We start from the raw sequence: 72089 nt of genomic DNA, 5'->3' as shown, positions 1-72089 counted from the left end.
AAAAGTTGACCGTAACGGCCTTTTAAAATTAAAACGAGTATTTCGGACACGTGAACGGACCAAAACCTTGCTTATTAAATTATAAGCATGTCCTTAAAGTTTCACGTCAATCCGAGGTCTAGAATGAGAGTTATGCTAAAAAGCGCAATTAAAGTAAACTTTAGTAATTAACGGCGCAATTAGCATAACGCCTATCTAAACCAAGATTTCGTCACCAAAACTTTTACCCACTGTATTAGAATAATATTTTGGGAATTTTAAAGATTTTTAATAATTTTTACCTGCTCATAACCGGCGGTTATGGCTACGGTTCGGTTAATACCGAATATGCCCTTTTCGGCCAAAACATGAGTTCTACAAGGTCTTTTGACCCGATTCCATTTGCTACTAGTTTTAAATGATAAATAAAGTATTTTAAGCTGTATAAGCTGTTCGGGAAACTCAGATTTCCTGTAGAACTCGAAAAGCCCTTTTAAAGTCTTTAAAATGACCGAAAAGCCCCTACGGGGCATAATACTAACTTAAACTCGTTACGGGCATCACGGAAGGTGTCCTACTGATACCACAACCCATTTAAGGCATATTGACTTAGGAAATAAGCGTACGACTCTCATGGTTAACCGTTTCGCCTATTGCGCGCACGGTTCGGCTTATGAAACTAGTTTTCATACATTAGCCGATACGGGTCAAATTATATTATTTGAACCCCAAAATCCAGAGTGTGAACCATTAACCCATATAAAACAAGTCTCCGAACTTGTTGGGTCAGAATCACACTCCATTCTCGGTTTTCGCCTTTTCGCGCGATTAAACCATATCAATATATATAACGGAACCAACCGGTCTAGGCTACGGCCATTATAACGACCCGTTAGGATTCTAAGAGGTTAATTAAAACCTTCGTTCCAGATTAGGAGCCCCAGTAAAAGCTATCGGTGATTTAATCCAAAATAAGGAAATATACTTGCAAAGGTAAATACTTTAACTTATTTCCCCTATATGGGCTTGGGTTACGGTATATTAATACCGCTTGATTGAGCATTATATAATTCCATCGCTTAGGTGGTTAATTGATTAAATATGATCGGCTCATTTAAACAGTTTTGTTGCTTATAAGCCTTTGGGGGGTTTAATGACCGTTGTCCCGGATATCCTTGGCATCATTTTACGAAATGGCCACGACCATCGACATCCCGGTGTAGGCGTACACCCGGTATAAAGTGTCGACATTAAAATTAAAAGACGTAGCCGTTGGTTTTTATACTACGGTTTTACGCAAACGTGGTGTGTCTATAAATCTTTAACCCGGCACGACCCGGGCTACTGAACGTATAAAAGAACATGTAAAACGTTCACAAGATTTTATTATAATTTTCCCAAGTTATAAAAGAGTTTGTGCCTTGTGCATTCAAATCAATTTTAACAAACATTTTCAAATGTGTCAGTTGAATGTATTTACCAGTGTAAACTGACGTATTTTCCCCAAAAAGATTAAGTGCAGGTACCTAAACGAAAATTGGCTGGTATTAGCTCCCTAGCGTCGTGATAAGTCTCGCAAGCTTGATTGCAGTATCTGATGGAACAATACTTTATGTTTATTTACGATCCACTGTGGATTTATTCAACCCCTGTAATACATTTGATATTACAACCAAAGGTTGAAGTTTATATATTTATCTTATGCTTCCGCTGTGCATTATATAATTGTGTGGTTTGACTATATTGTTGCCAACATCGTCACGGTAATCCCCCACCGGGCCCACCGGTGAGACACGTGGAAATCGGGGTGTGACATAAAGTCATGCCACAAGTAGAAAAAAAAAACCCAACTATTATCCATGGGTTCAACCCAACCCGAACCGAACCCGAAAATTTTAAACGAACCCGAACCGGAAAATCCTGTCATACATGTGAACCCGAACACGGCCAAAATATTTGCGGGTTAACCCGAACATGTCACATTCAACCCGAATTTGCAAATAATTCATGGGCCCGCTACTACGTGTCGAATAACGTCACCCTTTTACGCCCCGCATCACTCCTCCCTTTTTCGCATCACGCCACTTTTCTAACGCGTGCGGACATGACGTAGCGACCCGTTTTCAAGCCCCTCGGTGTTTAGTCTAAAGGACAGGAGGCAAAAGCTATTCAATGATAATTACATATTTGACCTTGGATGGTTGCTCTTAGCCCAACACATTCTGCCATGCTTTTTGGCAAGGAAACGAAACAAAATGTCTGTCTATGGGCATGTTTGGCTAAGCTTTTTGAAACAACTTATTGACTTATTGGCTTTTTAAAAAAAGTCAGTATGAAGTGACTTATTGACTTATTGGCTTTTTCTCCTCACATACACCCTCATTGGCAAACATCATTTTGGAGCTTATAACTTTTCAAAAAGTCAATAAGTTGTTTCAAAAAGCTTAACCAAACATGCCCTATATGTGGTGTGGACGTCACATAAGACAAGAATAAGGAACATTTAGCATAATATTAAACCTAAACAATACTACCCCTCCACACCACACCACAAAACAAAACAAAAAGGTCCTTTAGTAAGTGAGTTTCCAATCGTATCATTCTTGGGATCGTGAAGGTTCAAAGTCGGCTGTTTTTGTGTTGCGTTCAGTATTTTTTTTAATTTTTTTTCGCTCAAGTCTTTTTAGCTCAAGTCCTTTTTAGCCGGTGAAAGTTCAAGGGCGAGTCCTTACTCAATTCGTAAGGACTAGTAGTTTCCATCCGCGCATTGAGGCGGATACCCGACAGGAGTGAGTTCGCTCGATATCGGTAAGCATAAATAACCAAAAAATAAGCTCGTACATGACTAAAACGATATCTACATCGGTTTGGTTATAGCGGCTACATTATCATCATCATCAAAACGTAAATAAAAAAAATCAATTCTATTGATGTAACATTTTTTTATAAAAGGGAAATTTCATATTCATGTATTTTATTTTATCTACATTTTCAAAATTGTATGAGCATGAATACTAAACCTATATATATATATATATATATATATATATATATATATAGGGCTAGGTTAACGTACAAATGCCCTTATCGTACATTACGTACGCTACAATCTCAGCCGTCCGATCATCTTCCCGCATTGAATTCGCATGTTGTTTTTTTGTAACAATTTCGCATGTTGGTTTTTTAACATGCGATTTCATCAAAATTACCACATGCGAAATTGTTACAAAAAAACAACATGCTATTTCATCAAAATTATCACATGCGAAATTGGTACAAAAAACAACATGCGAATTTATCAAAAATTATCATGTGCGAAATTGTTATAAAAAACACATGCTATTTCATCAAAATTATCACATGCGAAATTGGTACAAAAAAACAACATGCGAATTTATCAAAAATTATCACATGCGAAATTGTTATAAAAAAACAACATGCGATTTTAAAATGCTGGAAGATGATCTGACGGCTGAGATTGAAGCGTACGTAATGTACGATAAGCAATATTGTACAGTACTCTTTACCTATATATATATATATATATATAGGGTAGGGATATGGTAAAAAGTGTCTAAAATGTGAGAAGAGTAAGAAGTGTTTTAAACCATTGGATATTTGATCTAATGGTTGAGATCAATAGGGTATAAAAATGTAAATTGTGTTTAATTTAGAAGGACCTTATGTAAAATTGAAGGGCAATAGTGTCTTTTCCAATGTTTCAAATATGGTAACCGTATCCTACACAACCAAAACCCCCATTAATCTCCTAAAAACTAGCTATTCAAATTTAATTGCTAAATTATATCGATCCTCAATTCTAAAAATACAAAAATATGTAACTGCTGCAAGAAACGTATAACACTATACATCCATCATATAACACTATACATTCATCATATAACACTATACATCTATCATATAACACTATACATCCATCATAGACATGCTACCAGAAAAATATAACACTATATAACACTATGCATCCATCATCTAACACTATATAACCAAAGAACACTATATAACACCATGTAACACTATATAAAAAATATATAACACTATACAGTTCTGAATGGTAGTTGCACTACAGAATTAATAATTTATGGTGTTATATAGTGTTTTTTGATGGTTGCGCTACAAAATTATATAACACTACGGAATTATATAACACCAAACACCAAGGGTCTGTTTGGTATGGGGTAATGGAATGGATGGGAGAATGGAATGGACGAGGGAATGGAATGGATGAGGTAATGGAATTGATTATTACCATTTCATGTCTTGTTTGGTTACCATATGAGAATGGAATGAACCATTACTTTTTGTTGTTTGGTATGCGAGAAAAGACGTAGGAATAAAATCGGATGGCGGTGGTCAACGATGGGCGGCGATTGTGGGTGGTGATAGGTGGCAGTTGTAGCGGCGGCGGTGGTGGTGGGTGGAGACAACGGCGAGTGGAGACAGCGACAGGTGGTGACAACGGTGGTGGTAGTGGGTGACGGTGAAGGTGGGTGGCAGCGATGGTCAGAGGTGGTAGCGGTAGCGACGGTGGTGGCAGGTGGTTGCAGTGGTGGTTGATAGCGATGACGGAGGTGGGTGGCGACGGCGGCGGTGATCGGAGGTGGCAGCGGCGATGTGGCGGCGATGATCGAAGGTGGGTGGTGGCGGTGATCGGGGGTGGCAATGACGATGGTGGATGGTGGCGGTGGCGGGGATGGAGGTAGGTGGCGGCAACGACGGTGGCAGGTGACAGCGGTGCCGGGTGGCGGCGAAGGCGGGTGACGGCGGCGGATGACAGTGGTGGTGGGTGGTGGCAACGGTAATGAGTTGTGGTGTTGTTAATGAAGGGTGAAGAGAGAATGGAATGGAAAAAAAACAGGGGGGAGGGATGGAATGATTTTGAGGGAATGGAATGAATTTTGGAATGGGCGATTTCATTCCATCGACCAACCAAACACTCTTTTCTTCATTCCCTCTCAATGGTCCATTCCATTCTACCTCTCATTCCTACATACCAAACGCTACCCAAGTAACACTATATAACACTATATAAAAAATATATAACACTATACAGTTCTGAATGGTTGTTGCACTACAGAATTATATAACACTACACAAATTCGTAGATTAATTCCTAAATTCGAATTCCTATAATAAAGGGTGGCGGCTATTTTGGGCAGTTATCTTTTAATCAATTAATTGAAAGAAATAGAAAATTACTAATTCACCCTTTTGAATTAATTTAGATATAGGACACCTGTCATCACCACATTATTTCTCACCCTTCTCACAAAAGTAGGACTTTGTACAGGATCCTCTACCTATATATATATATATATATATATATAGAGTGGAAAGTTCAAATGAGAAGAAAATTTTTTGTAAGAATAAAAATAACAAGTTTTAAACCTATAGAAATGCTCCATTTAATATGTACATTTAATGTTATTAAAAGGGCATATAGGTAAATTTATAATTGTAATTAATTAGCTAACGAATTAAACTTTGTAACTCACTTAGAAATATACTCTTTCAAGATAAAATAATTTATGGTAAAGGACAATTTTCGAATGTGTAGGATAAATTTTAATATGTACAGGATAAATTTTGAAATGTGTATGATAAATTTAGATATGCATAGGGTAAATTTCGGTAAGTGTAAGTTATATGTAGCATAAATTTTGAAATGTGTAGGCTAAATTTTTCTTTGCTTTATTAATGAAAGATAACATAATTAATGGGAGGAGTTATAAACTATGTAATGTTTTACCATTATGCCTTTTTCTTCTTTTTGTTCTCACATTAAATTTTTCTCAAATGAACCTTCCCCTATATATATATATATATATATATAGGCTAGGAGTTGGCCAGAAAGTCTAAATTTCCTAAAAAGTGTAAAAAGTCATAAAACACAATAATTTCAACCATAAAACACACCAAAAACCCACAAATAATATGATGAAGATTACTAAAACATCATGTATGTGGGTTTTGTGTTGTGTTTTAGATGTTAAGGCTCTGATTATGGAATGACAAATATTATTGTGTTTTATGTTGTTTAGCTTTTTGTGTTTTATATTCATATTTCTACGATGGTGCGTTTGAAGGTTTTATGGACTATTAGAATTTGAATATGGTGTTTTAGTAATATTCATTCTATTATTTGTGAGTTTTAGGTGTGTTTTATGCCTGAAATTATTGTGTTTTATGACTTTTTACACTTTTTAGGAAAACACACTTTCCGTAGGATCCCCACTCTGTATATATATATATATATATATATATATATATACATATATATATATATATATGAGAGGCAGCGCCGTTTTAGCTAACAGAGACACATAGCAAGAGTAGAAGCGTCGTTTACCCCCTTTCCCTAAACAGGCGCCCATGCCTATCGATGATCAGAGTTCCAATTCCGTGAAAATGTGGAGCGTATATAAAGAAGGCCTTGGTATTTCTTCTCCAAACAACTCCTACTTCTCAATCTTCCACAACCATGAGGTTCACCATCCCACTCCTGAGCAATGTTTTCAGAACCGGACCGGAGGTCGACTCGGTCGCCTTACGGGGTCAAAGGTCGGACCGGTCCGACCGGTTCGACCGAACTTAATATGTATATATATTATATTGATATAGATATATACATACGTACCCAGATTTTAAGTTTCTATTCATTTTTTTCATAAAGCAAATCAACAGCGTATCACTTCCCAAAATATCATTTTTACTTTTTTAAGAAAACCTGCCATCTAATTTCAATTAAAATTAAAACACCTTTGACTTTTCAATATATTTTAAACATTGCTCCTGAGGCAAACGAAAAGTGCACTCAGAGATCCCCGTAACAAATTCATTTATGGTAAAGGACAATTTTCGACATGTGTATGATAAATTTTAATATGTACAGGATAAATTTTGAAATGTGTATGATAAATTTAGATATGCATAGGGTAAATTTCGGTAAGTGTAAGATATATTTAGCATAAATTTTGAAATGTGTAGGCTAAATTTTTCTTTGCTTTATTAATGAAAGATAACATAATTAATGGGAGGAGTTATAAACTATGTAATGTTTTACCATTATGCCTTTTTCTTCTTTTTGTTCTCACATTAAATTTTTCTCAAATGAACCTTCCCCTATATATATATATATATATATATATATATATATATATATATATATATATATATATATATATATATATATATAGGGCAAGGATAAATTGAAAACCCACTTGAGTTGAATAAACCCTGAAAACCCAATAATAACCATTGATTAGAGTGGATGAATGGCTAGGATGATTGTTTGCATATTTGATTATTTTTATCTCTTTCTCTCATTATTAAAATATATAATGTGTACCTAAAGGGTAAAATGGGAAGAATTTTACACTTATTTGACACAAACAAACAAAAACTCTGTATGTGTCAGATTTTTGTTTCTTTTTTATGTAATTCTCTTTTTTTTTCATTTTTTATATACATCAGATCTGTTATTTCTTTTTTATATACATTTGTATTTGTATTGCATAAAATGTAGCATACATTTTTTAATTGTCAATTTATGCCACATTTGTAATAACACGCTTTATTTCTGTAACATAAAAATATTACATAGAAACGTAACATATAATTTTTACATGATCAAATGTTACATAGAAAGGTAACATAATTTTTACATGATCAATTTTACGTCGCATATGTAACACTTTTTTTGTAACACAAAAAAATGTAACATTCTGTTTCTGTAATAGATACTTTATTTTTTACAATAATCAGGAAAAAAAAATTGACAGCACACTTTATTTTTACAAATAATCTAGAAAAGTATAACAATGCACTTTATTTTCTGTAACGTACATTATTTCTGTAACACAAAAAAATGTAACAAACATTTTTGCTTTGACTGATTGTTGCATTTCTAACACAAAAAAATGTAACAACACACTTTGTTTCTGTAACAGTCACTTTATTTTTACAATAATCTGGAAAAAATGTAACAACACACTTTGTTTTTACAACAAACTAAAAAAGTGAAACAATGCACTTTATCTCATCTAAACAAAAAAATAAAAAAAGTGAAACAATGCACTTCAATCATAAAATCATAAAATCAGTAATAACATTCATCTCATCTAAACAAAAAAATAAAAAAAAAGATGTAGATCTACGAAACACAAAAAAATGAAGATCTACAAAACACAAAGAATTGCAAATCTGAAAAGTGCAAATATGGAGGACCTTTTAGATCTGGAACATAAAAAATTACAAAAAAATGTTGGAGATCTACAAAACACAAAAAAAAATAAAGATCTACAAAATCACAAACATACTTATGGATCTGGATGATCTTTTAGATTCTGAACCTCATGTTCAACATCAAACATCTTTTGGATCATCTTCAACATCTGAAACAACATCTTCAACATCGGATTTGTTGACCACCGCCGGATCTGGGAACCACCATCTGATCTTGAACCACTCAAAGCACTAAATCCGCCAAGAAAGCCAGTGGTTTTTGTGATGATTTGTGGTGGATTGATGGATAAGAAGAAGAATTATGAACTACACCATCACCAAGTTGTTACACTTGTAGATCTAGAGTTTTGGTGGTTGATTTTGAATGATTTTGATAAGAAGAAGAATTTTGATGGTTGATTATGAATGATCTAAGATCTGGAAATGATTATCCAAAGAGTGAGAAAGAGAGAGAGAGAGAGAGTGTGAGAGAAGTGTGTGTGTGTCGAAAGAGAGAGAGAGAAGTGTGTGTCAAATGTCAATGTCTAGTTCAAATGTCAATTGGTGCATTTAATGCATTGTCTAGTGCAAATTTCCCAATATGCCCCTCAGTCAATCTTTATGCATATGTGATGTGGCTGAATTGTAGCCACACATGTGGGTTTTCAGGGTTTAGTCAACTGGAGTGGGTTTTCTCGTTATAATTAGCCTATATATATATATATATATATATATATATATATATACATATATATATAGGCTAGGAGTTGGCCAGAAAGTCTAAATTTCCTAAAAAGTGTAAAAAGTCATAAAACACAATAATGTCAACCATAAAACACACCAAAAACCCACAAATAATATGATGAAGATTACTAAAACATCATGTATGTGGGTTTTGTGTTGTGTTTTAGATGTTAAGGCTCTGATTATGGAATGACAAATATTATTGTGTTTTATGTTGTTTAGCTTTTTGTGTTTTATATTCATAGTTCTACGATGGTGCGTTTGAAGGTTTTATGGACTATTAGAGTTTGAATATGGTGTTTTAGTAATATTCATTCTATTATTTGTGAGTTGTAGGTGTGTTTTATGCCTGAAATTATTGTGTTTTATGACTTTTTACACTTTTTAGGAAAACACATTTTTCGTAGGATCCCCACTCTGTGTGTGTGTGTATATATATATATATATATATATATATATATATATATATATATATATATTCTGAAAAATATGACTAGAAACATACAAAAACATATGACTGGTGTGTGTGTGTGTGGTAGGGTTTCAAGAGAGGCAGCGCCGTTTTAGCTAACAGAGACACAGAGCAAGAGCAGAAGCGCCGTTTACCCCCTTTCCCTAAACAGGCGCCCATGCCTATCGATGATCAGAGTTCCAATTCCGTGAAAATGTGGAGCGTATATAAAGAAAGGCCTTGGTATTTCTTCTCCAAACAATTCCTACTTCTCAATCTTCCACAACCATGAGGTTCACCATCCCACTCCTGAGCAATGTTTTCAGAACCGGACCGGAGGTCGACTCGGTCGCCTTACGGGGTCAAAGGTCGGACCGGTCCGACCGGTTCGACCGAACTTAATATGTATATATATTATATTGATATAGATATATACATACGTACCCAGATTTTAAGTTTCTATTCATTTTTTTCATAAAGCAAATCAACAGCGTATCACTTCCCAAAATATCATTTTTACTTTTTCAAGAAAACCTGCCATTTAATTTCAATCAAAATTAAAACACCTTTGACTTTTCAATATATTTTAAACATTGCTCCTGAGGCAAATGAAAAGTGCACTCAGAGATCCCCGTAACAAATTCATTTATGGTAAAGGACAATTTTCGACATGTGTAGGATAAATTTTAATATGTACAGGATAAATTTTGAAATGTGTATGATAAATTTAGATATACATAGGGTAAATTTCGGTAATTGTAAGATATATGTAGCATAAATTTTGAAATGTGTAGGCTAAATTTTTCTTTGCTTTATTAATGAAAGATAACATAATTAATGGGAGGAGCTATAAACTATGTAATGTTTTACCATTATGCCCTTTTCTTCTTTTTGTTCTCACATTAAATTTTTCTCAAATGAACCTTCCCCTATATATATATATATATAGGCTAGGATTTGGCCAGAAAGTCTAAATTTCCTAAAAAGTGTAAAAAGTCATAAAACACAATAATGTCAACCATAAAACAAACCAAAAACCCACAAATAATATGATGAAGATTACTAAAACACCATGTATGTGGGTTTTGTGTTGTGTTTTAGATGTTAAGGCTCTGATTATGGAATGACAAATATTATTGTGTTTTATGTTGTTTAGCTTTTTGTGTTTTATATTCATAGTTCTACGATGGTGCGTTTGAAGGTTTTATGGACTATTAGAGTTTGAATATGGTGTTTTAGGAATATTCATTCTATTATTTGTGAGTTTTAGGTGTGTTTTATGCCTGAAATTATTGTGTTTTATGACTTTTTACACTTTTTAGGAAAACACACTTTCCGTAGGATCCCCACTCTGTGTGTGTATATATATATATATATATATATTCAGAAAAATATGACTAGAAACATACAAAAACATATGACTGGTGTGTGTGTGTGTGTGTGGTAGGGTTTCAAGAGAGGTTGCGCCGTTTGAGCTAACAGAGACACAGAGCAAGAGCAGAAGCGTCGTTTACCCCCTTCCCTAAACAGGCGCCCATGCCTATCGATGATCAGAGTTCCAATTCCGTGAAAATGTGGAGCGTCTATAAAGAAGGCCTTGGTATTTCTTCTCCAAACAACTCCTACTTCTCAATCTTCCACAACCATGAGGTTCACCATCCCACTCCTGAGCAATGTTTTCAGAACCGGACCGGAGGTCGACTCGGTCGCCTTACGGGGTCAAAGGTCGGACCGGTCCAACCGGTTCGACCGAACTTAATATGTATATATATTATATTAATATAGATATATACATACGTACCCAGATTTTAAGTTTCTATTCATTTTTTTCATAAAGCAAATCAACAGCGTATCACTTCCCAAAATATCATTTTTACTTTTTCAAGAAAACCTGCCATCTAATTTCAATCAAATTAAAACACCTTTGACTTTTCAATATATTTTAAACATTGCTCCTGAGGCAAACGAAAAGTGCACTCAGAGATCCCCGTAACAAATTCATTCCAGCTCTCCCTCTGAAACCAGCAACTCCCCCTCCTGTGGCCACTACGGAGCTCCCAGCCAGGCAGTATGAAACAGTCGACCACTTAAACCAATTGAGGAAGAGACTTATCTACGGGAACACCTACCATGTCCTGGTGGTAGGAGAAGACAACTTCTCCACCTCTAAGCGACTCGCTAAAGAATTCGGTACTCGGAATCTTTGGGCTGCCAACTTCTGGGCCACCTCCGAACATCCTCCACGTAATTTATTTCTTATTCGTTTTTTCCTTTGTTTGATTTTATTCTAATTGTTGTTATGGTTTAATTTGTTCAGGCTTCAGTGAAGTTAACACAAGGGGTGCTCGGGAGTGGATCAAGCTTCTGACGGATGCTGGTGCGAGCATTGGCTTCAATATCCAGGCACTCTCCATTGCCACCAACGACTAGGTCAGGGGAAGAAACCCGAACGATGCCAAGTCCACGGTGCCCCTTAGGTTTTTTGACGGGGTTGTCTTCTACCAGCCACAGCTTGATTATCCTCTTCTAGGCTGTTTCCTGTTCAAAGCCAGGAGGGTCCTCAAACACGGAGGCCAGGTTCACCTGCTGAGCCGTCCCGACGACCCTGAGCAGCCCGCCAAAAGCGCACACCTGACTTGGCCTTTGGAGACGCTTGCTATTCAAAATGGGCCGGTCTTCTCCGTGGAGATCAGACGTCTCATGGGGTGGTGAAAAGCATAACCGTCCTTGGACGCTTGTGGTCTTCACCCTTCCGGTCGGTCCCGGTGGTTCCTGTTGAGGAGAATAGCAAGGTGTGATGGTTTTGGAGCATAAAGTAAAATGGTTGCTAGTAAATAAGTTTGGTATTATTAGTTATGCTAGTACTTTTTAGTGGAGATCTTGTGACTTTGGTGATTCTTGTGATGTGGTTCAAATGTTGTTTTTTGAAATGGACATGTTTCCATGAATTTATTTGTAACATGATCACTGTTTGTGTCAAAATCCTATCTTTGAGCACAATTTAACTTTATGTCAGTCAATCCATTTGCCCTTGCTTGGTTACAGTCATTTACACATGAGCAATGTATGTGTATGTGTACTTTCTTTTATTGAAGACACCCCCATAAGTTGAACCTTTCTTTGAAGGACACTCGGAAGGTCGACACTTTTAATCAAGGACGCTCACAAAGTCCAACTTTTTAATTAAAGGTGCTTGAACCATTCTATTAAGACAACAAAATTATTTTCATTTTACAATATTATGATTTGTGTCTCTGGTCAAATTTTATATGTAAAAAAGATTTGAAAATATATATGTAAATTTGTGACTTGATACTTGTCATACTCATTGAGTGTGCAATATAATGAAGACTCGAGATGTCAAGCATGTAGATGTATAAAATGCAATATAACGAAGTATTCAAAGCAACCAACTCCACTAATATGGGATTAAAGGTGTTGGATTTCTAACTAAACTAGGTTTGTAGCCTATGCGCGCGTTGCGGCACACATGGGTTTAACTAAGACAAAACAACATGGGGTATTTAAAGCAAACACATTCAAATAGAACGAAGCCTTCAAAAACGTAATAAACAATTATAGAACACGAACAAAGAGACTTTTCTCTATATATATTACCATAACACGAACACGCTTGCATTGATCAATACTCCATGCAAGTGAGAAAATTTAGTATGAGTTGATTAACCTAACTTGGGAACTGTTCGTGAACAAAATGACTTTAGGACCATTTACACCTAGTTGGCAGGTATATAATTTTCATATTTGGCACATACTTCTTAACCTCCCCACTCTTCAAGTATTCCTCGATTCCGATTCCTGGGAACTTGAGCACATAATTATCTTCGCTCATGGTCGACAGTGGTGTAACCTCAACTTCGGATCATTTACACCTTGTTGTGGAGTTCCAGTTTTCTTTACAAATGACCTATAACAGTTAAGAATATTGAATTATTAGTTATAGAGAAAAGATAAAAAGTCCTCAAATTCAATGAGCATGCATTAGAACTATATCAAATGTTGAATAAAATTACTTGTACATGAGGCAACCAAAGGATAAGTGTACCGAATATCATATATATTTGGTGCATGGAGAGAGTATTTGTTGGGCCTCAATACATTCCTCTGTGACGTCATCACACAATTTACAGATTCAATACCATGTTATCACAAATTATATATAACCCAGGTAAAACTTAATTATTATACTTTAGAAAATCAAAACCCTTAGATTGAAATGAGCTATATTCCCAAGTAATGACCTCTGCAGATCATGAAATCAAAGTATTGTGTTCAAGTTCTTTATCTAGAATTAATTTACCTAAAACTGGTTCAGGGCATAGCAGATATTTTTGTACGGGTTAAACTGGGGCAGGCTTGGGCTACCTGCACATGTAAAGGCGATTTAATAGAGGTATTATACATTGAGTATAGTTCAGACGACTTTTAACCCGGTTCTCAAATCTTCTAGTTCAACAATCAACACGTATCTGGGAACCCCAAAAACCGAACACATTCATAGAATTTTTTTGTTTGAAAGGCAAACGAGGATCAATTTTATTTTAATATATTAATTTTCTGGAAAAAAAATAGAATTAAAAAAATAATAAAATTCGAGTTAAACGGGGAGGGTTTGGATCAACCGTTAATATTCTGGTCGTGTTTGGGTTCATATGTATGACATGATTTTTAGGTTCGGGTTGTGTTCGAGTTCGTCTAGATTTTTTGGGTTCAGGTCAGGTTGAACCCGCCAACCCTTTTTTGTAAGTAAACTTAGCATACTAACTATTGATTAATAGTTGAAGTATTTTTTTTGGGAAAGAAAGGAGTTGAGCCAACCCCTATCCATATCGACTCATACCAAAATGCTACTCGGTTTGACTGTTCAACCTAAAGCCGTTTTAACCAATTTCTCAATCTATCGTGACCTGTCCATTTTTATACCTCTATCAATAACCATTCCCTTAATTCCAAAAAAGAAAGATTATTTTTTAAATACAAAAGAGGCTTTGTATATCTATTTGACACACCAACCATTTATTAGAAAACGTTGAAATTTTCAAACAGAAAGCGTGTCAACCTATACCAAATAAGAACACCCTCACCTGTTTTGCTTTGTACCAAAAAATTCCAGTTGTGACCCAACCCCATTTGACATGTTATCAGCCAAACTACTTGACGTGCCATTTTAATGCCTTTACCAATAACTATTTAAAAAAAAGCATCATTAAAGATAGTTCTTTTTACCTGTAAATTATCAAAGACTGCTAAGTGTGACCAGCATGCGCCATATGTTGAGCTAAATCATGAAGCAAGGGCAGAACCCTTGGTGGTATGAGAACCAGAGGATTATAAACAACTTTTTTCGGCAATGGTGGGACCTGTCTGGCTATTAGAAGGGTTCTTGCCACTCGGATCTGGTGATCCTGATGATGCCAGAATTGGCTAGACAATCATACAGCCAATCGGGTTCCACGGGCTTGCTGAAAAGAAAATCATTTTATGATAATTAGTTAAGTATTCATCAACATTGGGGTGGCAATTTGTGACGGGTTCAACCCAACCTGAACACGATCTGTTTACCTAATCGTATCGAAAATTTGAACGATAAACCAGATATGTATCCGTATGACCTGAGTACACCAGATATATAAACAGGTTGTCGGGTCAACATGTTGTAGCCAGGTTGATGGATATAAATTATGCGCCTATTTTAACTGAGAAGCACGTGATGATCTGTGGTTTTGATTAGTCTAAGAACCCAAGAGATTTGGGTGTAAGATACTGCTTAGGATTCTCAATGACAGATATTCATGCACGATCGACTTATGAGAAAGGAGTATGTTGACTTTCATAAGTATACCAATAAACAAAGAAAGAATAGTATTGAAAGTACCTTAGATAATGGTAGTTCGGTTACATTTGATTGCACAAATGAGCTTTCCATAACATATGGGACCCATTAAGTCCTTTCAAACATGCATCAGTAAATATTGTTCCTGTGATACAAACAAAAAATCGACACTTTCTGAAGTTCATGCTGTCGATTTCGTATTCCAAAATAGAAAGGTCCAGCGTGAAGGTAAGAAAAAATAACAACATATATTGGCTAAGATGCAACAACTTTAGCAAAATAATTATCTAGTTTGCTGCTGCAAGTTCAATAAGAGAACAAAAGCACACTATAATACACATGGGTTTGCAACTCACACTTAAGTCTTAAGCAGAATAAGACTCAATAAACAAACAGGTAGCAACGAATAGAAATAAAAATCAGTTAGGACTTACGCCATTGAGAGTGTAGCTGAACCCTTTCCAGCCTATGCCACCACAACCTCCGTGCCACCATCTTGAGTTCTTTTTGTTATAGCAACTATCTCTTCATCTGATAAGTTATTTGCTTGTGGTGTAGCCTTCATTTAAAAGCATTCATGAGAAAAGCATTCATGAGAAAAGCATTAATGAGTCCCATAAACCAACAATTTATATACAATGTATCCATGTTCACAAGCACTACATTTGGTTCTTGTGTACACTTTTACCTGTGAAGATGAACCAAGAGACCTAGAACCCTGCCATACAACCTCAAAAGTCTTTTCATAAAAAAACATGTGTAAGAACAAAGCAAGCTATGAAAGTATCTTGTGAGGGAAAACGAAATAGGTACCAAGTTAGTTCAAAATCATCCGCCTCGATTGTTTCGCAAACGCTGACTGTTGTCAACGCCACTTCTTTCGATCCAAAACACCCAAAAATCTTTCCACCACCATCAGAAAGCCATGCTCTAATTCATCAAAGTCATAACATTATACCCCAAAATAACAACAATTTAAACACAGCTAATAAAATAAATTTATACAAAAGCACAACAATACAGACCACATGCTTCCTCTGTACTTCAAATCATAATTTCATTTCAAATTTTAGTAGTTTGGGATAAAAAACAAAATATCATGTTTTTACATTGACGTAATGTTTATAATATGATTTGTAAAAGACATTGAAAATAAACTTCTATCAAATGTATTATTTTTTTTATCAAATTTATATACAAGAAATCTGAGGTTGAAACGAACATAAAAGTAATCGGTAAAGAACAAAATTGAAAAGAAAGGTAAACAGACCATTCTTTCACCCATCTTTGTAGGCTTTTCAACTTCTGCAACCTCCATGTTCACCATTTACCGACCACCGCCACCTCCAACACAACAAACATCATCACCCGCCACCTCGAAGCTTATCGGGGTCGTGTTATCAACCAGCCACCTAGGTGAGTGGCTAGCAGGTTCAACTGTTCATTCAGTTGAGCTATTAACAGATATTAATAATAATTTTGCATTACTCGATAATTAAAAATGAAGAGTTATTTATACAGATGGTCCATATGATAATGTTATATTACGATTTTAGTCCAAGGTTCTCATAAATTATACTTTTAGTCTCAACTATATTTGGTTCATGACAATAAAAGTAAAAGTTAGGAGTGTCACCAATCAATTTACCCATATAGGTTATTATTATTTGTCAATAAGTCATCGTTTGGATTATCAAAATCAATCTTCTAATATGTACAACGTTTGATTCATATATATTGTAGGGCATTATAAAAAGCGCTAACTAGAGCTATTATTCAAAAAACATGTTTCATGAATCGTGTATTAATACTATTATGTGACTCTAATTTTGTTAGATTTGTTTGGGCTTTTAGAGTGGAGAATATAACGTATATTACTATTAAATACGTCACAGTTTAAATTATTCAATTAATACTTAGTAAGCTCACAGAGTCTATTTTCTAATATCATATTGTTAAATACGTCACAGTTTAAATTATTCAAATTCAATTTGCTTCGATGTATGCACAATAGAATATTTATCTCAGTTTCTATAGTTTAACTAAATATCACATTTCTCCTCTATGTGTTGTTTGGTTCAATGAATGATGGAATTCATAGTGGAATTAGAATTAATTCCATTAAAAGTCATGTTTGGTTAGCATGGAAAGTAATTTGAATTGGAATTCTTTCCATAGCTCATGGAATTTTGTAAATGCTTCCATCATTCTCACACCCGATATCTTATTTTCACACCTCCTTTTACTTTATTTCTCTCTCTCTCTCTCTCTCTCTCTCTATATATATATATATATATATATATATATATATATAGGTAGAGGATCCTGTAAAAAGTGCTCAAAGTGTGAGAAGTGTATTATAGCACTATATATAATACTATATAACACCATATAAATACCGTATAACAATATGTAACAACATATAATACCATATAACACTATGTAACACTATATATCATTATATAACAAATATAACACTATAGGTTGTCTGATAGCATGTCTATGATAGATGTATAGTGTTATATTTGTTATATAATGATATATAGTGTTACATATTGTTATATGGTATTATATGGTGTTACATATTCTTATACGGTGTTTATATGGTGTTATATAGTATTATATATAGTGTTATAACTTCTCACACTTCTCACACTTTGAGCACTTTTTACACTATCATTACCCTATATATATATATATATATATATGTATGTATAGAGAGAGACAGAGGAAGTGGTGTGTGAATATTAACTCGCCTTTTGCAAATCCTTTCATTGGAATGTTTCAAAATGACAAAAGAGCCCCCATATCCTTCATATCCTATGGACTTCTTTTTCATCATAGGACCTAATCAATAATCAAAGTCATCAAACTCTTGATGGAATCAACACCTACCAACTCAGCTATCACAGGAGAAAACCAACTATCAATACAAACATGAGAAATTTGAAAACGGTTGCTATAAAAATGTCCGTTCATACCCAGATAACCGATTGATCTATCATTCAATAGAAATGTGTTTGTTTGATCGATTGAGATTCCAGGATTGGAATATATATTTGGAACACAATTTCATTTTAACGGTGATGAACAAAGAACATTAGATCAATTAAATAGAAAAGAACGCGAAGGTTTAGTTAGTGAGGGCTTGATGGGACACACTGGAGGACATGAAAATGGAAGCATTCATCTCCCATTAAATATTCAAGAAAATGTATATGCAGGAAAAAAAGTTATGGATACACCAAAGAACATGAAAATGGAGATTAGGTTAAAGAAAATGGAAAAGTGGCGTTAAAAGAGGAAAAGGGTAATTTCTTCTTTTTGATTTTCTAACGTTCTAATTCATTCATCTCATTTACTATCTACACTTTCGTTATTTTTGACAGAATTAATTATCCTACAAATTCCAGTTTTTCAGGTGATTTCAATTCCCTAAAAAAATATTTTGTGAATCAAACGACCCCTAAATGTATCTCTAAGTTTCATTTAGTCTACCATATCACATTCGCTATCACTATCTCTATTTTACCCACATACATTTATCTTATTATATGTTCTCTTTCTTAGATACTTACAAACATTTGTAGAGATGATTAATAGTGAATCAATATATTTGGAGAATTATTATTCATAAAACTCTAAGTTGTAGAGATAAATATGGAGATTATATAGAAAATAATTCAAACGTTGAATATGAAGATAAAGATAAAGATTTAAATGGTGAATGCTCTAAAAGATATCATCTATAACTTAGGACACACATCGCACCATTATATGAGAAGTTTAGATCTAAATAACCCACATAAAACAACAACGATGGCAACAACAACACGAAAATTTCCCTTAAATGTCAAATAAAGGTTTTCAAATTTTTCGTCGTAAATTTTTAGGACAAATAAGTTATATACACATATCTAATTAGGTTGAACCCACTATATACATCATGACCGTGACATGGTATAACACCTTAGGCAAATCACGCATCGGTTGTGGACAATAGAGACGTTGGGTTCAAAACACATGCCCCACCTCAAATATTACTAACGTGTTTTGGGCGAAATTGTGGATCTTATCAGAACTCCACGGTTAAGCGTGCTTGAGGGGGAGCAGTATGAGTGATCTTCTGAAAAGTTTCCACTTGGACAACCATAAACAAATATGTAAGCTCCTTATAGTAAAGTGGACAATTTTGCTGGTACAAGAAGCCGAATGTTACATAAGAATTTCATTAAAAACAACTTTTTTCTTACATATGATAAAAAAATAAATACTTGTAATCATATTCCATATTCTTAAATAGAGATAACAAATGAATCAAAACCTAGCAAGAATATCTGAAACATTTGAGTTCTATTTTAAACCGGGTATGATATTGGTTTTAAAATATCGTGGGTTTGTGAAGAATATAGGGATGGTAATGGGTTGAGTTCGGATCGGATATTGGTAATCCCATACTCATACCTGGTTGTAAAATCGTGTTCCATGCCCGATCCAATAGCCGTCGGGTATATGTCGGGAAATTACTCATCGGGTACCGGGTATACCCGCGGGTATCGGGTATACCCATTAGTTTGTTAAAAAATATACATTGAGATTTCCAAATACATATTTTACTATTATAATTATTATATAATTTTATTTATGCAACAACTATTATAAATTAAAATATACATTATATACATATAAGTTTTAGTATAAATTAATTATAACTTTATAATATTTATACACATATATGTATATACTTCACAACATACAAAATATAAATACTATCATCAAATACATATGCTAAAAGAAAATTTATTTTTTCATATTATGAACATACTAAAATAAATCACTAATAGATAAGGGTTAATGAAAAATAAAAATATAGATTAAAAACCTCGGGTATATAGTTTGGGTAAACGGGTATGTGGTTTCGGGTAATCGGGTCGGGTATCACCTAATCCCATACCCAACCCATACCCGTGAAAATTTTTAAAACTAAACTCATACCCGGCCAAATACCCGTCAGATATCGAGTATACCCGTCCCATTTGTGTCGGATTTCAGGTATACCCGTCGGACTCGGGTATTTTTGCCATCCCTAGAAGAATATGGTATTAAGTGATATATGCCTCAAAACCCAGACACAAATATATGTATCGAAGCAGAATATATTCAGAATATATTGATCTGATATATAACCGTAAAGAATATTATAAATAGTATTATGAACATGTTATTAACTTAAAAATATTATATAACTGTTAGAAATGTAATTGATTATATTTAGTATTCCAACTCAGGTTTTCAAAGGAGTTTTAAGATCGTGTTTTTATTATCACATATGACGATAAACATGTATATTCGGTACCCATGAATCAGATGAATATTGATTAACAGGTAAGCGCCATGTATGCGACATATTTTTCTTACCGACTATGGAACTGAGATTTTCAAAACTCCGTCCATACTCGAGCCACTATCATCCCTATGTTTAAAGTGCCTTATTCTTAGTCTTGTGTGAAATAATGTTTTATGTCCTTAGCCGTTCAAAAAGAAAATGTTTCATGTCCTCATATTTTGTTGGCTGGTAAATCAATATATTTATTTGATGGTAACAAGCTTGTTATTCAATTGTTTGTAAGCTCTAACTATAGTATGTATATGTGTATGCATGTATGAAAAGACAACTTGAATCTATATCTATATATATATATAAATGAGATGGATTTGGGCTATGTGGCATTTGTATTTGGCCATCTAGGCTGATGTGGCAATTTGATTTAGGAGGGAAATCCCATTTTGCTTTCTACAATCACGATTCCATGAAAAAAGAGGCGGGATCCGGATTTGATTCGGGTCACCCATCTCTCAAATTCGGATAGTATATATTCTCTTTCTCATACACACAACGTATTACATCCTCACCTTCCTGAAACCCTAGATCCCAAAATACTCTGCTCTTCTTTTTCTTTTCCATTGTTCAACGATAATAGAAGGTATGTTTTTAGTTTCATTCCTTTGTGATTTTTATTGTTCAACGATTTAGACGCATCATTTATTCGTTTCCAATTCAGGATTCAACACAGGTCGCTATGTATTATAAACCTTTATGTAATAATACTAAAGATTGGTGCCATGGATGTTAGGGCTTGATGTTAATGACATATCTGAAGATGCAAGACAAGATGAAAATGAATCCTTATTCATCGATCAATTGTGTAAGTGCTAATCTTAACCCTTTGCCAGTTAATCATTTTTCCGTTTTTTCAGATCTGAAGAGAAAAAGATGACGGCGAAAAGGGTTTCTTCGTGTAGTTAATTCATTAAACCGTTGACGTTTTTGGATTCGTAAATCATTGGTGTTCTTTATTCTTCATATTTGAGGTTCAGTTGTTTATTCTTCACCAGTATTCCTTTCGTTTTAAGTTTTTTTTTGCTTGGGTTTCTTCATTATTTTGATTTTTAAGATTTAATTATTTTTTAACAAAAAGTTGTTTTTCAATTACAGAGAAGATAGTTACTACTGGGACGAAATCTACTACAAAACTGGAAATAATGGCTTTAATAGGAATGGTTATGTGTTGATAAACCTATTTAATTTAGATATGTGCTTTTATTTAGATTTCATGTAAATAATGTCATTTTGAATTTGATTATTGTTGGCTAATCGGTCCGTGTTTTTGATCCGCAGTAGTCGAAGTGGAATTGTTGGTGTTACCAAACCACGTTGTGTGGCGGTTTCCGCAAACGCAAGGTAGGTGACTTTTGGGCTTGATGTTGGTCTCTCGAAGGAGGTCAGTTTTCAATTTAGGCATGACAAAAGGATTGAAGAGAGTTGTTCTTTCAAGTTCTTTGCTGGGCTTTGAGCCCTGATTTCAAAAGTTGAAGATATTCTGAGCTCTGATTGCCTATGACTCCAGGCATCTAAATGAGTTTTTGTGATTCAACTGTTGATTTGTTTGTATTTCATGTTGATGGTTAGTTAATTGGTTAGTTGAATTGCGAATTTGATTTGGATTTGCTAATATCACACATGCGTTGCAAACCCTTACTTCAAACAAATCGTCCTTCTGTTAGTTTCTGGTCCACGATTGCCACCGGTTTGAAAATCCTCTTTATGTACTTACCTAATTTTAAAGTTCAAACACATGATGAATTGGCTCAAAGGAAACCGGACCTTGAAAAAGACAAACTGTGTAGTGTTTTTATGTTAGCTTCTTTGGAGCAGGCCTTACTATGATGAACCTGATGCAAATCTAAATAACATCAGGAAGAACAAGGATTCTTATTTCTCTCATCAAGGAATTGATTACATGTTTTTGTTGTTTGATTTAGGGTTGTTCACAAGCCGAGCTGAATTATGGCAGATTGATTAAAAAATCTTTCCAATCTGTCCGTCTACCCAATCTGAATAACTGCTCCGAGCCTCCTATGACCTCTGTGAAGGTAATGTTTAATTTCTTGATTTTTCGATGAAACAGCGAGATCTCAACGCCGACAGCTGTTGATTCTTCATATCGGCAAATATGAACGAGAAGGCTGACGTCTCCAAGGAGCTCAATGCGAGGCACAGAAAGGTCTAATTTTTCATCTCTTACCAGATGTGGATCAGTTGATTATGTTTGATTATTCGTAATTAAAGCCAACTGTTAATTTAGGATGAGCTGATTTTTTGTGATTTGAATTTTTTTTTTCGTTCTTTTGAATTTTTTAGGACTAATGAGTGAGGCACAGAAAGGTGTAATTTTTCATCTCACACATGTAACGGACAACCTCCGTTAAGGTAATGTTTCGTTTCTTGATTTTGTTATCTGACATGCTTATACGTCTTCTAGATTGATTGTGGGTTAAGAGTGTGTGAGTTTTTTTATATAGTTTTGACAGGAATGGCGTAGATGTTTGCACTCAAGGTGTTCGATGATTTGTCTTTGTCTGTGATGGCTATGAAAGGAGGGTCAACATTTTTTGTCTTCTTTAGCAGGCCATCAACGGATTTCTGTACTTCTTACATGATCTTTTTTATTCTTTTTCTATAAATTATGTTTTTGTTTTGAGATTTTTGTGGTGAATATTGATTGTGGTTTTGAATTTTGCACATAACAAATCAGATATAGAACGTTGAGTTCATGCTGTCATTGATAAATTTGCAGACCGGATGTAAAGGTGACTTGGTGTAAGATTTTTTTTATATACAAAAGATTGCTTTGGTAATTTTCTTTTATTTGTTTTTAGGATTTGATAATTTTTCTTTTATTTACAGCTTTTTGTGAAGATAGGAAGTTCCACAAGGGCCTAAAGAGAGTCCTAGGGGCCTAAAGAGAGTCATGAAGGACCATGACAGTTCGTTGGGCTAATGCCACACTTTGTTCCTCCACGTCATGGTAGGTTTAACATGATTCAAAGGGCTTTGAATCTTGGAGTTAATGTTAAAATGATTACAGGTTTGAAAGATTATATGATTACTTCGTTTGCTAGAAAAATGACATGGATATGTGGATAACAAACATAATGTTAATATTCACGAAGTGGTGTTTTGGTTTTATTTTCTAAAATGTTTTTTTTTCGGTTTCAGTTTTGAACGGGTATTTTTTAGCACCTATCTTATTCCCGGCTCTAATCCAATCTATAATACCTTTACGGCATACGCATTTGTCTTTTCACATTCAAAAAACCCTTAATCGTAATTTGAAGGAAGAAAGCAATAGGTATGTTTATATTTTGATCATTAAATTTGTAAACTAAAGGCCTTTGATCTTTTTATCATTTATATACGTTCATATTTTTGGTTAGGAACCGGATGGCGGCGGAAGGTGGTTCGGCAGGGCTAGGGAGACGACGTATTGGAGGTTGTTGGGACCAAATTAAGCACGTGCCACAGCCTGGTAGCTTTCTTCACACCAAAACCACAGAGAACACCCAACAACCGTTTCACTGCCTCGCAAAACCTCTCCCCAGAGGCTAAGTGTTGCAGTTGCCGACCACGATCATCGCAGGTGTGCTCCGGCAATTAGGGTTTCAGCCGTGATGGCTAGGATTCTGGTGACCCTAGATGGTGCAGTGGCGGTGGCGGTGGCGTTGGCAGTGGCGTAGACATGGTGGCATGGCTGCTGGCGCTGTGGCTTCTCTGGTTTCATTTTTGACTTTCGTGAGTTTAATTTACCGTTTAATTATTATTGTTGTTGGTTTGTTTGCGATTTTTGTTGATTTGATACGTTGTGATTATAAGTTGTTAATCAGTTGATTTGTTGAGTTTATGCGAAGTTTGTGTTTCGACTGAATGGTTAAAGATTTAGGGTTAATTGATATTAGGTATTTCACTTAGGTTAAACATAGTGTTTTTGAACTACACAATCAAAAAATCTTGGTAACAACTTGAAGCGTACGTAGTGTTTGGTACACAATAATAAGAGTTGTGTGTGGTTTTTACGCACTTGAAATGTAATGTGTAAAACGCTGAGGTGTGGATGCAGTTGCAAAGGTGGATGCATCTAAACACACGTAGCAATACAAAAAGAAAAAAGTGACATGGTTGTAGATTTCTTTTTTAAAAAAACAAATAATTCTTTTTTTTTACAATGTTTTACGTTTTGCCCAATTTTCAGGCTACTTCGAAGCTCAAGGGATTTTCTCAATTTTCCACATAGTGTATACCAAACAAAAATATTTCAGGTTTGGTTCCCACTCTTTAGCTTCGTTTATTTGGTATACGTCAAGTTGATCTCCTTGGAAGGCGGTGGTTAATCAATTGCAATGACGAATTGTGTACTAAAATATAAAAATAATATGGGAAGATATGTACTTATAATATAATTGAAGAATGAATTCTTGAATTAACTTCATTACGTGAAAACTAGCATGTTAGTACATTGACAACTTATTATTATGTTATCCCCTCAAGAAATAGAATAAAAAATGATAAATTGCCTGTCAACATATGATTTAGTTGCAAGTTTGGTTCACATGTTGCTATAATCATCCAGATAGAACAAATGATAATTACATTATTTTTTGTTATGGTTTGGAGATTGGATCTACCTCTAGAAAACTATATTTGAAAATAAAAGTATTTTTTTAGTAATATAAGGTTTAGTATTGATTTTTTCCAGTGATTTACTAGATTATGGATACTGAAGGTAGCAGTTGTTAATGCTCCAGCCTTTGGTGACATTGCTATATTGACCGGAGGTAATCCCACAAACATCTTTATATTTTCATTAACATTTTAATAAATAAAATGGAATGAAGTCCAACCTTTTTTATCCCATATATGCACTTTATCATGAACATTTCAGCTTACGTAGCCTAAACCGTTAAAGGAATACAGAAAACAAAGAATCACAGTTTCAGAACAAAGTCGATGTGGTGGCGGAGACACCAAAACAAAGCCGATGGAAAAAGGGAAAGCTTATAGGTCGTCGAACTTTTGGAAGCATTTATGTTGGATCTGGATCTAACAAGTATTTAAATACCATGTACTTAGAATTTCTTCTCATATGTTGCATACTTCATACGCTAATAAGAAATACTATTTCATCCTTTAATAGAGAAACCACAGCTTTATGTGCACTGAAAGAATTTGAATGGTGCCGAGCCCCGGCGTCGGACGTTGAAAGATCAGAGCTGCAGCAAATGGTGGCGGTTTTGGATTCTGTAGCTATAAGCGAATCGGTGGATCGATGGACTTAGGGTCTGGATGGGCCAGGATGCTTTACGGTCAAGAGTCTCAAAAATGTCTTGAAAGAGGCAGGTCGGCTAGCAGTAGTATGCAAGTTTTGGTGGAATAGTTAGGCCTCTAAGAAGGTGGGTTTGGTGGCTTGGAGGGCAGTAATGGAAAAGCTTCCGACTTTCGTTTCGCTGCAGTGACGAAACATCAATGTCCCCCCTTTTATGGTGTGTGTTCTATGGCGATCTCAATGAAATGAGTACATCTTACTGTCATGCGCCTTTGCACAAACAGTCTGCCAGGTTATTGCCCAGTGGGGTAAGCTTCATATCTCTTTTGCTGCAGACCTATCCCATTTGCTTGACCTTCATAAATATGTGCTGGGATCCGCCAAGAAGAAGAAAGTTATATGGGATCTTTTTAGTTACCATGTGGAGTTTGTGGAAGATGCGGAACAAGGTCTTTAACCAAGGGTCGATTTGCATCACGAGTATCGTGCATGAGTTTAAGATCATGAGCTTTTTGTGGATTTGGCATTGGACTTAATTTAGTTCCCTGGGATTAGTGGAGTAGCTTCAGGGTTGATAGTTATGTATAGTTGTTAATTCTACTGTTGGTTTTTTTGGTGGGGTGGGCCTTTGGCTTTGTTGGTATTTTTTTTATATTGGTGTACTTTGGCTAGCTGCTTGCTGATTTTTGTTTTATAATATTCTTTGTTTGTTGGGCTTTTCAAAAGAAAATCTTAAAAAATAATTTTAATCAAAACAAACATTCTTAATTTTAGGATGATATATTGATATAAATAAGTTATAAACGTACCTATAGCTCAAGTTTAACTTATATTTATATTCAGTAATGTTACTCTTTGTATATTATCATTATTCTATTCCTGAGTTACAGTAACATCATACGTTTTTTAGCATGGTTTCAATATTTCTTTCCTAATCTACTGGTCTTAGAAATTTCAATTACAAACGATAGCCCAATAAAGCAATGCCATGATGTCTATATTCATATGTAGGGATGAGCAAATGGTACTGCGTATCGGTCTGGAACCGGTGCTGAATTTTCCAAACCGAAATATTTTCGGTACCGATTTAGTGCTGACATTTGAGGTTTTCAGTACATGTATGGCATGTTACTGGTTTTACCTTCAAATACTGATGCGTACAGGTACCGAACCATATCGTACCGGGTATTTTTGGTCTCAGTATCTATTTTTTAGAATTTTCGATATTTGTATTTTCGATATGGGTAAAGGTTTGGTACCGAGCTCATCCATATGCATGTGTCATGCTTAAAGTATTACTTGAAAATTCTATATTGTATTGGTTGAATTATATATTTCTAAGACCAGTTGATTAGAAATATATGTATGTAAATTTCATGCTAATCCTTTACTTTTCAACTCACACACTATTTACATATATGTAAATTCTCAGACGAACCGTCTAATTTCATATACAGTAAAATTGATATTTTACATATGTGTTAATCAATAATTTAAAAAATGCGTGACAATTCATACTTATCATCAGTTTATATATTTTATCATCTATTTACGTATTTAATGATTTGTGATTTTTTTATTCATTTTTTTCGATTCATTTTAATTTAATATTTACGTAAGTAATGGAACTTTCTTTTATTTCAAAGTTTATGTACTCTAATATATTCCTATGTGTTTTAACGTGTATAAAATCATAATATTTATATCAATGGTGATAATGAAGATAATGTTTTAACTTTCGCTCTAATATCGATGTTTTACTATATTTGCAGTTGGTTAGGTCAAAGTGGAACGGGAGTGTTAGGAAACCAGGGTAGTATTGAGAGCTGAAACACCTTTTGGGAATGTCGGCTGACCTTTGTTTCCGATTCAGTTAAATAGTGGTATTGAATTCTAATCTTAAATTTTAAAGTTATATGCTTTGAGGTTGAAGTATTTGTATCCGCTTTCGACTTCCATCACTCTACTTATAAGAACCACTTTTTCACATGTCTATTTCTGTAATGTTTTTCAATATTCTTTATGCTTTACCATCCATGTCATTTTACTATATACGATATCGTTGTTTAAACTATGCGTATATGTATAAGGCTTTCAAAACTCCAACAAACTTACCAAATGACCATATATTTTAGTATATTTTAATGTAATATGTACTTTTAATGTATATGGTGGATTTTCATTTAGAAGTTTAAAATGATTATAAGCATCTCCAACTTTGATCAAATAAGAGTTTGATTTTTGTATTTTCAAAATTCAATAACTATAAGGTAGACCCATGTTATTTAGAAAATAATAATAAAACATTTGTTTGTACTTGAGAATGACGTGTATCACATGTTAAGCAAGAAATTAGGGTTCTAATAATTTAACATTATATTAATAATCATATAAACAAATAAGATCAAGTTTGTTTTGTTTGTCTTGATAAGATCATTTTATTTACTTCATAAAACCGGTTCAGTTTATTCATTTTGAAATTTGATTACTTCGTGAAATTTGATTAGTTATTGTAGGCTTAGTGACTGGAATATTGTTGTAGGATTTTTATTGTTTAAATGTATATGTTTAAATCTATAAACGAATCCTAAACATAACATTCTAATTCATATTCAAATACTTATCAATCCATAAATAAATAATTAAATATAGTATTTAAATTTTAAAAACTAATTCAAAATAATGTTGACTAACGTCTAACGTCTAACACGCTACTCTAATTATTGGTATACTATGAAAAAGGAAGTTCACGGGTGATAACGTTTATCGTCACATATCGTACATTTTATAAAATATATGATATGTGATGTTGTTTGTATAAAATATAGACAGTTTTTGTTCAACTACGGGTGATAAAAATGGAAGTTTCACACATTATTCATTTTTAAAAGTATATATACAATTGTTTAATAAAATATAAATATCCAACCCGTGAGTATTCACGGGTGATAACCTAGTTATTACTTGAACCAAAATTCTAAACCAAAAACAACATTGTACATATCAGCTGAATCTATAGACGAATCATATGGACTAGCTAGTATGTAACGAGCCAAATATATTAATATTATTGAAAATCAAACAAGTCAAAATCAAGGGTAAATTACATTTTTCGTCCTTTATTTTTTATCGAATCGCAATGAATGATCTTTAACTTCAATAATTACACTTACAATCCTTTATTTGTAAAACTCATTACACCGTAGGTCCTTTAGCACTAACCTCGTTAAAATTTTCAGTTAAATCCAGTCATGTGCATTGCACATGAGGGTAGATTCGTCTTTTTACTGTATTAAGGACTATTTGTGTAACAAATATGTTTTGCTCTTTAATCCATGCCCTCTCTTTCTAAACTCTCTCTATAAACTGTTTGCACTAGAACCATTCAAATCCGCCACACACCACCGCCTCCATCTCGATCCACCACACCGTCACATTACCTCCGTCCACCACACCACACCACACCTCTACCTCCATCTAATTAAATAAAATTCAAAAAAGCACAACAACATTCAAAATAGATGCTCTGCATAACCTTCTTAATGTAGTCAAAGTTCATTCGTGACATTCAAAAGACACAATTTTTAACCAAAAAATGATGTATTGATAGAGAATAATTGTTTTCTTGCCTTCTCATTCCATCGACATCCTATATATATTACAAGACTTCTCCATATTTTTGGGAGATATATATTCTAATTTGAATATAATATTGATACAATATTTATCTCTAAATATATCTAATCTATTACACCCCCGCAGTCGAAGCGAGAGGAGGCCGAATACTGAGACTGGATCGAAAATCATCAAACAGAATCTGTGGGAGACCTTTGGTGAAGATGTCTGCAATCTGATAACGTGAGGGAACATGAAGAACACGAACGGTACCTCGTTGCACTAGATCACGAACAAAATGAATGTCGAGCTCAATGTGCTTAGTGCGTTGGTGCTGAACCGGATTACCTGAAAGATACACCGCACTAATGTTATCACAATAAACTAGGCTGGCCTTTGGTAAGGGTTTATGCAGCTCTAGAAGAAGATTACGAAGCCAACATAATTCGGCAACTACATTTGCCACACCCCGGTATTCAGCCTCTGCACTAGACCGAGAGACCACTGCCTGACGTTTAGATGACCAAGATAATAGATTAGGACCCAAATAGACACAGTAACCCGAAGTTGAGCGACGAGTGTCAGGACATCCAGCCCAATCAGCATCAGTGTATGCGCGTAACGAGAAGTCTGTGAAAGAACCTAGTGTCAGACCAAGAGAAGAAGTGCCCTGGAGATACCGTATAATGCGTTTTAATGCATTCCAATGATCCATACGGGGTGCGTGCATATGCATGCACACCTGCTGAACAGCATAACTGATGTCAGGTCTAGTGAAAGTTAGGTACTGAAGAGCACCTGCAAGACTGCGGTAAAGTGTAGGATCCTCAAAAATAGGACTAGATGTGGCGCTGAGCTTGGACTTAGTATCAACCGGAGTGGCAACCGGCTTGCAAGAATGCATTCCCGCACGTTCAATGATGTCCTTAGTATAGGATTGTTGAGATAAAAACATGCGGTTGTGTTGGCGAGTCACGTGAATGCCTAAAAAATGACTCAAGGGACCGAGATCTTTCATGTCAAATTCAGCGGCAAGCCGTGCCATAATATCAACCCGTAATGTTTCATTAGAAGGGGTGAGAATGATATCATCAACGTAAATCAGTAAGTATGCAACGTCATGACCATGAAAATAAATAAAAAGGGAGTTGTCACACTTACTCTGTTGAAACCCGATGGTTAACACAAAATCTGTAAAACGTTGATACCAAGCTCGGGGAGCCTGTTTTAACCCATATAAAGATTTCCTTAGACGACACACATAATCTGGGAAATGACGATGCGGAAACCCCATGGGTTGATACATATAGACAGTTTCACTCAAATTCCCATGAAGAAACGCGTTGGTGACGTCCAACTGATGAATGGGCCACTTCTGAGATAAGGCAAGAGTCAAAACAGTCCGAATAGTGGCAGGCTTAACAACTGGACTGAATGTCTCACCACAATCAATGCCGATCTGTTGAGTGCTTCCATCACACACCAACCGAGCCTTATACCTCTCTAACGAACCATCAGACCTAAATTTATGCCTAAATAACCACATACTACGAATAACATTCATGTCAGGCGTACGTGGGACTAATTCCCACGTCTTATTTTTAATAAGAGCATTAAATTCAGCAATCATGGCATTGTGCCATTCCGTAGTGGACAGAGCTTCTTTGGGGGATTTCGGGATGGGAGTGATAAGGGAAGTATGAAGGTTAAAGGGTTGTTTGGGTTTAGAGATCCCGTCCATAGAGCGTGTACGTATGGTACGGGTTGGTGGTGGAGGGGGAGGTGGAGGTGGTGGTGAAGTAGCATTAGGTATAAGCAGTTGAGTATGAGGAACGGGAGGTGTGGGGGGAGGAGCAGTGTTAGGAAGTCGAGGACGCCTAGAATATGTTCTGAGGACAGAAGGATCGGGTGAATTCGGTCTGGAAGGAGCGAGTTGTGAAGTGGGATGGGAGTGGGAAGGTGTAGTTTGGTTGGAAGTAGAGAAGTGGGGTGGGTCGTGAGGTGGAAGGGGGCTGGAAGGTTGGGCAGTTGAGGTTGGTCCACGAGGTGTAGTAGGGGCGTTAAGGGGGTTTGGGTTGAGGGAAGTAGAAGGGACGGTGTGAGGCCAGTAGAGTGGATGGAGTGGGTTGGTAAGGAATTCGTAAGTGTGAAGGGAGGGTTTTGGTCGATTGGCGAAGGGGAAGGTTGATTCGTCAAAAATGACATGACGGTTGATAAGGATTTTATTGGTGGCTAGATCAAGACACTTGTATCCACGGTTATTAGGAGGATAACCGAGAAATACACAAGGCATGGAACGATGCTCAAGTTTGTGAATGGTTGTATAAGGTATAAGCGGGTAACACAAACAACCAAACACGCGTAAGTGGTCATAGGACGGGCGGCAGAGGTAGAGGCGTTGGGTGGGAGAATGGTAGTTTAGGAGTTTGCTGGGAAGAATGTTAAGAAGGTAAGTGGCAACTTCAAGAGCGTGATGCCAGTAGGTGTTTGGTAGGTGGGAGTGAGCAAGAAGGGTGCGGATGATGTTATTAATAGATCTAATTTTGCGTTCGGCTTTGCCATTTTGAGACGAAGTATGAGGGCATGAGAACCGAAAATGCATGCCATGTTGGTTGCAAAGTTGTTTAAATTGGAAGTTAGCATACTCTTTTCCGTTGTCACATTGAAAATGTTTAATTTTGCGTTCAAATTGTGTGGCAATGAAATTAGAGAAAGTAGTGAACATTGAGAAAACTTGTGATTTATTACCGATTGGGTAAGTCCATAAGAAATTAGTAAAATCGTCAAGGAATAATATGTAATAACGGTGATCTCCGCTACTTAAAATAGGGGAGGTCCAAAGATCACTGTGAACAATGTCAAATGGCAAAGAAGTGAAATTAATTGAATCCATAAACGGCAATTTAATATGTTTACCAAAGACGCACGATTGACAAAATTGAGATTTCAAAGGTCCAAAACTAATAGAACTAGATTGTTTTAATGAATGCAATAAATTAGATCCCGGATGACTGAGTCTTTGATGCCACGTGTCTTGAGTGATAGCAGCAAACGTGGTCGGAGAAGTGAACTTGGTGACTTGTAGGATCTAGCGTGTAGAGATCACCGGAGCTATTGCATCGTAGGATAGGGGTCCGGGTCTTGAGATCCTTCACAAGAAAACCAAAAGGGTCAAACTCAACAGAAACATGATTATCAGTTGTAAAGCGACGAACTGAAAGCAAATTTTTGATTAAGGATGGGGCATAAAAGACATTGTTTAGTTTAAATGGAGGAAAAAGGTGGGGATAAGGTTTGGTTACCGTGTCCATGTACGGGAATGGTGTTACCATTACCTACTAAAATATTACGAGACATGCTGTTATTAAAATAAGACGAGAGATTAATCAAATTGTTAGACATGTGATCAGACGCACCTGTATCCATAGTCCGGTTTGGATCATGCTGGTTCAGCGACATATGGTGAAGAGCCTGTGTGATGTCCGTTGGCGTGTGGTGGTCAGCGAACGAGGCGACCTGACTAGCAGCATAGTTTTGGGCTGGACGTGGACCTAGCAAGCCTGGGCCCGAGTTGTTGGACTTGGGAAGTGTTGGGTAAGGGCAAGGTGGGACAGGCCATGTGGCCCAAGATGAAGGGAAATAACCAGTTGGGCCGGCCCAATAATTATGTGGGTTATTCCAGTTCTGACTAGTTGGTCCATTCCACGGTTGTCCAGGGGCAGAAGAGTTGTAGTTCGAGTTACCGCGTCCCCGAGTGGCGGATCCACGGCCTCGGCCTCGGCCTCTGCCGCGGCCCCGGCCACTCCCACGTTCAGAAGATTCGTTGCGATTATCAGAAGTGGTACCTCGATCATGATCCCGGTGTTCCGAAGTGGCGTTAAGAGCGGTACTAGCATGTTGAGCAGCTTGTTTTGCTTGATTAATCTTGCGGGTCTCTGCCATGCACAACCGAGATCTGGTGTCATAAAAATCCGGAAGAGGCTTTGTCTGCTGGATGATGAGTGCAACGCTCTCATATTGTTCGGTAAGGCCGGTGAGAATTTGCAAAACCAATTGTTCGTCCGTGACAGGCGAGCCAACGTTCGTGAGTTGATCGTATATTTATTTCATTGCTTGACAGTAAGAAGACATCGATGTGAACTGATCAAGGCGGGTGTTTGCAAAACGATTATTGAGATCAATCGTTCGAGTTGCCTTGTTATCTTGAAAAAGGTTTGAAAGAGCCGTCCATGCATCATACGCTGTCGTGTTTGGCTTTAAAATTGTGTGGAGAAGATCTGGGGATATAGTCCTGTATATCCACTGCAAAACTATTGAATCAAGACGCTCCCATGATTCGGTAGGTTTTTCTTTTTCCTTGTCTTTATCAGAAAAAGTAGCAGAGGTGGTCCGAGGTTGGAGATGGTCGTAGACCTGAAACGCCTTACATTGAATCTTGAATAGTTCAGACCACGAAGTGTAGTGTCCGGGTTCAATGTCTAAGGTGATTGGGATGAGTAGTCGGATGTTAGATACGGTGACTGCGGGGTGGAGAGGGGAAGCCATGGAGATCGATGAAAGGCTGAGAAGGGATTGATGAAGGCTGAGATAAAAAAGAAAATTGGAAGTGTGGGTGGGAGGAAGGAACGTATCAGACTCTTGATACCATGATAGAGAATAATTGTTTTCTTGCCTTCTCATTCCATCGACATCCTATATATATTACAAGACTTCTCCATATTTTTGGGAGATATATATTCTAATTTGAATATAATATTGACACAATATTTATCTCTAAATATATCTAATCTATTATGTATGATATTATTAGTTAATGGCGTACTGATTTTACTATTGTTTTTTGCTTTCTTTTTTAAAAAGACATTTTTGGGTTGGGGGTACTTTATTAACAACATACGGTGTGGTCGTGGAAATCTGACATGGAGTCCGGTTCATGCTCACCAAACCATCTCGTGTCTGGCATTGTGTGTGGGGCGACAAGATTTTCACTGGCGTAGAAAGCAAACGAGGAGACGGCATGACACGTTTGTGTTGGTTGGTTTAAACTAGCCATTCAAAGGCCAGTTTGATTAGACAAAAAAAATCTTTTTTTAAACCCGGTGTATAATCACTTCCTTCACCTCATTTTTTTAAAAGACACACCAAATTAATCCATTTCTCTCTTCCCAATTACATATTCACTCCCATTTTTAACATAACTTTTTTTTAAACGAAAGGCACAAGTTCGTCATTCATCTTTTATTCTCGTTAGATGACAAGGGACCGCAACAACAACAACAACAACAACAACAACAACCATACCCAGTAAATCCCACAAATAGCAATGCTATTCATAGGGTCTGGGGAGGGTGGGATGTAGACAGACCTTGCCTCTATCCCTGGGGATAGAGAGGCTGCTTCCAGAAGAGACCCCCGGCTCCAAAACGAACCACAAACCAACACATCAAGTCAAAGAATACAGAAAAAAGAAGTCACCTACACCAAGCTAGTGATCAGATTGACACAGTATAATGTAAATCGTGTATAATAGCATAGAACATCATTCGGGCATGTACACAAGAAGTCAATCACCGGTTAAGTCACTTAAAGAATAAGAAAAACTTACGTCCCTAAAATACACCTAAGACCTTCCTGCAATATCTTCTAGAAGTCCTTAACCCTAATCCTATGCCTCCACGAATTCCTATCTTGGACCATGTCCTCGGAAAGATGCAACTCTAGTAAATCATGCCTAATCTGCTCTTCCCATGTCAGTTTGGGTCGGCCTCTTCCTCTCCTCCTCTCCACAGTAAGAGTTTCCACTACTCTAACTGGTGCTGTCATTTGCCCCCGCTTCACATGCCCAAACCATCTCAATCTCCCCTCCTTAATCTTATCTGATATACTAGCCACTCCTAATATCTCCCTAAAAACCTCATTTCTTATCCGATCCAACCTCGTGTGTCCACACATCCACCTCAGCATCCTCATCTCTGCTACCTCCATCTTGCGCGCTTGTGTCTTCTTGATAGCCCAACAGTCTGTTCCATAAAGGATAGCTGGCCTAACTGCTACCCTGTAAAATTTCCCCTTTAATTAAAAGGGTGGTATATTAACTAGTAAAACTCTAATTTCTCATCATTACTTATTGTAATCCAAAATCTTACATCAAGAAACTTTTCTTTACCAAAGACCAAGCTTTCTTTAGTTTAAAAATCTGAAGGGCTCAATCAAGTATAGGGTTCATCTCATCTCTTCACTGGGTCTGTTTATTTTTAGTTTTTTACTCAAAACCTCAATTGAATCCGAACCCAACCGAACCTCAATTAGAGAATACTGAAAATAAACCTGAACCTTATATGGGTCGGTTATTAGATCACTTTTATTCTAACCAAAAACCCAAACATCCTAACCCAAAAAATCCAAAACACGGGAAAAACCTAAATGCTTATATTGTCAAATAATATTTGAATTTTGATAATATTTAATAATAGAAATTTCTTTTTTGTCATTTTACATGTAAACGGTAAACCCAAGAACCGAACCCAAATAACCCAAACTTTAGACAAGTAGATTATCGGGTCATATTTTCCTCCCAACAAAAAACCCAAAACCCGGAAGAACACAAACTCCTTCACATCAGATTCCCCAACTTCAATCTAACGGCCATCTAAAACCATCTCCTTACGTGTAACAATCCCAACTAAACATCTCCCACAACAGAAACATACGCGTAGCACCAGATCACAAACACATCCCCTTAATACCATCATCATCCTCAAACTCTTATCCAGAACCCAACCCAACCATGTCTCTCACCCTCAACCTCCCTCTCTCCCAATTCAAATCCCTCACTCTCTCCACCCCATTCCTCCATGGCACCACCACCATCTCCACCACACCCACCACCACCACCGCCCCAACCCACCACCGCTCCACCCTCCTCCCCATCCGGGCCATGAGGTCTCTCCAGGGCCGCGTCATCTGCTCCACAAATGACAAAACTGTGAATGTTGAAGTTGTACGTCTTGCACCTCATCCAAAGTACAAACGTAGAGTCAGGAAGAAGAAGAAGTTTCAAGCTCATGACCCGGATAACCAGTTCCAAGTTGGGGATATTGTCCAGCTGGAAAAGTGTAAGCCGATTAGCAAGAAGAAGACGTTTCTTGCAATCCCGGTTCCGAAAAGGGCTGAGTCGAAGAAGGAGCTTGGAATTGCGTTAGAGTCTGAGTCTTCTGAGCAAGTCTAGACTCTAGAGTGACAAGGTTTGATGTTTTTGTTATCATTGTCGTGTTTACTGAATTACTTTGGAAATTGAGCTGGTTCAGTGTTGTTGATGAAGATTTGTTATGTTTTGTTTTGTTTAATCGTTGTGATGTTTGATCAAATGAAACACATTTCGATTGATTAAATATAATAATTGGGAATCGTAGTAGAATGCAGGCAAGGTGTTTGATTAAATGCGTTTGAGAGATATATCAGTTTGTATCCTGTTGCCCAAGTACTTATATGAGTTACTAGTTTGTTCACTTTTTTATTTCAGGCCAAAAATGTATCACATTCTCGAATATCTTGAAACTTGTCATTTCAGTTAAAAAAAAACTTACCCCAGTCAAGAAACATAGTTAGCTCAGGGGTAAAATGGTCATTTTACATAGTGGTTTGGAGTGGTCGGAAGTATGTGCACAGTGGAGGGTATGTAAAACCTCCGAACAACTCTAAAATGACAATTTTACCTTTAAGCTAATTGTGTTTTTTTACTCTAAAATGACAATTTTACCTTTAAGCTAATTGTGTTTTTTTACTGGAGTTAGTTTTTTGGACTGAAAAGACACGTTTCGAGAATGTCAAGGAGAAAATGATACAATTTTGAAATTTGGTCTGAAATGAAAAAAGTGTACAAACCACATGACGTAAATAGCACTTAACTCTGTTTATATTGAATCCGCCAATCAAGTCTTAACCTCATTTTTATCCAAATTGAATTAAAGTAATTCAATGGGACACTGTCACCTCATTTTTACAACCATAATTCCAATTTATAAATTTCATATGATACGATACGAAGACATCTAGTTTTTGATACCCATCGGGCCTGACCACTTTATCTATGTGGCTATGTGTGACTTGTTCCATTCAATTCGACTTGATAGACCCTTACAGTTTTCAGGTTAACCATTCGAAGCCTAATCCAAACCAAATCACTTATCGACTATTTAATATGATGTTACCTGGTTTGGAAACTGTTAGACCGGACTAACCAGTAACCACCAAACTTATGTTCCACCCAATAGACACTTGGTTCGCCCCCTGTTAGACATGGGTTTTGGGAGCAGCTATTCAAGGTGTAACCGGAACTGAACCTTAAAACTTAACTACTTAACTGAAGTTGGTTTCAGCCAAAAGCTAAACTATCATCTGAATAAACTAAACCCATGCAAAGATGGCCTGAAACTAAAATGGGTTAAACGTGTATATGGTTTGACCCAAATAGTAAACACCTGTTGGTTAGGCCGTGTGGTTTACATAAAGTAAATCAAAGGTAATTACATAAATAGTCCATGTGGTTTTGCTCTAATCACACATTTGAGATCCAAGTTAGTAAGATTCACGTTTGGGTTAATTTAGTAACAAGTTTGTAGTCTAATACTAACAATTGTTGTTAAAAACATAGTTAAATTTATGTAAAATGATCAAAATACCCTTTTGTAAAAAAGTAAAGCACTATTTGTGTAATTTTTTTCAACCCATGGACTTAAAATAATAAAAACGTGGAATAATACCCAACCCCTTCATCCTCACCCCTTAACGCTGGCATCCCCTTCGTATCTCTAGCAACCAGCTCCACAGTCGCACACCACCTAAACCTAGGTTATCTTTGAGTTTTGGTACTTCACCATTGCGACCTAGGCTTGTTCAACATCTTGTCGGGACATACGAGTGGTGATTAAAAAAAGCATAAAAAAAGCAACATCTTTTGGGGACCCCAAAATGTGTGATTAGTGCCTACATACATGGGCTCCTTGTGTAATTAACTCAAGTAATTGTTATTATGGCTTTACTTTTTTGAAATCTAATACTCATGATTAAAGGTGAATATAATGCTACACTTTCATACTAGTCATGAATGATGAAACTTGCAAAATTTCCCAAAACATAAATATACCGAAATTATGTGATGTCATTTTGAATGGATATGGTTAATGACGTATCTTGCTCGGATCCAACACAGAGAGCAAATGTAGATTCACAACTAAATTAAAACCAAAGTAACCTCAACCTTAAATAGTGTAGCTAAGTACCATTTTAAAATAGATCTAAAATAGAACACTAACACTTGAAATTAAGGTTATCATCTTTAACCAGTTAGCTAAACACCTATTGTCTTACTTGCTATGATCTTGTAAAGGTGGCTTTGTGTCTTGGATGAATCAATATGGTTAGTGTGCTGTCCCCTCACAGGTTTGAATTTATACGTGAAGGGTCTTATCATCAAATCCGTCCATGATCCAGTGACGGGTGGCCTCATTGACAACCCTCTAGACCCCCGTGGTCTAATGGATAGCCTTATAAATAGTACGAGATCCTTACTCAACAAAATGTATGCAACATTAACTCTTTTGGCTTATACTATCTCTTCCTATTCTTAAAATGTCGTCATGTCATGTCTGATTCCCACACCAAAGGAGAATCACAATGTACACTCTTGTGATACACTTGGTCAGGGTGGAGGGGGCATCTGCCTAACACTCCACCAGCCAATAGGATTTTGCCATCTCATTTAACACAATTCAACCCAAAGGAGGGACCAGGAGAATCCACTTAGCTCGACCCACACTCACAATACCTGAGTTCACACAAGCGAGTTCCATACTTGCAAATCAATCTCAGGATCACAACTTGTCCGGGTGTATCAGCTTACCCCAACATACGTGGATCAACTAGAAGGGGTTGCCAGTAGAACAACGAGCTTCATTTGTAAAACCAATCAAGCCACTCCCACGCACTTCAATACTCAAATCACTAATACACACACACTTATGTGTATAGATGAGAAAAGACAATGAAAACATATATAAAAAGTTTTTAAACAAATACAAATTAAAAATTAGAGCGACCTAAATCAGAATTTTAACACGACTTCACACATGAGCAATTCCAACTTCCTTTATTTTTGGATTGGGAATTCTGCTCTTTCTCTGCCATTGTTGCAGGAGTCACAATACTCTTACTGTTTTCAGTAATATATCATTTATAGCATCACTTTATTTGTCAAATTTGTAGTTATTCAACTGTAAACCAAATACGAAATCTGCATCTCATATATTTTCTGATCATCACCTTCAACATGCGTTTATTTCCCACATAATTCCAGTTAAATCATCAAATCTTCATCGTTCAGGTTATCTGATCTAGACACACTTGTTACCTTCCAGCATCAAATCATTCAGATTCACTACAAATCAACCGAGATTCCTTCAACATTTTAAATATAGTAAGTATCTAAATCTGTAAATCACAATATCGGTTCTTCAATTAGTATAAAACCCTAGATCCTGAAATTGTATATTTTCTGTTCTTCCGTGTTAGATTGATTCAGAGCTGATGATGTTACACCATTCGGTGCTGATGATGTCACGCAAATTGGTGTAACATTAGGGTTTTTGGTGCATTTGTTCTGTATAGTTTTAAGCATTGTGGAGATTTTATAGGTTAGGATATGGCTTGGTTTAGTGGGAACTTTCCGGATTTCTCCGAGGCGGTTAACAAGATCAGCGCCGGTGTTAAGACTATCGAAAAGAATTTCGATAATGCTCTCGGGTTGGAAGAGAATCCTGATGGAACTTCTTCCACTTCTGAAGGTAGTGTTTCTTTATTAGCTGAATTATTGTAGTTTAATCGGTTTGACCCATTAAGTTTGACCCGAATTGACCTGTTTTTAGATGGATGGGTTGAAATCGACACCTTTCGTGTACCGTTTTGGGTACATTTTTTTATAGGGGCTGGTGCTACTTTTTCTCGTCTTTTTGTTGTTTTTTCTGTTGCTATCAATGTTTTGAAAACCGGACTGGACCGGGAACCGGGGGTCTGACCTGTCTGGTTCACCCTATCAGACCGGTTTTGAGTCGAACTTGCTATTATAGTTTACTCACCACCTTATGCTAGTTGTAAATACCATGATCATTTTTAGTACTTTTGGTTATCTTGGGTTTGTTTGTTTGTATGTATCATTTACTTGTTTACTTTCAGCTTCAGGGTTATGGTCGACGGATTTAATGTCATTTATGGGTCAGAAAGACGAGGACGAAGACGCCGAGTCATCGGAAAATCTCGAGTCTTCAAGTCTTCCATCATCTTCTCGTGAAAACGAAACTGATGATCCTGCTACTACCGCCAGTGAAGTTAGAGAATCAAATGTTGAAACTTTAAAGCCTGAAGAGCAGCATCAAGAAACGCATGTTACCGCTTCGGATGAAGTAGAGAGCAGGGATGAAACAATTATTGATGAGCTGGCAGATGAACTTGCAGCCATCGCCCTAAACACAAGTAATGCACAAAAATCACACATTGGAATATCTGAAGAACCAAGCGCAGATCATACTGACCCATTAGAGTTTCCCGACCATAAGTTAACAGAACCCGAGTCAACAAGTTCCGAAGATCAAGCCGCAGGTATCGTCCTGGAGTCAAACGCGGTGAGTCAACCGCTTGATTTACAAAAGACTGAAGAGGAATCAAAGAGACAAGAAGAGGCTATACAAGTTTCAGATGATGTTTCTGAGATCGTCCCTGATGTGGTTTTAGATGACGGTAACACAACTGCTACTGAACACGAAGCGGAAGTTAAAGAACAACCGTCGAGTTTGGAAAGGAATTTGTCTGAATATTCGGATTCGGTGGTTGAGCTCGAGAATGTGAAGCGGGAGATGAAATTAATGGAGACTGCACTTCTAGGAGCTGCTACACAAGCTCAGGTGCATAAACATTAGGGGAGTGAATTTCTGACACGACCTGAAAACACGACACGAACTTAACACGAAACTCAAGGGTTTGGGTTTAGTCTAAACAGGTTCGAGTCAGTTTCAGGTTGAACCCACGAACTCGTTTAGCTAAACGGGTTCGGGTTCAGGTCAACCTGGTCAGGTTGTCGGGTTGACCCGTTTAACCCCTTTATATTATATTATATTTTCTTACAATATGTTTGATGTCATAAATTAACTTGGGTGTGTATTTTTGTCGTAATTATAACCTAAAAAGAGAAATTGACACAAGATTTTATAATTTAATATGTGTTTTTTGTAGTGAATTTTAATTTTAATATATTAATAAGTTGTGGAAAAAATTATAAAATAAAAAAATATTCGGGTTGAACGGGTTCGGGTTCGGGTCAACCTGGTCGGGTTGTCAGGTTGACCCATTTAACCCCTTTATATTATATTATATTTTCTTACAATATGTTTGATGTCATAAATTAACTTGGGTGTGTATTTTTGTCGTAATTATAACCTAAAAAGAGAAATTGACATAAGATTTTATAATTTAATTTGTGTTTTTTGTAGTGAATTTTAATTTTAATATATTAATAAGTTGTGGAAAAAATTATAAAATAAAAAAATATTGGGGTGAACGGGTCGTGTTCGAGTCAACACGCAAATATTCAGGTCATGTTCGGGTTCATATGTATGACACGATCGGATTCGGGTTGAACCCCCCAACCCACGAACACGACCCGTTTAACACCCCTAATGAACATTCACAGTTCGTTTCTACTTTGGTTGCATAGGATAAGAATATATTTAATAGACGCGTTCAATACTGTTATTACCGTAATGGTTTTTTTACTATATACATTTTTGTAATCGTCTGAAACATACTACCAGGCGAAAGCTGATGAACTCGCGAAGCTAATGAATGAGAACGAGCAGCTGAAGTCTTTGCTTGAGGAACAAACGGTAGGACACGTTACATTCAAATTTTCTGTATAGTTTTGATTTTTATTTTGTTTCTTTACTTTGTTATAAATCTTATTACCGCCTGGAGAGAATGCGCAAATTCGAAATGCAATTTTTAGATATTTTTCTATCGTTTGTGCTCTTTTTGTTGCTTTATAACTGTTTCACATACTTAAACAGAGAAAATCAAATGAAGCCGAAGTCGAGTCTTTACGTGAAGAGTATCATCAAAGGGTCTCAACTCTTGAAAGAAAGGTAACTGTTTGTATATTCTACATCTTTTTTCATATCATTATTTTTCTTTTCAGAAATGTTTTAATTTAGTAGCTAAAGCATAGTAGTCAAATTTGAATAACAAGTGCTGAATATTGACTCACAACTATTTAAATTCAGGTTTATGCTCTGACTCGGGAAAGAGATACCCTACGCAGAGAGCAAAATAAAAAAAGTGACGCCGCTGCTCTTCTGAAGGAAAAAGATGAAATCATCACTCAAGTTATGGCAGAAGGTAATTAGTTTGAAGAACATTTTGTTAAGAGTAAAATGTCATTTCCGTCCCTGAGGTTTGGTCAGTTTTGTGACTTTCGTTCAAAGGTTTGTTTTTCTGCATCTGAATTTAAAAGGTTTGAAATATTGCCATTTTCATCTCGCTCGTTAACTCCATCCATTTTCTCTACTAAGTCAGGGGTATCTTCGTCTTTTTTTTTATTTAGTAAGGATATTTTGAATACTTGTACATTATGTTAAATGCTTGTACATAAAGTGAAAAGACCGAATTGCCCTTCAAGTTAACAAAAAAACGAAAATACCCCGACTTACGGAGAAAAATGGATGGAGTTAACGAGCCGGATGAAAATGGCAAGATTTCAAACCTTTTGGACCCAAATTCGGAAAAATAAACCTTTGTACGAAAGTCAAAAATCTGACCAAACCTCAGGGTCGAAAATGACATTTTACTCTTTTATTAAATAATTTACATTTTATTGACCAAGTCTAGTTGTAAATACCTTTACAACTTCCAGTAATTTCTAGATATAAAATTATGATGTGGCTCCGTTTTTTGCTTTTAGGTGAAGAGCTGTCTAAGAAACAAGCTGCTCAAGAAGCGACAATTAGGAAACTACGTGCGCAGGTATAAAATTAAATAAAGCTATTTTTTTTCCTTTAGAAGCCCAAAACCATTACTTTGCATATGACGTTACGTTAAAGAGTTTTTTTTATATATAAATTTTGTTTTTATTTGGGTGAATGCTAGATCAGGGAGTTTGAAGAAGAGAAAAAGGGATTAACAACAAAGTTACAGGTAATCACATTCTCTACCCCTGTGAGCAACTTATATTTATATGGAAAAATTACAAGTTTTGTCCTATATCTTTATACCACTTTTCAGGCGGTGTCCTTTTTAACGAATGTTGACAGGCGGTGTCCTTTACTAGGTATTTTGTTGCAAGTTTAGTCCTTTACACCCAACCCAGTTAAAAAACCCTGTTAATTGTTGGGTGTAAAGGACTAAACTTGCAACAAAATACTTAGGTAAAGGACCAGTGGCGAAGCTTGACGTTTTCGACGGGGGGGTCGGAAAACGTATAGACCCAAAATTTCTATAGAATCGGGGGGTCGAAAACGTATATACCCAAAAATTTCTATACGAAAACTACATATATAACACTACTGAGCGAAAAGTTCGGGGGGTCGGGCGCCCCTCCCGGCCCCTTCAAAGCTTCGCCAATGTAAAGGACTGAACTTGCAACAAAATACCTAGTAAAGGACACCGCCTGTCAACAATTAACAGGGTTTTTTAACTGGGTTGGGTGTAAAGGACTAAACTTGCAACAAAATACCTAGTAAAGGACACCGCCTGTCAACATTCGTTAAAAAGGACACCGCCTGAAAAGTGGTATAAAGATAAAGGACAAAACTTGTAATTTTTCCTATTTATATTTGTCAAGAAAGTTAAATGTACGTTCACCAAGTAACAAAACGAATTACATACCAAACATATTCAATTTTTTTGTTTCTTTTTTTGAGTAATTTGTTAGGTTGAAGAGAACAAAGTAGAGAGTATAAAGAGGGACAAGGCGGCTACAGAGAAGCTGCTACAAGAAACAATCGAGAAAAACCATGCTGAGCTGGCAACTCAAAAAGAGTTCTATACGACTGCTTTAAATGCAGCCAAAGAAGCTGAAGCATTAGCAGAGTCCCGTGCAAATGATGAAGCTAGAAATGAACTAGAGAGCAGGCTAAAGGAAGCCGAAGAACGCGAAGCTATGCTAGTTCAAACCCTCGAAGAATTAAGGCAAACTCTGAGCCGAAAGGAGCAGCAGGTTTGCATTTAAAAAACCTTTTCTATTTTTTTTTTTATTTTCATTTTGTATAAATTGTTTGAGTTTACTACCTTTTGTTGTTGCAGGCGGTTTTTAAAGAAGATATGCTAAGGAGAGACATTGAGGACCTTCAAAAACGATACCAAGTGTGTCCTGAGTCTATAATATAAAACTACTTGTGAATGAGTCGATTCGGGTTATGTCATAGCCCTAACAAGTCAAACTAGAAGAATTAAGAAACGGAGCTCAAAAGAAAACGGGTCAAAGGGGCTCGAAAGTTTCCCAAGGCGTATTTCGATGCATACAACCTCCTAAATTATTTTTTCAATATGAGTAAAATGCCATTTTCGTCCCCGAGGTTTGGCCAGTTTTGCGACTTTCGTCCAAAGGTTTGTTTTCCCCATCTGGATCTAAAAGGTTTAAAATCTTGCCATTTTCATCCGGCTTGTTAACTCCATCCAATTTTTCTCCGTTAAGTTAGGGGTATTTCCGTCTTTTTTGTTAACTTAAAGGGCAATTCGGTCTTCTCAGGGGTATTTAGTCTTTTTACATAAAGTGAAAAGGACCGAATTGCCTTTTAAGTTAGCAAAAAAGACAGAAATACCCCCGACTTAATGGAGAAAAATGGATGGAGTTAACGAGCCGGATGAAAATGACAAGATTTCAAACCTTTTGGATCCAGATGCGGAAAAACAAACCTTTGGACGAAAGTCGCAAAACTAGCCAAACCTTTGGACGAAAGTCGCAAAACTGGCCAAACCTTATGGACGAAAATGGCATTTTACTCTTTCAATAGATTAGATTATTAATGATTAAATAAAAATCTGTAATCATATTTGATAACCTAGTTATTTTTTAAAAGTTTTATAAAATATCAAGACTATATTTTGACCAGTTATCCAAATCCACATGGCTCGCCTATTTTGCCACATTGAACATCTTACGTTATTCATTGGTCTCCAGGCAAGCGAGCGTCGATGTGAAGAGTTGGTTACACAAGTTCCGGAATCTACTAGGCCTCTTTTGAGACAGATTGAAGCTATTCAGGTTCGTTTCATTTTACACAGTTTCACCTTCAACGCTTTTTCGTTTAACTCTTTTTTTTTCTTCTTTTAGAAAACAACTGCTAGAAAGGCAGAAGCTTGGAATGCTGTAGAGAGATCACTAAACTCACGTCTTCAGGTTCGTTAAAGACTTAAAGTTTTATTCGTCTTTTTGTTGTGCGCGTTTAAAGCTTGCTAATATTTAAAACTCACAGGAAGCGGAGGCCAAAGCTGCAGGAGCAGAGGAAAGAGAGCGTTCTGTTAACGAACGATTATCACAAACGTTATCTCGCATAAATGTTCTTGAAGCTCAGATATCGTGTTTGAGAACAGAGCAAACACAACTAACTCGGTCCCTTGAAAAAGAAAGACAAAGAGCAGCTGAAAGCAGGCAGGATTACCTTGCATTAAAAGAGGAAGCCGATACGCATGAAGGTCGAGTGAGTCGGCTTCAAGATGAAATTAAAGAACTCAAAACGAAACATAAGCAAGAGCTGCAGGAAGCATTGACCCACCGTGAACTCCTGCAGCAGGTACCATACTACCATTTAGTTTGCTTTAAAACCTTTTTAAACAATATAATTACGGACTTACGGTGATGATGATTACAGGATATCGAACGTGAAAAAAATGCACGTCTGGAACTGGAAAAGGCGGCTCACCTTCAATCTACAGCTCTTCTCGAGCAAAACAAGATAGCCAGGACAAAATCGACATCGGAGAATGGTAAAGTAGCTATTAATGTGTAAATAACTGTATATCGGTGCTAGTGGGTTGACCCGTGCGATGCGGCGGGTGTCACTAAGCCTCTTTTGGAGACCGCAATCTAACGCGATCTACTTTAAACACTGATTATATTTGGGCATTATTATTATTATTATTATTATGTAAATATTTAGTAATTAGATTATTAAACTAAGATAAATCTTAATTAAATAGTATTTAGTTATAAAATTATAAATAATAATTGTAAATTTAAATCTTAGTTTAAAGTTTTATAAATATTATTATTATTATTATTATTATTATTATTATTATTATTATGTAAATATTTAGTAATTATATACTTAATACTTAACTTAAATAGTATTTAGTTATAAAAATATAAATAGTAAATGTAAATTTAAATATTAGTTCAAAGTATTATAAATAAGATAATAGTAAATGTAGTGAACTAAATAATCTCATGTGTATTAAATAATGTATTAATTAAGTGAAGTTTATTAAATAGGGGCAAATTAGGAACTATTGCAAGAAGCATTTGTAGTTGTACCCTATGCTTCAAACGTTGTAACAGGTGTCTTAAAAAAATTGTGAAATTACATCTCTATCCCAATCAGATGTTTTATATAGTAATATAGATATGTTTTCAGATTCGTTTCTCTTTTTTGTATTTTTTTTATAATGTTGACTTTTGTGTGCAGGTTTGACTCGCAGACTCTCGAGTGCCAGCAGTTTGAGTAGTATGGAGGAAAGTTTTTATTTGCAAGCGTCTTTGGACTCATCTGATACTCTCTCGGAAAGAAGAAATCCCGGAGAGACTTCATATTATTTAAAGAGTAAAACGCCGAATGCCCTTGAAGCTGCTCTTCGACACAAGGAGGGTGAACTTGCATCTTACATGTCTAGATTGGTAATATCACATCTTTTATAAATGTAATTAATATTTTTAAAAAGGGGAAATATTCATTATTGAATACCAGGCATCTATGGAATCCATTCGGGACTCTCTTGCTGAGGAGTTGGTTAAAATGACTGCAGAGGTACGTTTTTGATCAAATTGTTATATTCTCACTTTTTATACACCCCCAAAAAAATTATAAAAAAAATAACAACGGGTTATGTGTTTTAATCTTCATCGTGGAGTAATTATTTTTTGTGCAGTGTGAAAAGTTACGATCAGAAGTGTCTCAGCTGCCTGGCATGAAGGCAGAGATGGAAGCGTTAAGACGTAGACACGCGGCTGCACTCGAGTTGATGGGTGAACGTGATGAGGAGGTACATACGAGCGGCTTTTAAAAAAATTCATTGACTGCAAATTTAGTTCTTTTTGTTACAATTCATAATACCTTTAAGATAGAGGTCGGTGGCACCGACCCATTCTACCCTAACTTCGCAATAATGTAAAAAATAACCCTGCAAATTTGTAAATGTCACTTTGGTCCCTTCAAGTTTCTAAAGTTTCAAGTTATCCTAAAACTAACTTCTCACGTTTTTTTTTTTAATTTTTATGTACGTGTCGGTATAAATTCAAGTTCGTCTACGCTTTAACGTAATTTTTGTTTGGAAACGAGTCGGATCAATTATATAATGTTTTATTTATATGTACGTTTTGAGTTGGACTACGCTTTGACGTAAATTTTGTTTGCAAAGAAATCTACTCAAATATAATACGTTTTCATTCGACGATATAAATTTGAGTTGCTACGTTTCGACTTAAATTTAGTTCGGAAAACGATTCGGGTCGATCGTAGTCTGTACTTTATCACGCCGCGTACGATGCCAACACGTGTTTATTTTATGTACGTTTTGAGTTGGTCTTCGTTTCGACGTAATTTTGTTTGGAAACAAGGTGGGTCAAATATAATACATTTTCATTCAACCGTATGAATTCGGATTACTCTACGTTTCAACATTAATTTAGTTCGGAAACGAGTCGGGTTCATTGTAGTATACAATTTATACGTCGCGTACGCCGCCGCCGCAACGCGCGGCGGGTTGTGTTAAAAAACAATATTATGACCATAGACTTGGGCTGACTTTCAACCCATTCCCTTTTGGATGATTATTTAGATTTAACCTGTTTGAGATAAAACACAACCCAAATCAACTCATCTCAATGGGTTGAACTGCCACTTGTACGTCTTAGTTATAGCTATATGCCTGTACATGACCCATATCACGAAACTATTTGTTGTGTAGCTTGAAGAACTTCGGGCTGATATCGTGGACCTGAAGGAGATGTACAGAGAACAAGTAAACACTCTTGTAAATAAGGTATTTAATTTAGCCATCACGGTTACAATTTACATTTAACCTATACATCACTAACCGAAAAAAATGTTAAATATTTTGCCCGATGTTTGATCTTTTGTAGCTCCAAGTGTTGAGTTCATCAATTGGTGCTGCTTAAAGGAGAGGTCAGTTCTTAAGAGTGCAAAAATATACTATACATTATTACAGTAAAATCATTGTTTTACCCTTCTTTTTTCCCTTGATGAAAGATCTTGTATTTTGAATAATTAGTATTTTTTGAATGTTCTATAACTTCAACTGATTTAACATACAGGATTATAGAATATGAATTTGTTTTCTGGTTTAATTTGAGATGAGGCCACTCAATACGTAAACAGTTATAAGTTTATAACTGCGAAAACGAACATATTGCTTACTTGAATATATTGTTTTAACGACGGTTATGTACAAGTATTGGTATGGTTGTTTGATTAAAGTTGGTTGTGTAATGATGGTGCCCAAAATGAGATTGTGAAAGAAGAAACATCATGTGTCTTTGGGAAGAAATAAGGTAGTGGCAGACAATATTGGAGCACAAGAGAGAGGACCCTAATAAGCTGGGAGCCTGTGTTTTCACCTTTTTTTATATTATTTCAAACTATTCAAATTTGTTAATACTTTTATTATTCTCTGTTTTTGAATGGTAGGTAGTATAATATTGTGGTCCAAGACTGCATTCATGGTGTACCATCAGTGGGTAGGTTAATGTGTCTCCTTTTTAGCTTCAAAACTTGCTATATATGTAGATTTTTTTCCTGTTAATAATAAATGCAATATAACTTATTTAATTTTAACTTCATTAAGAACAAGTTACATTAAGACATGCAAACTAGTGGAATCTTCATCTCGAAGCATATGATTTCTTTAAAATCTTTACCCTGATTGATTGATTGATTGTCTGCTCCGAGGTACTAAGTCTTTATAATGTCGTCTTGACGTTCAGTTAAGGTAATTTATGGTCACTTCCGGTGAATAAGGTTCAATTAGTGTCATTGATGTTTAATTATGGTTATTTTAGACCTACACCTAGTAGGGCCGGCCCTGAGATTTCATGTACCATGTTCGAGCTTAAAAAAATGCCCTTATGCCTTAACGAAATTGGGTATTTGGCTCACTAAAGGTCTAAACCTAATGTCAATGGGCTGATAACTAATCTAAACCATAAAAATTGTTTTGTAAGTGGGCCTATGTTGGTGTTTGTATGGGTATACCCTATTAATTTATTTTTTTACATATACATATCGATTTTTTTTTAAATAACGTGTCCTTCGAAATATCGGGCCTGGCCGGAGGTCCTTCCCGCCCACCTTTATTTTTAGGTGAATTAGTTCCATGGATAATGACATTTTGTGAATTCAACTACGCCTTATTTATTGTTTTATCAGATGTCAATGGCTTCAATCTTATAATTCACTTAGTTGAAGTTCATCATCTTATAATTCACTTAGTTGAACTTATTTTTGAGATATCTAAATCCGATGCACAAGTCATAGTGAGAGTAGTCGTGCTACATCATATACGATTTATTTATTATACATGACAATATCAGGTACATGTTCACAACAGTGATTTTGCCACTCGCTCGTTCTATACACTAGTCACAATTGTGTTTGGTGTGTTGCGAGCTTCTCGTGATTAAAAAGCATAAAAGTACGCTTTAAATTCCTAATTTCAAGTCGCAACAAAATGCCATTGCGTTCATAGTTTGTATGACTAGGAGAGTATGCATTAGGATAGTATAATGACATTGCATGGTTTGTATGATTAGGAAAGTATACTTTAGGACAGTATTAGGAGGACAATATTAGTATTGGGTCACTGGTTTGGATAATACTAGGACATGCATTTTGCATTTGTATGTAGGACAAAATGCATCACTGGTTTCATGGTTTGTATGTAGGACACAATGGTTTGCAAGTTCATGTGTTCATGAGTTAGGATTGCAGTGACCAATCTATATACCACAGAATGTGTTCATTGTTCTTGTTAATAAGTTAGGCTTGCAGAATGTGTGCATTGTTCTTGTTCATGAGTTAGGCTTTTAGAATGTGTTCATTGTTCGTGGTTCCAGATCTGTCCAGGTTTGCTGGTGGTAATGGGTCAATTAGGATTGGTCATTTGTTTAGGTTTGAAGGTGGTAATGGCATTGGCGTAGCTTAGGGGCGGGAGGGGGCGGCTGGCCCCCCGAACTTTTTGCTTAGTAGTGGAGAGTATGTAGTTTTTGTATAGAAAATTTTGGGTATATACGTTTTTGACCCCCCGGTTTTATAGAAATTTTTGGGTATATATGTTTTCGACCCCGGTCGGAAATCTCAAGCTTCGACACTGGGTAATGGGTCAATGAGTTTGGATTCGCTAATGGAGGTTTTATGGGTTTGGATTTTGGTGAATGAGTTTGTTTAAAGGGTGTTAGAATATTAAAACCGTAGGGGTTATACTGAAATGATAATAATGGTAGTTTGGCCTTTTCACATATTTTTTTAAATGAAAGATAACGTTAATCTGACGGGGCAGGGGTGCGGACTTTGAAAGATGGAAACCATGAGGAGGTACAGTGCAATACAAAAGTTCTAGAAAGGCAAATTTCTCCCGCCATCAAACCACAGAGATGCAAATTGCATTTAACTCTATAATATATGTATGCCATCTTTTGTATATTTAAGGGGGGAGTAATGTTAGGTATCAAATAGTAGAGGGGGGTCAAATGTAATAATAGCATAGTATGAGGGTTGAAGGTGTAGCTAGTCAATTGTATTAGTTGTTAATAAGCGAATTGGTTACTGGAATGAGATTAGCGAATGAATTTGAGACTTTCTTCCTCTTTTGTTTCTTTCTCTTCTATCTCTCGCTCACACGCTTGATCACCATTTTTACACGTAACACCATGTTTCTTGCTGTATCACGTGAAAAAACCCTGACTTAATACATTTTACAAATTTTAACGGTGTTTTTCTTATTATCAAAACTGATAAAAAAACAAGAAATGCCCCATTATAGTGTGGGGTTGTATATAGAAAGAGGCTAAACATGTAGGGGGTATAAATGGATAACTTCAATTCTTTAAGGCTTTCTATATCTCAAGATTTCCTTTTTAAGGTAAATAAAAAACAATTAATATTATTAAATTTGAACAACTGTTACTCATCCCTTCTAACATCTCTCTCTCTCTCTCTCTCTCTCTAAACCTAAACAACAAAAGGGTTTCACACAACTTCCAAACATCACCCACGAAATTCCAGTCCTTTTGAGCTGATTTTTCATCAAGATCTTTGATGGGTTTCCATATTTCTTTGATTCTTGATGACACCCATCAAGAACTTTAGTCACAATCAGCTACACGAGGTGGGTTTTTCCTATTTTTGATCATATATTCTCTTTTTTACTAGCTATGTATCAAGATCACTCATTTGCTGTGTATATGTATCTTTTCTTGAATCTTCTTATCTATGGTTATATAATATAACTTGAGTCTTGAGCTTTGCCTTTTGTAGCAATTTGATCATAAATCTTTTGTTAAACTATATATATATATGCATATTATGTTAATTGTTTCCATCAAGCTTTTGCCTTTAAGTCGAATTTAATTATGCCAAACTTCTGAATTTATGCTTCCCTATAGATTATTTTAAAATATCAATAATCATATGCATGATTATATGTTTCATGAGGAGAGAGAGGTCTAATTACTTTGTGCTATTGCAGTTAATTTGTTTCTAGTTTTGATCTGAACTTACTTTTGGTACAGTGGATAAGACAATGGAGTTTGGTATGTGATGTCTGAGGGTGTTATTTTATGTAGGGTAACCTTAAAAAAGGTGGTTAAATGACCTATCTTGTATTCATTTATGTATGTAATGTTGTATAATTTGGATTCTTTGTTAATTTTTATGTTATAGGTACATTGTAGCTAACATACATTCGATAAAATGTTACGTATTCAGGCTTATATTATATGTAGAATAATAAAAACATGTATTGTGTGTGTTACTGATCATCAACTATTTATACGAATACGATGAAAATAACTACAAAGGAAACTAATCAAATTATATCTCCTAACTATATATCTTAATTATATAACAGTAACCCTTATACTAATATAATATGTTCTATCTAATATTAATGTTACATTGTGTGTAACATATATACATTAGATAAAATATTCAGGTTCTTGACCTTGCAAGTGGTAATGTTGGTTAGAAGGCATGTTATGCTTTTTATGCCTCTTTGAATGTATTAAAGCAGTGTTTAGTTTTATGCAAAATTCAAGCATAAATATTATCTACAATGGATAATTCTAGGTTTTAATAGATCTAAACCTAGAATCAATGGTGTACAAAAAACATCTTCGCGACTTAATTAGCAAATGTGAGACATAAGTGATTTATGATATAATTTAACATATTGGACATTATAATAACTAGGGTATGCACTTTAGTATAACATTTCATTTTTGTTTTTGTACACTACAAACTTTGTTAGGGCATACTTTAAGGGTGTACCTATCTACACACCATTTTGCCTATTTACACACCAAAAAAGGTGTTTTTTGTCCTTATATGCACACCCTGCAGTGTCGAACTGTGGCCAAAACGCGGCGTTTTGATCCTGTTAACCAGACAAAGACTGACGGGTCTGTTGACCGGACCAAAACGCCGATCTTTGGCCACGTTTTGGTCCTATCAACCAGACAAAAGACTGACACCCGGTCTGGTTGACAGGACCAAAACGCGGCCAAACCTCGGCGTTTTGGTCCGGTCAACAGACCCTTCAGACACCCGTCAGTCTTTGTCTGGTTAACCGGACCAAAACGCCGCATTTTGGACACAGTTCGACACTGCAAGGTGTGCATATAAGGACAAAAAATACCTTTTAAGGGTGACTATCTACACACTTGGTGTGTAGATAGTTTGGCCCTACTTTAATCTGTGACACAAAGTTAATATTGTAACCTAATATGCAACTCGTTTAGTTTTAGATCCTTTTGCCGTTGGTTGTGCGGAAATGATTATCAATTGGACTGAAATCGTGTTATGTGTTTTGTAAATTTCTGCATTCTTTTTTCAAATTTGTACAAGTTGTTGTGTGACAGATTAGTGTATCGGTGTGGACTGTCAATCTACGAGATTACTTTCAATGGAGATCAATCTCAACAAAGAACAAAGTACTGAAATAAGTATATTCATCAATTTTTCTATTCGGTATGTATCAGTTTTAGTGTAACTAGGTTCATTTATTTACTTATTCATATTTTAATTTTGAAGTTCTTGTTTCCCTTTGGCTCATCTAAAAGCAATAAACTTTTACCAATTAACAATTTGTTTTTAATGCAGTAATTATGTCGCTGAAATTCGCAAGAAAAATCCAGTAAAATGTTGGCCTTTTGGATCATTACGCGATCCTGACGACAAGGTTGTTTCTTCATGTCAATCATCAGAGTCTAAATTATTGTCTAGCCAGCATTGTCCCACTAATATTAACGGTTCAGATGACACAACAAAGGCTACAAACCGTAAGTTAAAGATAAGATTTTACTATATAACCTTTATGTTATTTAATTCTGATGTCTCTTCTTAGTTTTCAACCTTTTGATCTTGTAACAGTATCTAAAGTTGAAAATCATATTGGTAAAGAGGACCGACCCGAAACTACAACTGGTATTACCGGCTTTTGTGTTTCTTATGCACTTAATTCGTAAGAATGTTGAAGTGGATATTTGTTTTTGCAGATATGATTGAATCTTTAAGAGTGGATAGTAATATGGAAAAAGTTGTATGCAATGGGTCATCAGAGTTGACTTTTTGCAAAGTCAATAATGGTCAAAACCGACACGAAAACAATGTCAATGAAGGCGCTAAAGTTAGGAATAATGAGGCTGCTGATAACAACGAACCTGGAAGAAACAAACCGCGAAGAAAATCGAACAAGTCTCGTCTATTGTCGGATATATATAAGGATCCTGCAAGTGAACTTCGAGCCGGTTGTGATATAACAAATCCTGAAAATGTTAACAAGAGATTTGCTGCAGAAGGTGAAGATGATTCAGATGATGATGTCACTTTGGCTGCATATTTTAGAAGGCAAAAGGGTGTTGATATTACTGATTTAATACTAAACAAGAAGAAGGATATGATTGGAGTTGAAGAGCCAAGTGTTGACCAGGATAAAAAGTCAAATCATGGATCCAAAGACTCGATTGGAAAGGATTCAAACGTTGGTACCTCGAGAAAGAAAAGAAAAACTGATGACATCGATACACAAACAATGCCGGAGCATAAAAAGGTCACCCCATCAACCTCACTAATCCTAAAAGTTAATTGCCTTTAAGGTATTGTTCTTAGGCCACGCCAGGCTGGTTGGACGGGCACCGCCTACATAACCGGTCTGGTGGAGTACTTTCGAACCTCCTCCATTTGAACCGACCGGTTATGAGTCGGACCTGTTGAACCAAAAACCGAATCCATCGCTGGACTGGATTTTAAAATATTATTTACTTTTTCCCTTCAAGATCTCATTTAAATTTATTCTACACATCATGGTTCATATTTAATTTATACTTCATATTTTTCTAACATTCGAGCCGGGGGTCTCCGGGGGTCTCTGAAGCAGCCTCTCTATTCCTATGGGGTAGAGGTGAGACTGTCTACATCTTACCTTGACCCTACCTTAGCTTTGCTACTGGTGGGATTTACTGAGTATCATGATGATGATGATATTTTTCTAACATTCCATATCCAATTCGGATAAAGTAGTTCCATATATTGTTTTAATTTAGCGATACATATATATTTTTTTAAGTTTAAAATTATATCTGACATCATCGAGTTTTTAAAACCGGTCCAACCAGTCCTAGCTACCGGTGGATTGGTAAGGCGACCAAAACATTACCATAAAGTAAATGGGAGGAACTTCCTTAATTTATGTTTTTATTTTATTTTTAATGTTGTTTCTTGGATGGTGATTTTAAGTTTTATTTTTCAGGATTTCCGGTTACAATGCAGCCAAGAAAGTAATCCATCTGCAAACATTAGTAGCAAGGAAGCTACACAAAAAGAAAATGAAGATTCTGAAATGGAGGCCGTGATGCTCTTGGCTCGCCATTTTAACGAACAGAAACAAATCCTACGTGAGCTTCAGACAAACACGACTTGTGCACATGCCAAGAAAAAGATCCGAGACCCTTCAATAGAATCCGGCAACAAACCCGTCACTAAAACATCATCTAAAACTACAACAAAACATCAAGTCAAAAACATTACTAACAAAAAGCGAGAGAAAGATTTTTGTTCAGTTGAAATGATGTGTTTTATGCCCACAAAAGCTACACTTGGTGGTGGTTTTCAAAGTCACATTGAAACGAGCATGATGACGCCTGCTGGAGTAGGGCCGGATGCACAAAACTGTGCGACTCTCATATGCTCTTTCAATAGAAATCCAGCAGATTTCAGCATACCAAATGGTAAAAGCAAGTTTATGAGAGGATGTTGAAGTTTAATTAGATGGCGTTTATTAACGAATTCTTTGGTTATTTAAGACGCTTTGTTGGTCTAAAGTTTAGGATTGTTGTATTGTACTACCCCATATTAGATAGCTAGTTGTTAAAGAAAGCAGGAAGTATACTTTGAACATGTAACAAATCTTCAAACTTGTTTCAATAATAAGCTTTTTCATATATGAATAGTTATTTAAAGTAATATTATTGGTCAAATACTATCTGTTGAAAGTAGGAGCGATCATTATGATCGTTTGTATGTTCGTTGGTATATTTTAGATTAAATTATAAATTATAAAAAGTCAAGCACATATGATGATTCGTGAAGAATTCCGGTTAGGATTGCTTTGAAACAAAGGAACGTGCAAGTTGATTCGGACTTGTGCAGATTGTGTGAAAGTAGTGAGGAAACAGAAGACCATCTTCTCACCGAATGCGGATTTGCTTCTCAGATTTGGCATGAATGGTGTAGTATTCCCCCAGTTTTTGCGTTTGAGGTTGGAGATTTGTGTAAGTTGCATAAAAATCTAAATGTGGAAATCCGGAAAGCTAAAGTTATCCATGCAATCGTCTCTATAGCTTATTGGTGCATTTGGAAAGAGAGAAATCAAGTTTATTTTGAAAACAAGAAAGCAAGTGTTGCTAAAGTGTTGGAAGAGAGAAAATCTTTATTGTTTCTTTGGATTAAAAATAGGTCACCAACAAGATCGGCCAACCAAAATAAAACTGGGTTTTGTTTAATCTTAATTTCTTTCCGGGACACAAGCAAACCGAACCCTACCCTCCAAATCTCGTTGTACTATTATGTGGAAAATACATGAATATAGTAATTTCGTAGCAACTATATTTCTAATAAGCGAGTTGTGACTCGTAAAACATTAATCAATCTTGACTATGAGTTATGATATCCATTCAAAATAGACATGATAGGAACTATAGTTAGTTGGAAAAATGTAACATCACGTTTTACTATTTGTGGAAATTATAATAATATCGTCATTTTCTAGAAAGTATGTTTCCAATCACCAATAATCAATTCCTATGATATAACTATATATGAATCCTTTCAATATATATGGGGATATTATCCATCTATGAATGTAATAACACTTTTAGAATACTAGCTACACTAATGTAATAACACTCTTCTGAACCGCTCTCACCTGATGACGGGTCCACTCGCATTGATCCAACTCCATACAGCAAGATCCTTGGCTCTCTTCAGTACTTGGCCTTTACACGACCAGATGTGTGCTTTGCGGTAAACAAACTCTCGCAATACATGCATGCTCCAACAATGAAGCATATGCAGGCCCTTAAACGAGTTCTACGGTGTCAAAAAGGTACAATTTATTATGGGTTGTTTCTCAACAAAAACACTCCGCTTACCATCAATGCATTTGCCGACTCGGATTGGGGTGGAGTCAATGATGGAGGACGGTCCACATCGGCCTACATCTTGTATCTTGGTGCAAATATAACTTCCAAGAAATCCACTCGGCAAAAGACAGTCTCAAGATCCTCTACGGAAGGCGAGTATAAGGCCCTAGCAAATGCTGCTGCGGAGATTGCTTGGGTTCAAAATCTCTTACACGAGCTACATTTCACCATTGCAGACTCACCACGTTTATACTGTGACAACACCGGAGCAACTTATCTATGTGCAAATCCGATTTATCACTCAAGAATGAAGCATGTCGCCCTTGATTACCACTTTGTTCGCGAAAAAGTGTTGCCGGCTTGTTATGTGTGTTTCATTGCCACACGGCTAATCAACCAGCTGATACCCTAACTAAACCACTGTCAAAAGGCCCATTCCAAAAATTCAGATCTAAGATTGACGTCTCCAATGGAGCCTCCATCTTGCAGGGGCGTATTACGGATAATCCTCCTTGACTTACTCTCCATGGATTGCTCTACATCCATTATTCTCTTCATCAGAATTATTGCATATCATTTACTTAAAATAGTTTCCTCAAATCACTCCTGTAAATGCTATATATATTGTAATCTCATTCTTGTAATTTATTCATTCAAAACATAATACAGTGAATTATTTGATAATCCCAACCACAAACCCGATTAGATAAGCTTGTCGCAAACCCGTCCAAAAACCCATCAGGTTTCTATCGGGAATTACACGTCAGGTATCAAGTATGCCCGCAAGTTTCGAGTAAACCTATTAATTTAAAAAAAAATACCCATAGGTATACCAAACCCAAAACCCGTCGCGTATCTTTAAATAGTCTCATCCTTTTAAATGGATAGAGATAATATAAATCATTTTCGGTTAACTGAACATATAATAAGATAAAAACTTTAGAGTTTATACGTTAAAATCATATTCGATTATCTTTGCTAGGATACACATCTTTAAGAAAATAAAGATTAAAAAATCTTTAAAAGGAGTAAGTTTCGTTGAGTGATACCTTAAAAAGAACAAGAAAAATCTTACATATTTTTACAAGGAACAAAAAAAAAAAAAAAAAAAAAATCTTACATATTTTTACGAAAAAGTAGAAATACAAAGTAATAATTAACATAGATGTTTTAGGACCTTACCATATATACTAAATCGTTATAAATTCCATATTATATTATACTCCTTTAATTGTTTTAACTCCATATTATATCATACTCTTTTTAACAAATGAATCTGCGACTGTAATTTATCATAAAAGTTACCATGAAGTTGTTGGCATTTATCGCTAATGTTATCAGGAAGCTGTTCACAAACATGTCTGAGGCTTTGTTGAAACGCAAAATTTACAAGAAAAGGTATGTAATCTAGCGAGTTTGATGTTGTACATTGTTCAAGTTTAATCTTTTAAATGTTTGATTATGCAGAACACTGCTCATCAAAGGGACGTTGATGCGAATCGCGATGATAAAGAGAAGACGAAGCGTAATGCGAAAACATTATCGGAGTGATATCGCCGAGCTAATGAGAATCGGTCATAATTCGGATGCATTCGCAGGGGTAACTTAATATATGTTTATATGATCTTATTATTAGTTTTAAGACTTTTAAGTTTTTGGTTCTTATAGTTAAATGAAAACAGGTTGGGAGGCTATATGTCTACGAGAACATGTTACTATCGTATGAATTTGTTGAGCGATATTGCACACTCATCTTGAACCAACTTAAAGCGATGAATGATGAGTGCCCGGGTGAATGCAAGGAAGCAGTGTCGTCTTTGACGTATGCAGCTGCAAGATTTGGTGATGTGCCTGAACTGGCCGAAGTTAGAAGCTTGTTTTTCGACATGTTTGGAAATTCACTTGAATCTTTGGTCAACAAAGAGGTTAGTTATTGTTGAAAACGTACTTAAGTAAAACATGTTTTTTAAATATTAAACTGATAGAAAAAACCGTGTGGTGTCTTTCAGTTTATCGATCTGTTGGATCCGGACTCTCCAACGAAGGAGATGAAAGTTCAACTCATGCAAGAAATAGCTCAAGAACATGGTGTGGAATGGTCCGGAACTGTTGGTGATGATCAAGACAGTGAACTTTGTTTAACTGACCACAAAAACGAGTGGGTGGTTAACATTCCAGAAACGATAACTGACGATAGCAATGATTGTGAAAATGACCGGATCATGATGTTATTGTTGAGCAAAATCAAGGAAATGAACCTCGTATAAATGACCACAAAAACGGCTGGATGGTTAACATTCAAGAAACGATAAACGATGATAACAATGATCGTGAAAAAGATCAATCGGATGATGATGATGATATTGTTAAGCAAGTAGAAATTATGCGTCAACGTATTTTGGATTACATATCAGGAACCACAAGTCAACTCTCGACTAGCCGAGAAACAAATGCAAGTCCAGAAGAATGTTCAGCTTATTCGGGCGATTCAACGAAATCAAGATCTGAACCTAATGACGAAAAGGATGTTCGGAATGATAGTTCATATGTTGTGAAGTGGGATGACGAAAATGTTGTAGCAGCACCGTGTGTGAAGAGCAAACGGTGGAGAATGACTGGTGCTTTGCCACAGGTGAAAATACATCCGGTGGAATGTTGGCCGCCGGTGGAATGTTGGCCGGCGGTGGAGGAAGTACAGAAACTGAATGAGAGTGCGGCAAAGTACCAGCAAAATTTAACCTTTGACACGATGGCATCGGTAAATTCGTTTCAACCATGTGGTGAGAGTTTAAACCCCATTGCGAAAAGGCTTACCGGATCATTTGGCATTGTGGTTTGAACAGACTGATATAACAGTATAAGCTCTTCTACACACAAACTAATGTAATAGCAACCATCGTGGTTTATAACTAATGTATAATATGAAGATTGGTTAAAACAAGGTTTACAAATGTTAATAGCAACTAGAAGCCAAGCCAAGCCAAGCCGAGCCAAGGTCAGCTCAGGCTCGACTTCAATTGTTAAAAATCGGGTTCGAACTCTGTTATCTACGTGTTAAAAATCACATAATCACTTCCATATGCCAAAACACCCATTTAAAACAATTAATTTAATTCTTTTGATCTGAATTGATTTGTTTTGTTTTTCTCAAAGGAAATATTAATTCCTGATTAAATATAAAACCCATACTGTGCCACCATTCTTACAAAGTATAAACTAGTGATTCTTCAGTGTTATGGAACAGAACCGCCATGCCGTTGCATTGCAACAACCGGTTCACTGCATCTGGAGCACCGAAATGATGGAGTTGCAGCACACCTTGTTCTAAGACAGTAATAACAGTACCTGTCGGTCACAAAACCGTTACTATTGTCAGCTAAATTGTAACTGCATGAAACCGTTACTAAGACAGTAATAGCAGTAACTACCCGAAATGTACCTTTAATTTTATAAAACGTCCGAAGTCATTTTAATTAAAATATTATCATATGATTTGAGATTAAATGACATTTTTAATCATATTTGACGCAAATCACACCATACTAAAAGCGAGTAAATTACAAAAAGCGCTTCTGCGGTATGGTGAAAATTCTTGAAATTATCCCCCGAAGCTATTTATGGAACGCGTTCGTACTTTTATTGTTTGCTTGCACACTTGGTACTCGTCCAAGTAAAAGTACCAAAATACCCTTTTCCTCTTCATTTCTTCTTGAATATTTTTTTAAGCTAAAACTCATTACTCAAGTATACAACTAGGGCTGTAAATGAACTGAACGTTCAGCGAACAGTTCGTGAACCGTTCGGCGGGAAGTTCGTTTATGTTCGTTTGATTAGCTTAATGAACGAACACGAACAATAAATTCCGTTCGGTTAGCTTAGCGAACGAACACGAACACAGGTCTCGTTCGTTCGACTACGTTCGTGAACGTTTGGTAATATGTTCGTTTACGTTCGTTTGTGGTTGTTTGATTATATTCAAAAAAATAATAATAAATAATAAACCTTTTATCTAAACATATTGAAAACATGAAACCCTAATTTTCTAAGCAGCTAAAATTTGGACATTCTATGACATTTTTGGGATAATTATGTCTAAGTTAGTTAAAGTTGATTCATCGTTTGGTGGTCTAGTAGATTTCTTGTGTCTTGATTTATCATTTGATGGTTGTATTTAACTAGTTATATTCAATGTTTAAGGATAATGATGTTTTTATTTTTTTTATTTTCAAGTTAAATGTTCGTTTGCGTTTGTTTTTATTTGCTTGCGTTCGTTTGTGTTCGAGACCAGTGTTCACGAACTGTTCGTGAACAACTGAATTTCCTTAACGAATGAACACGAACATAAACTTATGTTCGGTATGCGTTCGTGAACAGTTCACGAACATGTTAATTTCCTTAACGAACGAACATAAACATAGCCTTGTTCGTGTTCCTTCGGTTCGTTTACAGCCCTATATACAACACAAACTTTAGAGATCTTTACAATGATATCACAGCTTATGAAATCGTAGCAGTGTAATGTTTCACTTCGCTAGATTTGATTAACCTTTATGGTTCTTTGAGATTTAGAAAGTTGAAATCCTAACAATGTTGTAAAAGTATGAACTTGGGGATTTAGGATTTGAAATTTGAACATTCATATTGCAAGCAAGGATGATAATTGCTAGTGGATTGATGACAGATTCTAGAGAAAAGTCAAAGGGAGAGTGAGGTTCTAAAAGGAAAAAATATGAATTTAATGTAAAGATTTATAAGATTTGTTTAGAGTGTTCATGAGTGTTGTAGAGTTCATAAGTTAGAGTATAAGAAAAGCAAGAAGAATAAAGAGCTTGGTGAAGTTATGGGTATTATTGTCATTTTACTTGAACCAGGCCCAAAAGTACAAGCAATTGGTAAAAGTAAGGCCTATTTCCATAAATATTTTTGCAATTCAAATAAATTACTTTTGGGCCAAAAGTATTTCAGGGTCAACCCAAGTACCGAAAATGCGAGTTTAGACGCGCTACCAAACTACCTGCCCGAGTGCCCGGCCCATTTTCCAACTCTTAAGAAGACGAAAACCACAAGATAAATGGATAAGATTGTATAACTGTCATTGTAATTGCCTTCCTACCCTAACCATTTTCTTACTTTCCAAAGAGTTGGTTCCATGAAATCGTAGACGGATTTAGGTTCAAATTAGGTTATTGTATCCAACAAAAACACTGGAAGTGAGAATTTTAACCCTTTACATGAAAACAAAAAGGTTCAGGTTGTATTCAACTGATAACTGGTCCAACGGGTAGAATGAAAAAAAAAATCATATTAAGAAAACGGGCCAAATGGGACGAATAGGTCAAAAGTTGCCAAAAAGTGTATTCATATATTCACAAGTCGCAACCTCATTGATTGTTTTATTCTAACATGTTACTCATATTTTTTAATAGGGAAAAAAGGCGTTAATAAGACAACCCAATCCGACCCATTTGTCCTGTTACCCAACCCGCCCCGTTATGACACCTTAACAAGTATAAAGGAAAACTCGAATAACATAGTCGATAACGAGGTCTGACCTGTGCTGACATGGAAGCGCAAGATAGACCGTTGTCGGATTGGTTTGACAGATGGGGCATAGTGTCTCATCCCCACTAGAACCTGAAGCTTTATCCTTTGAGAACGGACTCAGAAAATTCTTCATTGTAGACGAATTCAAAAGGGGTAGAAGCAACAGCAACATTTCCTGCGAAACAACAACGAATTAAGATACGTACATATATGGCCAAATTATATAATATGATGATCGAATAAGTTTAGAATTACCGAAAATTCATTCCAAACTAGTTGCCGGTTCATATACTCGAAACTAACAGCACGGTTCATATGAGGACTCCCATAAACAAGTCTTGCTCGTAAAGCCCTCTCGATAAGATTCCTGTACCTGTATTTAAAATATAAAGATCAGTAAAGAAACAATTTGAAATTTAACAAGACCATATAACAATATAACATACCTTCCTGTGAAAAGAAACACAAGCAGATTAGTAAAAGATGCAGCTTTATATAATCCTTCAATACGTTGTACTATAAGCCATGCTCGACGAGCTAGTGTCCTCTGTTCAGTAAACAGACAACCAAATAAGAAAAGAAACAGAAGAACGGAAAAACGATATTATCTCTCCAATACTACATCAAAGACATATTAATTGTATTAACGTATCATGATTGAATGCAAGATACCTGTTCAGAATCACCCCATTGACGGAAAGCAGAAAAGGACTGCAAACGGGTCCATATATACTGACCACCAACTGTGGCAATACAATACAATATTTTCTGGTAAACGGTGAGTCCTGGTCCCTCTAACCCTGTCCTAACTGTAAGTCAACATTAATGAAAACTGTCAGGTATAACTTGTAAGAATAATAGTTAAGCATTACCACTTAACCTAAAGTATTGTGTGGCTGGAAATGAAGTAAACATAGATGGCATACTTAAGTTAAAACCTTACTTTTTCCCCTCATATCTGTGGCACGTTCATCTCGATATCTAAGATTCATGAGAGCGTTTCCTGGAGTAGGTTTATCGACCCAAATTGAGAACCTCCAAATAAGAAACTCAAGAAAAGCATCAAGTTCTGCTTCGTATTGAAATAATAATCCTGGCTAATCCCAAAAAGACAAGTGTAACAAATTAACCTCCAAAATAAAGCTACAAGTATTAACTGCTTAACTTTGTAATAGTGATCACGGAACATCCCAAAAAGGTGGAAAAGGATAACACAATTACACCAAACCAACATGAGTAAAATAGTAGTGGAACTAGAAAACTTTTGACAATTTAGCTTGGTTTTAAAAGGTGCATCTCAGGGGCTTGAGCCGACGCTTTATGTACACGTGGATCAAATTGGTCAAAACTAGGGTGTGGAGGAGGGCTGACATGTAAAAAATGACCAAAACAATGAAGAGATCATAATTGGTTTAATTGATACAAGGCTGATACGTAAAGGAGATGAAACAGATGCAGCTTTGCTATACATAAAGCTCATTTGGTTGTTTGTACATAGAGCAACGCCTCACATATGTGAAGCTCTCGCTTCATGCCTCGGAGCGCATCTTTTCAAAACCAAGCAGGAAACAAAATATATAACTGTGTGATGTACCTTCATTACAGAGAAGACCTTAACCATTTGTTCTTTCAGCATAGCTGACATTTCGATATCCAGTCTTCCAGCATCCACCTGGTTAACTCTGGATATTGCAATCGGAATTACAGACTGCAAACAACGGCACAAACAGAATAACTCAATTCTATCCAGTTTTTAATAAATTAGAAAACTATTCTATAATCAGTAACCATACTTCGATGATAAGATCTGATCAATTAACAGATTAACCGTAACCTAAATTAGAATACGTGTTCATACACAACTCTTAACAACAATAATATCAATTTACTTGTAAAATCAAACCACAAACAATACCTAAAACTAAAACTGAAGTAGATTCACTGTACAATTCAAACTAACGGACCGTAATTTCAACTCCAAACATCAAACTACATGCTATTAACTGCATAAACACTACACACGCAGTATATACATAACTAACACAATAGAAACCCTAGAAAAACTCGAAAACAACAAATTAACGAAGATTACCTGTGGAGAAAGAGCAGAGGATTGCCAACGAGGTGATAACCGTTCGTAAGCATTAATCCAAGCGGCTTCAGGTGGCGGAGTGCCACCGGAAGTTGCCGTCGGTGATGACGTGGATGCTAGGGTTTCTGTCATCGTCCGGTATGGTGGTGCCGGTGAGATTGAGGACCAGAGGGTGGGGATGTGGATTGCGGGTTAAACGGGTAATCGTTGGGAAATCAACAGTGCTAGAGGGTTTGCATTTTCACAGTATAACCTGTGATAAAGATTTTTTTTTTTTTTTGGGTTACTTCAAGCAACCTTCGCCACGCATTTCATTAAAAGTGAGCTTCATTTTAGTTTTAGTTTTGTATTTTAGACTATCGGTGACAATATTTGTTAGACTGGTTTGGGTGAATAAAGCTCTTATCTTTGGGCGTTTTTCGTCATGTGACAGTACAGTCAGCAAAGGACATTACTGGACGTTTTTCTAAAAATAGATGTAGTGGGGATGTGGGCATTATATTCAATGTTTTAAAAACCGGTTAAAACCGGCCGGTTGTACCGGTTAAACCATCCGGTAAAATCAGTTAAACCGTCCGGTATACCCGGTTGAACCGCCCGATACACTCGGTTAAACCGTTTTTAAGCCAAATCCGGTACAGTATAAAAACCGGATTTTAAAACATTGATTATATTAAAAAGAGGTATTAAACAATTAAATAAAAAAGAAACATCCAAAAAATAGTATTGGGCAAGCAGAGGAAAGGATGCATGTGATTGGTCAAACAATTGGATGTTTGGCGTGATTTAAAAATAGTATGGTCAACTCTACGCCTTTGCACCAACTCGGACTTTGACCCTCAAGTCCTAATTCAATTAGTTGAACACATCAATTTTCGATACCCATCCGAACTATTTCTTCTTGAATCTAATTTGTGGTCAACAAAAGCAATTCTGATCTCTTTATTTCTTTTCTAGATGCTAACAAATCAAACTATCCAATTAAACTGCATTTGAAAAAAAAAATCCCTAATTTAAGCATATTCCACGTAACCGATTACCCTTTTTCCTGCTTCATGCATCTTATTAAGGTCGGTTAATGTGCTGAGAGTACTTTAATTAATATTAACTAAATTAATCCTAAACTAGACACTAAATAATCGAAACTAGTAAAGCTAAAGTAAGTTCGGATATTATGGTAAAGGCACTACCTAAGTTAGAATCCCACACATGAATGACAAACTTTCTCTCAGCAATGGAACTGGTGTGGAACCGGGATCTTATGATGCTAAACTCAAAGGATGATCTATGGACCTCGACCCTTCTCAAGGTATCACCTAGAGGATTCCTAAAAGTTGTTAATGGTAGCGATGAAAACCTTCTATAGTTTGACAATTTAATGTTTTTAGTTGTTAGTATATGTTCATTGCTTGCTTGATGTTTATATTTCAAAAACTATCTTGAAGATATACGCAAAGACAAGGGCCGTTTAGAATAGTTAAAACTCAAAGAAACGGATGAATTATGTCCGAGGTTTTTGTAACATTTAGGGTCAAAATTTCTTTTGATAGTTTGATTTGATTATTGGGTATGGTCTTTGGGACTTCAAAAAAATTATACCAATCTATTTGATATACACGTGGTCACGTTCTGATATGCAGAAATTTAAAAAAAAATACATATTTAAAGTGATGCTGGTACAGAGTGTAACACTCTTTATCTTTTTAAATTGTAACTTAGTATTTTTTTATACCATTACTAAATGTCAAAAGAAGGAGAGGTTGACTTTACACATCCCTATAGCTGAGTAGAATGCCATATTTTGTTTGCTAAAATACAAGTCTTCAAAGTTCAAACCATAATATCAAAGGTGTACTTAGAGGTGTGTATGACTGGATGGGTCACCTTCCATGCTATAACCATGTTTTGGTTTTTAGATTTTTGTAACTATATGACATCCATTAGAGTGGGACGGGTTGGGGAACCATTCGGGTACGGTACGAGTCCATTCTTGAGAACATCGTCGCCACCCTCTCGGGTAGACTTGGCGGGTAGAGTTCTGGGGTTGTATTTACCGAGGAAAAGAGACGAACGTTGACCAATATTTTTTATTGGGATACTGGATTTAAATAACCTCAACTTTCATCAATTGGCCAATAACACTCCCAACTTTTAAGTTGTACACCAGCACTCTCAATTTTCAACTTATTGGCCGATAACACTTCCTAACTAACCCACGTCATCAAAAAAATGTCACATCCGTTGTCCGTCATGTGCCACATTAGCAAAACGTGCCAGATTAGATGCCACATCAGCAAAAACTAACCGGGTTAGGGTTCAGTTAGTTATAGAGTGTTATCGGCCAATAAGTTGACAGTTAGGAGTGCTGGTGTATAAATCGAAAGTTGGGGTGTTATTGGCCAATTAATGAAAGTTGAGGTTATTAAAATTCAATATCCCCTTTTTATTTTTATTAAAAAAAACGATTTAGGGTACTTAAAACTTAAAAGGAATGGTGCCACTAGTGATTTAGGGGTATGTTTGGCAAAAGTAGTTGGTGGTTGGAAGCTGGTAGCTGTAGCTGATAGCTACTAGCTGTAGCTTTTTAAATATATTTAGTGTTTGGCAGAGTAGCTGGAACATTTAATAAAATGTATACAATGACCACAATGGACATAACTAAAAATTTAAAAAGTTTGTGCATTAAAAAGTTTATTATCTTTAAAGGTTAAAATAGTTATTTTTTTTCCTAAAAGCTTGTAGCTCCTGTAAACGCTACTAGTAGGAGCGTTCAACTAAAAGCTTTAAGCTCCTAACCTAAAAGATTCAAGCTCCTTCAACCAAACAATGTTTTTTATCGAATATGAGTTTTTTTCTTAAAAACTTAAAGCTTCTAAAAGCTCTATACCAAATATACCCTAGTGTACTTATCACCCATTGTAACTTTCAAAAATACTTTATCGTTATTGCATATATTAAAATCGTAAATCAATGAGAACAATGTCTCTTTTTTTAAGTTTCAATATTACCTTTTATACTATAAATAATATAGCTAGTTAACTTTCTTTAAAAAAGTTGAATATGTGGTAGTGTTTAGTTTTTCTGTTTTGACATTTGGTGAAGTTTTTGTTGAAAACAGGTGTTGGTACTGTAACGTTACCATGGCGAACCAAACAAATACCAACATCGGTATCGGTACTAGGAACCAGTGTCCGTTTTATGGTTTTCATTAACGTAAAACATGCGTCGCTATCCTTTGGACGCGTTTTATTTCGGTTGTTATAACAAATGTCTATGACGTAACTACATTTTAAAAAACCAAACTAATACTGACCGTACTCCTGTCATGTCCAGCAAAAAATCCTACGTCATAATTAAAAATATAAATATAAAAGTATTGTACTATTTATTTGTAGTTAATTTCATTTAATTTTATACTCCAAAGTTGACTATAGAAGACATTACTTTTCCTCATTTATTTTTTTCAGTCTATTATTTGTCCTGCAAAATCGTGTCCGCCGCCCACAGACGGTCAGTCACATGACCGGTTTTTCCGTAAATAATCCCGCGAGCAAGAACAGTTAGTGGTCCACAATCCGGATTCGGTCAATGGTTATAATCATTGCACTCAACCACCATTAACGGCGTTATGCGTTACAAACGGAAAGCCATGAATATCTATCTTTTTATCATATTTTAGTTTTAAAAGTTAATAATTACACCAATTGATAAGTTATGATATTCGTTTTCAATGTTTGAAATTACAAGTACACTATCTATTGTTCACGAGAGGTAACGTATTTGGTTATTCCTCTTAGATTTGTGGTCGGTGTGATTTATCCCAAACCGCGACTCACATGAGAGGTAACGTACTAACGTATTTGGTTATTCCTCTTAGATTTGTGGTCGGTGTGATTCACCTAAACCGGGACTTACGAAGAAGACATATTGTATGGCCATTGACAATGATGTTTTCTTATGGAAGTATGAAAGATCGGGAGCTTTAAGTAGGGGTGTGCACGTTTTGATTCAGTTCGGTTTTTGGGCAAAACCAAAATGTCGGTTTTTGGTTTTTACACTTGTTCGGTTCGGTTTTTGAAACAAAATGATGTAGGATTCAAAAAATAAAAAATAGAATTTAAAATTTAAGAACTTTTTCTTATATCTTTACTTGTAAGTTATTATATTTAACATTTTTAATTAATATTCTTCACATAAACCTAACATTCTAATCTATTTTTATGTTTCTTTAAAATTTTTATTAAAACATTTTCTTTTATAATACCTTGAATATCATTTAATTTTTATATTAAATACATAACATTCAAAAATAAAATAATTAATTCTACTAGTGTTAAACACTTAAACAATTTAAACTTAAACATAAAAATACATGGACTAGGCCTACTATTTTAACTTATCGGTTCGGTTTTTTTTCGTTTATTGGAAATAGTTGTCCAAAAACCGAATCAAAATTTTCGGTTATTAAAAAAGCCAAAAACCAAACCGTCGGTTTTTGTTTCAGTTTGGTTTTTTCAGTTCAGGTTTCTCAGTTATTTTGATTTTCTGCTCACCCCTAACTTTAAGTAAGACATACGACAAATTATATGATTAGAGATTTAGAGGTGATACATAAAGTGGAGGTCACTATGTGGAGTGGGGCTAAGACCGATGAAGATGGGAGGGTTATGACACTTGAGAATTGATGATTACCAAACTTTGAGATGATTACAATTAGGGGTGTAAATGAGCCGAGCTACTCGCGAGCTACTTGAGCTCGACTCGAAAAAAAGCTCAAATGAGCCGAGCCTAAAAACAAGCTCGTTTAGTAAACGAGCCCGAGCTCGAGCTACGCTTATCGAGCTCGAGTCGGCTCGCGAGCCTAAACGAGCTTTCTGTTTATATATATTTTTATTAATATATTAAACATATATTTATATCATAATAATTACCATTTATATAAATATAAAAATAACTAAATTATATGTATAATAATAATTATAATTAATATAAATTAATTAGTAATACTAAACGAGTCGAGCCCGAGCCGAGCCCGAGCTTGAAAAATTACCTTCGAGCCGAGCTCGAGCTTTAGAAATAAAGCTCGTATCGAGCCGAGCTCGAGCTCGAGCTTTCATATGTTAAACGAGCTCGAGCTTGAGCCTGGTCAGCTCGGGCTCGGCTCGGCTCGTTTGCCCCCTGGTTACAATATGTTAGAATTACTATTCCTTGTTCTCTTTTTTTTAATAGCAAGACGGAACATTTTATTAATCATACTAACCAAAAGGACCATAGCAAGGTGCTATCAGAACCTACACTACATCAAAACTTAAAAACAACAAAATTACATAGACAAACCAATCTAAATTTTCTTCACCATGAGAAATAAATCCTACTCTCCCATGAAATCACTTGCACCTTTGTTCTATGCTTCATCCATTGGTATGATTCTTCTTTAATCTCTTCAATCATCTTAAATATCTCGCCATTTCTTGCTCTAAATATCATTTCGTTCCGATTTTCCATACATCTCTGTTCAGTGCCATCAACGTAGCATCGGGCCATCTCATCATAAATTCATCACATACTAATACACGGTCGATTTTACTAAGATTTTTCCCATCGCCTGACATAAACGTATATCGCTTTCCACCCATATTGTACTCTTGTAAGCCAGCATTCATAATAAAATTGTTAAAACACAATGCACCCCCAGCGTCAAATTGTGAATTGAATCTTTGTTCAGGGAATCGTACCTCATTGAAGTCACCTAAGAGGATCCATTTACCTTGAATTGACTATTTTAGCGATAGTATTTCATTCCACAACTGCCTCCTGTTACTCTGTACTGTCGGAGCATAAATATTCACAACGATCGTTTCCTCCTGCTCCCCTGTCACCTGTCCTTTAGTTAATATGAAATTTTGAGTTTTAACGTCAAAAATTCTTTTGAATATTCCGGGGTTCCAAATTGATAACAATCCACCTGATCTCCCATCCGCATCCACTTCGATGTAATCAAACGTTGTATTATCCCAAAACCTTTTAATTACTCTATCCGGTAAATCTCTAAACTGAGTTTCCTGAATCGCTATAAAATTTAACCCGTACTTTGACAATAGCCCTCTGACTGCCTTTGCTTTACCCACCCCTCCAGCCCCTTTTATGTTAATAGTTCCAAAATTCAGTGTTTACCTGCTACCACCTGTTCATCGATGATCGTCTTCCTTATCAAGTCTTCTTTTCCATTCAGATACACCCCTATTGCTGCCCCTACCTCCGTTGTCTGTCGTATTTCATTATTAACCTCTTCCGTCATCAGCTGATCTATTGACCGGAACCTCTCAGCAGTTTGGGTGTTGTAACAACTGTCACCAAAATCAATAATTAGGACGATAATTAGTCAATAAGAAAACCTTAATTGAGACACCCAATTAATTCTGCACTAGCCCTAAAATTTTCAGAATGATCGGAATTAGGATCAGGGCCCCTAAAACTCGAGGGGGGCAAACCCTAGTTGATAATTATCTAAATTCAAACGTTGCTTTGATCTGATTGGCTGAATTCTTGAGTCACCAAGGCTAGTCCCGAGCTAGGCAGCCTATGAATTAGACTGCTTAGCTAACGGACCGTAAGGGATCAGGCTTACGGTCCGTAAGCAAGGCCAAATTTTGGCTATAAATAGCCGACCTTGGGACTTGCACAGGGGAGTTAAAACGACGTAAGTAGCTTCTGTGTAC

General features: G+C 35.9%; 5 protein-coding genes and 2 long non-coding RNA genes across 45 annotated transcripts; 4 read left to right on the top strand and 3 right to left on the bottom strand.

The window, feature by feature from the left end:
• Positions 1 to 13496: 13496 nt before the first annotated feature.
• On the bottom strand, positions 13497 to 16589 carry LOC118484808. Its single transcript, XR_004874524.1, has 7 exons — positions 16543 to 16589; positions 16086 to 16202; positions 15707 to 15831; positions 15315 to 15417; positions 14666 to 14901; positions 13740 to 13804; positions 13497 to 13543 (listed from the first exon to the last, which is right to left on the bottom strand). It is a non-coding gene; the product is annotated as an uncharacterized LOC118484808 (long non-coding RNA).
• A 4538-nt stretch (positions 16590 to 21127) lies between these two features.
• On the top strand, positions 21128 to 26650 carry LOC110894226. 37 transcript variants are annotated; one of them, XR_004874518.1, is made up of 15 exons: positions 21130 to 21256; positions 21407 to 21644; positions 21769 to 21833; positions 21952 to 22014; positions 22596 to 22837; positions 22975 to 23043; positions 23136 to 23258; positions 23369 to 23433; positions 23521 to 23641; positions 23833 to 23965; positions 24051 to 24405; positions 24863 to 24929; positions 25378 to 25445; positions 25585 to 25717; positions 25805 to 26650. It is a non-coding gene; the product is annotated as an uncharacterized LOC110894226 (long non-coding RNA). The 37 variants fall into 37 exon arrangements; XR_004874511.1 differs by having other exon boundaries at positions 25553 to 25717; XR_004874517.1 differs by having other exon boundaries at positions 21160 to 21256; positions 21335 to 21644.
• A 6999-nt stretch (positions 26651 to 33649) lies between these two features.
• Positions 33650 to 34093, bottom strand: LOC110892496. The gene has a single exon (XM_022139656.1). The coding sequence runs from the start codon at positions 34091 to 34093 to the stop codon at positions 33650 to 33652; it is 444 nt and encodes a 147-aa protein (XP_021995348.1).
• Positions 34094 to 36314: 2221 nt separating this feature from the next.
• On the top strand, positions 36315 to 36988 carry LOC110894228 (30S ribosomal protein S17, chloroplastic). The gene has a single exon (XM_022141421.2). The coding sequence runs from the start codon at positions 36336 to 36338 to the stop codon at positions 36774 to 36776; it is 441 nt and encodes a 146-aa protein (XP_021997113.1). The 5' UTR covers positions 36315 to 36335; the 3' UTR covers positions 36777 to 36988.
• Positions 36989 to 39644: 2656 nt separating this feature from the next.
• LOC110894229 (golgin candidate 5) lies at positions 39645 to 49169 on the top strand. Of its 3 annotated transcripts, none has more exons than XM_022141423.2 (19): positions 39645 to 40022; positions 40240 to 40389; positions 40778 to 41502; positions 42409 to 42480; positions 42661 to 42735; positions 42874 to 42988; positions 43551 to 43612; positions 43736 to 43783; positions 44520 to 44804; positions 44891 to 44950; positions 45768 to 45851; positions 45921 to 45986; positions 46063 to 46380; positions 46459 to 46573; positions 47272 to 47480; positions 47551 to 47610; positions 47732 to 47845; positions 48770 to 48844; positions 48945 to 49169. In XM_022141423.2, exons 2-19 carry the CDS (start codon positions 40248 to 40250, stop codon positions 48978 to 48980), a joined length of 2661 nt encoding a protein of 886 aa, XP_021997115.1. In that variant the 5' UTR covers positions 39645 to 40022; positions 40240 to 40247; the 3' UTR covers positions 48981 to 49169. The 3 variants fall into 3 exon arrangements, with proteins under 3 accessions (XP_021997115.1, XP_021997114.1, XP_035836704.1); XM_022141422.2 differs by having other exon boundaries at positions 39652 to 40022; positions 40118 to 40389; XM_035980811.1 differs by having other exon boundaries at positions 39808 to 40022; positions 40784 to 41502; positions 48945 to 49167.
• Positions 49170 to 51998: 2829 nt separating this feature from the next.
• Positions 51999 to 56556, top strand: LOC110894230. The gene is made up of 6 exons (XM_022141426.2): positions 51999 to 52204; positions 53955 to 54063; positions 54196 to 54374; positions 54466 to 54519; positions 54591 to 55144; positions 55844 to 56556. Exons 2-6 carry the CDS (start codon positions 53999 to 54001, stop codon positions 56348 to 56350), a joined length of 1359 nt encoding a protein of 452 aa, XP_021997118.1. The 5' UTR covers positions 51999 to 52204; positions 53955 to 53998; the 3' UTR covers positions 56351 to 56556.
• A 4258-nt stretch (positions 56557 to 60814) lies between these two features.
• Positions 60815 to 65675, bottom strand: LOC110894231 (peroxisome biogenesis protein 2). Its single transcript, XM_022141427.2, has 8 exons — positions 65371 to 65675; positions 64873 to 64986; positions 64222 to 64375; positions 63951 to 64087; positions 63725 to 63825; positions 63534 to 63651; positions 63287 to 63453; positions 60815 to 61079 (listed from the first exon to the last, which is right to left on the bottom strand). The coding sequence occupies exons 1-8, from the start codon at positions 65500 to 65502 to the stop codon at positions 60968 to 60970; spliced, it is 1035 nt and encodes a 344-aa protein (XP_021997119.1). The 5' UTR covers positions 65503 to 65675; the 3' UTR covers positions 60815 to 60967.
• Between the last annotated feature and the right edge of the window lie 6414 nt (positions 65676 to 72089).

The sequence above is a fragment of the Helianthus annuus genome, chromosome 12, assembly GCF_002127325.2.
Source record: "Helianthus annuus cultivar XRQ/B chromosome 12, HanXRQr2.0-SUNRISE, whole genome shotgun sequence".
Classification (NCBI taxonomy): domain Eukaryota; kingdom Viridiplantae; phylum Streptophyta; class Magnoliopsida; order Asterales; family Asteraceae; genus Helianthus; species Helianthus annuus.
This window is presented reverse-complemented; position numbering and strand designations above follow the sequence as displayed.

Coding starts and splice junctions, on each gene's coding strand:
- LOC110892496 (XM_022139656.1), bottom strand. CDS start 34,093: ATGGCTTCCCCTCTCCACCCCGCAGTCACCGTATCTAACATCCGACTA.
- LOC110894228 (XM_022141421.2), top strand. CDS start 36,336: ATGTCTCTCACCCTCAACCTCCCTCTCTCCCAATTCAAATCCCTCACT.
- LOC110894229 (XM_022141423.2), top strand. CDS start 40,248: ATGGCTTGGTTTAGTGGGAACTTTCCGGATTTCTCCGAGGCGGTTAAC. Junction 42,989..43,550: donor CACTCAAGTTATGGCAGAAG/GTAATTAGTTTG, acceptor TTTTGCTTTTAG/GTGAAGAGCTGTCTAAGAAA. Junction 44,951..45,767: donor ACCTTCAAAAACGATACCAA/GTGTGTCCTGAG, acceptor ATTGGTCTCCAG/GCAAGCGAGCGTCGATGTGA.
- LOC110894230 (XM_022141426.2), top strand. CDS start 53,999: ATGGAGATCAATCTCAACAAAGAACAAAGTACTGAAATAAGTATATTC. Junction 54,375..54,465: donor CACAACAAAGGCTACAAACC/GTAAGTTAAAGA, acceptor ATCTTGTAACAG/TATCTAAAGTTGAAAATCAT. Junction 55,145..55,843: donor CAATGCCGGAGCATAAAAAG/GTCACCCCATCA, acceptor TTTATTTTTCAG/GATTTCCGGTTACAATGCAG.
- LOC110894231 (XM_022141427.2), bottom strand. CDS start 65,502: ATGACAGAAACCCTAGCATCCACGTCATCACCGACGGCAACTTCCGGT. Junction 63,826..63,950: donor AATGGGGTGATTCTGAACAG/GTATCTTGCATT, acceptor TTTACTGAACAG/AGGACACTAGCTCGTCGAGC. Junction 63,454..63,533: donor TAGTTTGGAATGAATTTTCG/GTAATTCTAAAC, acceptor GTTGTTTCGCAG/GAAATGTTGCTGTTGCTTCT.